Source organism: Eurosta solidaginis, chromosome 1 (genome assembly GCF_040869045.1).
Source record: "Eurosta solidaginis isolate ZX-2024a chromosome 1, ASM4086904v1, whole genome shotgun sequence".
Classification (NCBI taxonomy): domain Eukaryota; kingdom Metazoa; phylum Arthropoda; class Insecta; order Diptera; family Tephritidae; genus Eurosta; species Eurosta solidaginis.
Window position 1 is genome coordinate 24,615,143 of NC_090319.1, and position 72,089 is coordinate 24,687,231.

Here is a 72,089-nt window from a genome sequence, read left to right on the forward strand (position 1 = left end):
TTCAATATCGAAAAAGTGGGCGTGGTCATAGACGGATTTCGCCCATTTTTAATACCAAGATAGAGTGAGTTCAGATAAAAACGTGAACTAAGTTTAGTAAAGATATATCGATTTTTGTTCAAGCTATCGTGTTAATGGCCGAGCGGAAGGGCAGACGGTAGACTGTGTATAAAAACTGGGCGTGGCTTCAACCGATTTCGCCCATTTTCACAGAAAACAGTTATCATCATAGAAGCAATGCCCCTACCAAGTTCAACATGGCTTGGTAAATTTTTGTTCGACTTATGCCATTAAAAGTATTCTAGACAAATTAAATGAAAAAAGGCGGAGCCACGCCCATTTTGAAATATTCTTTTTTTTTGTATTTTGTTGCACCATATCATTACTGGAGTTGAATTTTGACATAATTTACTTATATACTGTAAAGATATACAATTTTTTGTTAAAATTTGACTTAAAAATTTTTTGTTTGAAAAGTGGGCGTGTTCGTCATCCGATTTTGCTAATTTTTATTTAGCACACATATAGTAACAGGAGTAACGTTCCTGTCAAATTTCATCATGATATCTTCAACGACTGCCAAATTACAGCTTGCAAAACTTTTAAATTACCTTCTTTTATAAGTGGGCGGTGCCACGCCCATTGTACACAATTTTACTAGTTTTCTATTCTGCGTCAAAGGGTCAACTCACCTACCAAGTTTCATCGCTTTATCCATCTTTGGTAATGAATTATCGCACTTTTTCCGTTTTTTTAAATTTTCGATATCGAAAAAGTGGGCGTGGTTATAGTCCGATTTCGCTCATTTTAAATAGCGATCTGAGAAGAGTGCCCAGGAACCTACACACCAAATTTCATCAAGATACCTCAAAATTTACTCAAGTTATCGTGTTCACTGACAGACAGACGGACGGACGGACATGGCTAAATGAATTTCTTTTTTCGTCCAGATCATTTTGATATATAGAAGTCTATATCTATCTCAATTAGTTTATACCGTTACCGGGTACCGTTATGAGAACAAAGTTAATATAGTCTGTGAGCTCTGCTCAGCTGAGTATAAGAAAAGTGAAACATTACACTTTTTTATGAAGCTGTTGAGCCGTGCTATAGCTAATCTGGGCTCTTATATATTTTTTACAAAAATTTAATTTTTTTCTTTTGTACACAGATTTACACCGAAACGTCTATTTTTTTAAATCACTTCTAATCGCTAAAAGACGCACTATCACCATTATGTGTGGCAAATTTTGTTAATCAGAAAATAAGCATGGAATATCTGGCGGTCCTCAGTTCTTACTCTTATAATATTTATGTGCAGCTTTTTTAAGTCATACAAGAATCAATTAGTAAAGTTTTAAAACAAGAGTTTCCGCTCTTTGCTAAAGTAATACCAAACATGTAACTTAGTTGCGAAATCTTTTTAATCAAACGCATGTAAGAATTTGTAAACTGTACTAATTTAATCAAAGCTGAGAAGAAAACATTAATATTTAAAGCATTATTATTTGTAATGTGAATGTAAAAACTTAGTGTATTAATTTTTGTAATGTATTGTCAATGAAAAGTTCCAATTTATAAAAAAAAAAAAATATGGGTGGATTTTTGTATTTTCATAGTCGAAACTAAGTAGGACTTCAATAAAATATTAACGTTTGACGAAACTTTCAGCGGTTCTATCACTTAAGAAACTGTATCTAAATTTTAATACCAACTTTATTGTGAGTTAACAAAATAATACGTGTCCTCAGGCTTGTGAAGATGGAGATAGGATTGGTAATGAATTGATTGAGAGGATAATTTAATTGGTAATGATTGTTTTAATTTTTTTATTTACATGCAACATTGATTAATTACGATGAAAAGAAATCTCAATATTTTATTTTTATCAAAAAATAGTAAACAAATAAAACAATCCAACAATTTTTTGTAATTGTGATTATTATTTATATTGCTGATTTTTGATAGCCTTGTAAGTACTTATTATTGTACAAAATTTAATGAGCTGATAGGCCTTAGTTAAATAAAACACAATATTTAAAGTTGTGTTTTAGTTTTACTTCGTCGATATTTCGATTTCAGTCTGAAATCATCTTCAGGACTGTCAAACACAAATAGAAAAAAGGACTATTAGAATAATATTATATTTTGCATATAGGTATATAATAAAGCAACTTACACATATGACTATGTTTGATCGACTGATCAGATGTTCAAAAATTAAGTATAATAAAGCATAACAACGAAAGTAAACAATAGAAAATACCGCAAGTGTAAACAAATTTTTGCAATAACAATAATACATAGGACAAAGAACAATAAGACAGAAAAAATGCATGAGCCATAACTATGGTGTTTAGTTGTTGTCATTGGATAGATTTTGAGCGGGATGTTGGCTGGACGCTGTTTGAATTTGCTGAGCACCGTGAAGCTTGCACTGCATTTTGTTGTTGTTTCAGCAATAGATGTCGATATGCATATGCACATTGGTCGGTGTCGCTTTTAAAATTCATTCTCTTATCATTAGGTGTGCTCATAATATGGAGCATTTCCAAAGTAAAACGCTTATTATAATGTTTCTCAATATCCAAGATAGAAACATTTTTGAAGTCAGGATAGTGACCAGTATCCTTACAATGCGCTGTCAAGGCCGTCTTATTGTCCGAAGCAATGTTTCTAAGCTTTATATTGGACTTATGACCGGAAATCCTTGTCTTTAGCTTTAATTTGGTTGTCCCCACATATACCTTATCGCATAAGTGGGACCCGTCACCGTTGCATGGAATTTTATAAATGATGTTGGATTTCTCATCTTTCGAGATTCTGTCCTTAGTATTGCTGTAAACCTGTCGTAACGTATTGTTATATGTGAACGCTAGTGTAATTTTCTCTTTATCATATAATTGCGATGTCTTTATTCTCTCCGATATTCCTGGAACATATACTATAGACTTGTATATTTTACTTTTCGTTTCACGTGTTGCCTCATCATTAGAGGTTCTAATTTTGAATTTCGTATGAGTTTGTTGTTAATCTCATCAACAACTCTTTCGATCAAAGAATCAATTTCACTTTTCATTGCTTCTACCCACTTCTCTTTATCCTTTCTTGACAAAGCATCTTCTAAACTTATTGGGTCTGAACTTTTAAATACTTCGGCGCTATATGCAGATCTTTTCATTTTGGCTATCCTCTCACTTCTACGCAATGTTGGCAACATTATTTCTTCATTATAATGTGTGGGTATTTGCAACTCCGTTGATATTCCATTCACAGGTTCCTCGCTATCTAATATTACCCTCTCTGAAATTCCTTCCTCAACGTAAACCACATCACTATCCCAGGCAAGCATGAGTGAGATAAAAGTTCTTCTGTCATGCAAAGCCTGAAGACCAAGCAATTTGCGCCTGCTGGTATATCATGGGAGGCCGTCTGGCCAGTGAAGCATACGTAAACCAATTTTTGTAAAAGATTTTTGAACTCTCTCAATTTTATAGGAGTTAGATTCATAGAAACGATTCCATATTATTAAGCAATATTCAAGACCACTTCTTACCAAGGATATATAAAGTGCCTTCAACGCCATCGGGTCCTTAAAGTCACAGGTATTACGTGTAGTGAACCCAGCCATTGCAACAAATTTTGAAAGAACGAAGTCAATGGTACTAGAAAAAGAGAGTTTGGAGTTAAAAATTACACCCAAGTCTTTACTCTCTTGACAACGATTAAGAGATTTAATATTTAGTTTGTAGATAAAGTATGTGGCAGTTGTCTTTTTGGAATAAGACACAACACAGGATTTGTCTGAATTTAAATATAAATTATTATCTGCGCACCATCCGGCAAAAGAGTCCAGATCAGAACCGTTAGAAATAGTTTGAGAAATAAATAGTATTTTTTGTGAAATATATAATTTTAGAGTTTTATTTCAATCACTAAAGGTGAGGAGTGATGGGAAAACATATTGAGTAATAAGTGCTAAGTCAGGAGAAAAAAATTAGTTTTGAGTGCGGAAAGTGTGCTAAGTCATAAAATAGCTGCTGGGTTGGCATACATGCTTTTTATATATCTTTTTCAAAGCTTCTACACTCAAAAGCATTGCAATTAAGGTATCCTCATTCACAGTTTTGAAAAAAGAAGGTTATTTCAAAAACTATTAATTTTTTTTCGTCTCCTGTAGAATTCGTAAAAGTTGACTTAGCACATTTTCACATTAAGCTAACGACATGTATTTTTTATTATTGCAGCTTGGTCTTTTCTTTGAAATCTATATTCAATTCCACATACCTCGATTAAAGCATAAAATAGAAACATGATACAAAAATTTTAAGGACTACCTTTATATAAATGGACCAAAAAATAGAAGGCAATTTTTCCTTTAATACATACATAATCTTGTTGAATTTTGACTAAAAAACTTTAACAATAGCTCTTGTAAAAGAATTTTGGGATTTAAACCTAGGCAAACCATGTACTTGGGATTAACTAATTGATTATTTTAAATTTAAGCACGCACTCTACCTTGATAATTTTAAATCCCAAAATTCTTTTACAAGAGCTATTGTTAAAGTTTTTTAGTCAAAATTCAACAAGATTATGTCTGTATTAAAGGAAAAATTGCCTTCCATTTTTTGGTCCATTTATATAAATGTAGTCCTTAAAATTTTTTTATCATGTTTTTATTTTCTCTTTTTTAGTGTTGCTTACAAAAAGGCATTTGGACATTTTTGGGTTCTGACTCACGGCCCAAGTTTCAAGTCTCTAGCTCACCGGGAAGTTACTTAAAATTCGATTTCAACATTCCCCTCGTTTTTCAAGGATTTGTAGTTATCTTGACTAACGCGCCACTTAGCGGAAATTTGTTTTCTATAGGTTGTATTGTCATTAGGCCTCTAACTAAGTGCCAAGTTTCAAGTGTCTAGGTAACCGGGAAGTTAGTTAAAAATAGATTGAAAGAATCCCAATTCAAAACTAATTCTCTTAATATCTCTATCCATGAGCCACCTACCGAAATTTTTTTGATCAAATATTGCATTGCCACCGGGTTCTGACTCACGGCCCAAGTTTCAGGCCTCTAGCTCACCGGGAAGTCACTTAAAAATCGATCGCAAGATTCCCTGCGTTTTTTCAGGGACTTTCAGGGATTTTTGTTTATCTCGATTCGCCTGCCACCTGGCGGCATTTTGTTTTCCACTAATTGTAGTGCCATCGACTCGTAAACTATGTGCTAAGTTGCAAGTTACTAGGTAACCGGGAAGTTAGTTAAAAATGGATGAAATATTCCCAAATCAAAACTAATTTTCCTAATATCTCGATCAGTGCGCCACCTAGCGAAATTTTTTTGATAAAATATTGCATTGTCACCGGGTTCTGACTCACGGCTCAAGTTTCATATCTCCAGCTCACCGGGAAGTTACTAAAAAATCGATTGCAAGATTCCCCTCGTTTTTCAAGGATTTGTAGTTATCTCACTTATCGCGCCACCTAGCGGAATTTTGTTTTCTATAAATTGTATTGTCACCAAGCCTTGAACTGTGCGCCAAGTTTCAAGTCTCTAGGTCACCGGGAAGTTAGTTATAAAGGGATTGAAAGATTCCCAAGTCAAAACTAATTTTCTTAATATCTCGATCCATACGCCACCTAGCGAAATTTTTTTGATCAAATATTGCATTTTCACCGGGTTCTGACTCACGGCCCAAGTTTCAGGCCTAGCTCAGCGGCAAGTTACTTAAAAATCGATCGCATAATTCCCTGCTTTTTTTTTTAGGGATTTTCAGGGATTTTCGTTTATTTCGATTCGTCTGCCACCTGGCAGCATTTTGTTTTCCACGAATTGTAGTGCCATCGACTCGCAAACTATGTGCTAAGTTTCAAGTCTCTGGATCACCGAGAAGTTAGTTAAAAGTCGATCGGAAAATTTCCATTTTAAAATAAATTTTCTGTATATCTCGATCCGTGCGCCGCCTAGCAGATTTTTTTCACTTGCATTGTAGTGTCTCCCAGATCTGAACTATGCTCTAAGTATCAAGTGTCTAGCTCAACGGGAAGTTACCGAAAAGGCTTTTCCGTGGGTCAAAAATTCGTATGGAAATGAGGGGAAAACATGAAAGCGACTTAATATAAAGGTATAAAAAAACGGAACATTTTGCAAAATTTCATATGAGCACAACTAAATAGACCACGACAAAATTTATTTAAAAATATGCCTATTTGATAAATAACTATACTAAGGTTTATCAGCGAAGATAAGTTAGTTATTTAAGCAATTGCCTCGGTCTGAATTCAAGCTCTGTTTGAAAAGTAAAAACACTCTGATTTCGAGTCGATTTTCTGGTGGTGTTCACAAATTCGATTAGAACGAATAGATTTTTGATCGCTTTGAAATCGTTTTCATTTCGATCCAAACATTGCTTTGAGACGCTTATGCTAGTTCGTGGTACCCTCTTTTTTAAATTTTTTTAAAATAATTAAAAATTGTTCAATTAAATAACTGCTACACATATCCTGGTGCCGACGAGTTTCGGACTACGAGAAGCTCTCTTCAATCCAATTGTATATGATCAAATACTTAAGTAAAAATCCGTTATCAGAACTACCCTAGCGAGTCCTGGTTAGGTCTTAACCTACAAAAACGCCCAATCACAGGGAGCCAGGAGTGATATAGATGTTGATAATCCTTTGCGGGATAAAGATCCGGTAACAAGCACCATAAAGGTACAAGCCTGCCCATCTCAGAAACCATCTAGGCCATCTCGTCCGCCCACCCCCTAGTTGCATGAGAAACATAGAAACAGAGCCTCTCCTTCGGTTTGTCCCCATTCACCATCAAACCCATCTTTTCGCTTCTTTTCCAGTACCTCCAGTATGGAGTAAGCAGAACTTACGGCACGGGTGTTTAGGCTGATCATACGCTCTTATAAAATATTGTTTCAGAGCGGTTAAGTTCCGCAGTAAGAATAATTTTCTGCAGCATCAAATCAAAGCAATCGCACGTCAGGGGGTCACCCTGTCTGAAACTTCGTTTAGTTTCGAACGGCTCGGAGAGGTACTTCTCAATTCTTACCGAGATGACAGTGTTGCTCAACGTCATTTTGCACAGCCGTATTAGATTTTCGGGGAAACCAAATTCAGACATAACGGCAGCTCGTTTTCGTGCTGTCGAAGACGGCTTTAAAACGGTCGTGTGTGTGATGTGTGTCAATTCGTTTTACGCGTGTTTTTTCCAAAATTCGGCGCATTGCGAAAATTTGCTCGATTGTAGATTTACTAGGTCTGAAGCCGCACTGTTCACAGTTTGCTTCAATCTTTCGCATAATATGCTTGACAGGACCTTATATGCGACATTAATAAGGAATAAGCCCACGATAGTTGGGGTAGTATGCAGGATCCCCTTTATTGTGGACTGGACAAAGAACACTTTTAGATTCCCATCATCGAGCATACACTCGCCCGACCATATTTTGCAAAAATGCTAATGGTTGCGCCTTGTTGTTGTTGTTGTTGTTGTTGTTGTAGCGATAAGGTTACTCCCCGAAGGCTTTGGGGAGTGTTATCGATGTGATGGTCCTCTGCCGGGTACAGATCCGGTACGCTCCGGTAACACAGCACCATTAAGGTGCTAGCCCGACCATCTCGGGAACCATTTATATGGCCACATTAAACCTTCAGGCCATCCCTCCCTCCACACCCTCAAGTTCCATGATGAGCATAGGGTCGCCAGAGCCTTGTCTGTTAGTGAAACAGGATTCGCTGCGGATAGGTGAGGTTGCCAATTGGGTTTGAAGAAGCTATCTATTGCGCTGGAAACCTGAAGGGTTGCGCTACACAGCCCCTTGAATCTGGTATTTTAGTCGCCTCTTATGACAGGCATACCTACCGCAGGTATATTCTGACCCCCTAACCCGCCGGGGTCCTTACTAACTCTACGCCGCTGTATTTGAATAGCTCCGCAGGCAATCCATCAGCACCTGCGGCCTAATTGTTTTTTAATTTGGTTAGTGATATACTGACTTCCTCATATACGAGGGGGTGGGGTCAGATTCATCATCCCTGTGCGGTACATCGCTGTCCCCACTTAGGAGCAGTGAAGTGTTCTCTCCATTATCTAAATACTCTCTGGACATCGAATACAAGGTCGCCGTTTCCGTTCTTGCAAGAGTTTTCTCCGGACTTAAAAATGTCCTTCTGTCGCAGAATTTTTTGGCAAAACTTGCGTACGTTATTCCTGTGGCTAGCAGCTCAGCCTCCTCGCACTCACGCCTTTCTACCTCTGTTTTTTTCTTTCTGTAAAGGCGTCTATCTTTTTTTTTCAATTCGCGGTAGCGGTCACACACTATTCTTGTTGCGCTCGCTTTTAAAGTAGCCCTGTAGACAGCGTCTTTTAGACATCATTAGTCTAAGTAATATATTACTGTAATGGAGAGCCCTAAAATAATTTTCATGCAACCAACAAACACATATTTTTACAGGAGGTGTTCAATTACCACGGCATGTGCAGTTCCGAAAGGCATAATTACCGGGAAAGGGTTGACATTAAGTTACTTGTCTATCTGATTAAAGCGGGATGTAAATAAATGTATGGCGCAATACCTTCCGAAGAGATCTAAGGCCGAGCTTCTCTTCCAATTTGCATAGTGCTTCTCTTGATTTTCCCTAAAAATTGGCCGGAAGGGACCTACATGTTTTATGCCGACTCCGAACAGCATCTGCAAGGCAGATGAGTCTTCACTGAGAGCTTTTCATGGCAGAAATACACCCGGAGCGCTTGCCAAACACTGCCGAGGGGCGACCCCGCTTAGAAAAATTTTCTTCTAATTGAAAAACCTTATTTCTAAAATTTTGATGTTGCTTTGCCCGGGGTGTGAACGCAGGGCATACAGTGTGGTAGGTGGAGCACGCCACGGTGGCCGCCAGCGGGATGTACTTTAATGTAATTAAGATCATGCATAATCGCCTATTTAGAAACATTATTGAAAACCCCGGCAATGTCTAAGAAGACTCCTAGAGCATATTCCTTATATTCCAGGGCTTTGTCTATGCTTATTACCATCCTATGCTATGCTGTGTCTACCGACTTGCCTTTGTTGTACGCATGCTGTGTTGTGGAGAGCGGCTTTTCATCTACGTTGGACTTTATGTACACATCTATCAGCCTCTCAAAGGTTTTGAGCAGAAATGATGTGAAACTAATCGGTCTACAGTCTTTGAGATACACCTGACCGACCTTCCCCGCCTGTGGAAAGCTACACGAGCAGTTCTCCAAGAGTACGGTACATGATTCAGTCTTATGCACCCATCGAATATTATTTTAAGCCATTCCACGACCGCTCTACTTGAAACTTGTAGCATGGCCGGGAATGTGCCATCTGGGCCCGGCGATTTAAACTTAGAAAACGTCTTCACTGCCCATTCGATCTTGGTATCGGTCACCAAGCCCGGCACTATGCGCTCAGTGATCGAATTGTGAGTACTGTCTGCTGGCTCTTCTGAACCATTTCCCGATGGAAAATGTGTATCGAGAAGCACCTCAAGGGATTCCTCAACCGTGCTGTTTCGCTGGAGCACTCTATGTCCGTACAGAAACTTTTCCATGAGTTTTTCTTCTCCCTGGAAATTTCACGCTTGTAGATCCTCAGTAGATCCCTGTACCCATCCCGACACGCATCGCTTTCCGCGGACTTTACTAACTTAAACATTTCTTTTACCTGTCTTCTTAGAAGAATCAGCTCATTGCTCCGACATGGCGGCTTTGCTTTTCCTCTGAATCTTCTTAGAGGGCAAGCTTTGTTATACGTAGTCATAAGCGTCTTGTTAGGAATTCATTAGACTCGTCCAGTTCCTCCACATTGGCAACCCCTTTGGGTTGTCCCAGTTTTGTTTCTACATGTTTCTGGAATTTACTCCAGTTCGTTGACCTAGGGTTTCTAAAGGTTCCCCCCTTCTCTACCCTCTTTAGGGGGATGCTGAAGCTGATATACGCATGGTCGGCGAAGGATGGTCTATCAAGAACCATCCAATCATACCTTGATATATCACGTTCGGAGCTCAGTGTAATATCCAAAACATTGCTGGATGTTGGACCAATGTATGTAGGGACATTTCCCCTGTTGGCTATCTGCAAATTGGTTTGCAGGATGTAACAAAATAGAGACTCGCCTCTCTCGTTCGTATCTGCTCCTCCCCACGCATTGTGGTGCGCATTTGCATCCGAGCCCTTTGCGCCCTTCGTCCTGTACTAGCCTCTTGCACTCCATCGGTGGAACCTCCGCAGCATCGGCCATGTAGCAGGATGCCAGGATAAAAGCCTGCTTATTCCTTTGCTCAACGGCCACCACTACGAGGCCCTCAGTAGTGTAATTAGGCAGCATATATGAATGCAGCTGTTTCCATACCATTACTACAGCTCGCACCCGTCCTTCCGTTTGCGCGTAGTAAGCGTCAAATCCGCGCGCGCTAAGTCCAGAAACTTTTCCTCTCGATGAGAGCCACGGTTCCTAGATAAGCGCCACGTCAAACGAACCCTCCTCAAGAGTTAGGAGGAGTTCGCTCGACGCCGCTTTACTGTGTTGGAGGTTTATCTGAAGGACTCGTAGCACCATTGGGCTGTTTGTCCCCTCCAGCACCTTCGTCGTGACGTCGTCGTACTCTCCTTGGCCTTTTGGTTTAGAGTATTCGAGGCACCCTTCAGCCTCTCGTAACTGTTGTCCCGGGTGTACTTCTGTCAGACTCGCAGCACCATTTGGCTGTTCGTCCTCTTCTAACACCTTCGTGGTGACATAGGCTACCTCCACCTGTCTTTTTTCCCTTAGGCTTTTGAGGCCCTTTTCGACTTCGCCCACTTCTAGCGTGTTAGGATTTTTATCCTCGGGACTTCTTTTCTTGAGTCGCATAAACATTTGCGTGTTAGGATTTTTATCCTCGGGACTTCTTTTCTTGAGTCGCATAAACATTTTGCCTGTACCAAAGGGCATTTTTCCAAGCTGCGTGTACAATATATCCTCCGCCTGCTTGTTTATTTGGAAGATGTAGAACTGACCTTCCTACGTAGGCCGAGATACAGTAAGTACCTTCCAAATTATGTGGAAAAAAGTATGTATTTCTAAATATCCTTTACCATTTCCGAAAAATAACAAGTAAGGAAGGCTAAGTTCGGGTGTAACCGAACATTACATACTCAGGTGAGAGCTATGGAGACAAAATAAGGGAAAATCACCATTTAGCAAAATGAACCTACGGTAACCCTGGAATGTGTTTGTATGACATGGGTTTCAAATGGAAGGTATTAAAGAGTATTTTAAAAGGAGTGGGCCATAGTTCTATAGGTGGACGCCTTATCGAGATATCGCCATAAAGGTGGACCAGAGGTTATTCTAGAATGTGTTTGTACGATATGGGTATCAAATGAAAGGTGTTAATGGGTATTTTAAAAGGGCGTGGGCCTCAGTTCTATAGGTGGACGCCGTTTCGAGAAATCGCCATAAAGGTGGACCAGGGGTTACTCTAGAATGTGATTGTACGATATGGGTATCAAATTAAAGGTATTAATGAGGATTTTCAAAGGGAGTGGTTGTTATGTAGTTGTATATGTGAAGGCGTTTTCGAGATATCGACCAAAATGTGGACCAGGGTGACACAGAACATCATCTGTCGGATACCGCTAATTTATTTGTATATGTAATACCACGAACAGTATTACTCCCAAGATTCCAAGGGCTTTTGATTTCGGCCTGCAGCTCTTTTTCATTTTCTTCTACTTAATATAGTAGGTGTTACATCCATTTTACAAAGTTTTTTTCTAAAGTTAAATTGTGCGTCAATAACCCAATCCAATTACCATGTTTCATCCCTTTTTTCGTATTTGGTATAGAATTATGGCATTTTTTTCATTTTTCGTAATTTTCGATATCGAAAAACTTGGCGTGGTCATAGTCGGATTTCGACCATTTTTTATACCAATACAAAGTGAGTTTAGATAAGTACGTGAACTGAGTTTAGTAAAGATATATCGATTTTTGGTCAAGTTATCGTGTTAACGGCCGAGCGGAAGGACAGACGGTCGACTGTGTATAAAAACTGGGCATGGCTTCAAGCGATTTCGCCCTTTTTCCTAGAAAACAGTTATCGTCCTAGAATCTAAACGCCTACCAAATTTCACAAGGATTGGTAATTTTTTGTTCGACTTATGGCATTAAAAGTATCCTAGACAAATTAAATGAAAAAGGGCGGAGCCACGCACATTTTGAAATATTCTTTTATTTTTGTATTTTGTTGCGCCATATCATTATTGGAGTTGAATTTTGACATAATCTAATATCTAATCTAATATATTATATTATAAATGGCAAAGTTTGGATGTGAAGATGTTTGGATGTTTGGATGTTTGTCCAGACGTTTGTCTTTGTGACTCAATCACGCAAGAACGGCTGGACGGATTTGGATGAAATTTGGCACACATATAGCCATTATTTTATAGCCAATAGTCCAGAAGGATCTACTAGCTATATATTTTTCAAAAGGGGGGAGGTCCCTGCCCCCCACGAACAGTTATAATTTAATTATTATAATTTTTAGTCTTTGTGACTGAATGACGCCAGAACGGCTACACGGATTTTGATGAAATTTGGGACACAGACAGTAGTCTACTAGCGAAATTTTTTTCGAACATGGAAAGAGGGGTGGGGGTCCAACGACCCCTCGAGCAATTACTTTTTAATAATTTTTACACATTATAACTTTACGTATACTGTCCTTCACCAATATCACAGACTCAAGGGGTCAAATAAGTCGAGGGCTTACAAAGTAAGCAGTGACACCCTCCGGCCCCCCTTTATCTACCCGCTCTGGTGCAAAATCTATAAATTGTTATAACTCATTATAAATTTTCTCCTAAACCAATAGTTTTTGGTATCTGGCACATACAGTTTATAATTAGCTTCACCTTATTTGTAATCCCGTAAGGGTCATATCGAGACCCTTCCGGGATCATTTCTGGATGGTTTTCGGGATCGGTTCGGGATCCCACCGGGGTAATTTCGGGACTATTTCGGGATCATTTTGGGATCCTTCCGGGATCATTTCTATATAGTTTTCGTGATCCGACGGAGATCCCGTCGGGGTTATTTTGGGACATTTTCGGGACTATTCCGGAATCATTTCGGGACTATTTCGCGATCATTTGGGGACCCTTCCGGCATCATTTCTGGATGATTTTCGGGATCCGTCCGGGATCCCGTCGGGGTACTTTCGGGATCATTTGCGTACCTTCGAGAGATAAATTCTTGATGATTTCCGGGATCATTACGGGACTTTTTCGGGGTTATTTTGGGACCCTTTAGGCAACATTTCTGGATGGTCTTCGGGATTCGTCCGGCATCCCGTCGGGGTCATTTCGGGACTTTTGCGCGACTAATGCGGGATCATTTGGGGACCCTTTCGGCATAATTTCTGGATGGTTTTCGTGATCCGTCCGGGATCTCGTCGGGGTAATTTGGGGACTTTTTCGGGATCATTTGGGGGCTCTTCCGGCATCATTACTGGATGGTTTTCGGGATCCGTCCGGGATCCCGTCGGTTGGGAATCATTTCGGCATCATCTCTGGATGGTTTTCGGGATCCGTCCGGGATCCCATCAGGGTAATTTCGGGACTATTAGGGGATCATTTGGGGACCTTTCCGGCATCATTTCTGGATAATATTCAGAATCCGTCCGGGATGCCGACGAGGTCATTTCGGGACTATTTCGGGATTATTTGGGATACCTACCGGCATCATTTCTGGATGGTTTTTGGGATTCGTCCGGGATCCCGTCAGGGTCATTTCGGGACTTTTTCTCGACTAATACGGGATCATTTGCGGACCCTTTCGGCATCATTTCTGGATAGTCGTCGGGATCCCGTCACGGTCATTTCGGGACTATTAGGGGATCATTTGAGGACCTTTCCGGCATCATTTCTGGATAGTTTTCGGAATCCTTTCGGGATACCGTGAGGGTCATTTCGGGATCATTTAAGGATGGCTTTCAGGATTCGTCCGGGAACCCGTCAGGGTAATTTCTGGACTTTTCCGAGACTATTTCAGAATCATTTTGGGACCTTCCCAAGATCATTTCTGGATGGACTTCGGGATCAGCCAGGGATGCCGTCAGGGTCATTTTGGGACTATTAGATGATCATTTGAGGACCTTTCCGGCATCACTTCTGCATGGTTTTCGGTATCCGTTCAGGATCCCGTCGGGACTTTTTCGGGATCATTTGGGGTCCCTTCCGGCATCATTTCTGGATGGTTTTTGGGATTCGTCCGGCATACCGTCGGGGTCATTTTGGGACTTTTTCTCGACTAATACGGGATCATTTGCGGGCCCTTTCGGCATCATTTCTACATAGTTGTCGGGATCCGTTCGGGATCCCGTCAGGGTCATTTCGGGACTTTTTCCGGATCATTTAAGGATGGCTTTCAGGATTCGTCCGGTAACCCGTCGGGTAATTTCTGGACTTTTCCGAGACTATTTCGGGATCATTTTGGGACCTTCCCAAGATCATTTCTGGATGGATTTCGGGATCAGTCAGGGATGCCGTCAGGGTAATTTTGGGACTATTAGGTGATCATTTGAGGACCTTTCCGGCATCACTTCTGGATGTTTTTCGGTTTCCGTTCAGGATCCCGTCGGAATCATTGCGGGACTTTTTCGGGATCAATTGGGGTCCCTCCCAAGATCATTTCTGGATGGATTTCGGGATCTATCCGGGATCCCGTCAGGGTCATTTAGGGATGCGTTCGAGATCCCGTCAGGGTCATTTCGTGACTTCTTCGGGACTATATCGGGATCTTTTCTGGATGGTTTACGGGATCCGTCCAGGATCCCTTAAGGGTCATTTTGTGATTATTAGGTGATCATTTGAGGACCTTTCAGGCATCACTTCTGAATGATTTTCGGTATCCGTTCGGGATTCCGTCGAATAATTGCGGGACTTTTTCGGAATCATTTGGGATCCCTTCCGGCATCATTTCTGGATGGTTTTCGGTATCCGTCCGGGATCTCGTCGGGGTCATTTGGGGACTATTTCGGGATCATTTGGGGTACCTACCGGCATCATTTCTGGATGATTTTCGGTATCCGTTCGGGATCCCGTCGGAATCAATGCGGGACTTTTTCGGAATCATTTGGGATCCCTTCCGGCATCATTTCTGGATGGTTTTCGGGATTTGTCCGGGATCCCGTCGGGGTTATTTCGGGATCATTTGGTGATCCTCTAGGGGTCGTTTCGTGACTTTTTCTGTATTATTTCGGGATCATTTGGGGACCCTTCCGGCATAATTTCTTGATGGTTTGCCGGATCCATCAGGGTCATTTCGGGACCATTTTGGGATCATTTGGGGAACCTGTCGAGATCATTTCTTCATCCGTCCGGGATGCCGTAGGAGCCATTTCGGGATTTTTTGTTACTTTTCCGGGATAGTTTTTGGACCCTTCCGGGATCATTTCTGGATCTGTGCGGGATCCCATCTGGGTCATTTGCGGACTATTTCGGGATCATTTTGGAATCCTTCCGGAATAATTTCTGTATGGTTTTTGCGATGCGTCGTGGATCCCCTCGGAGCCATTTCGGAACTTTTTCTGGAGTATGTGGGGATAATTTAGGGACCCTTCCTGGATATTTTCTGGATGGTTTTTGAGATCCGCCCGGGAGCCCGTCAGGGTCATTTCGGAACCTTTTCGGGATCATTTTGGAACACCTTCAGGGATCATTTCTGTGTGGTTCTCTGGATACGTCTAGAATCGTGTCGTTGTCATTTCGGGTTTTTTTTGGGACTATTCCGGGAACTTTTGGAGACCCTTTCGCGGCATTTCTGGATGGTTTTCGGGATCCGTCCGCGATAGCGTTGGGGTCATTTCGCAACTTTTTCTGGATTATTTCGGGATCATTTGGGATCCTATCAGGTTATCAGCTCATTTAGTTCTTTTTTTTTACGCAATTACAAAAATAAAATGCATTAGACAGAAAACAAAATTTTAAACAGATAACTTGATAAGCAGGCTAACGCGAATAACCCATATATTTTAATTTCTCCTTGCGGACGGGGCCGCGGGTAAAGGCTAGTTTACTTATATACTGTAAAGATATAAAATATTTTGTTAAAATTTGACTTAAAAAATGTTTGTTTGTAAAAGTGGACGTGGTCGTTCTCCGATTTTGCTAATTTTTATTAAGCATACATATAATAATAGGAGTAACGTTCTTGCCAAATTTAATCATGATATCTTCAATGACTGCCAAATTATAGTTTGCAAAATTTTTAAATTACCTTCTTTTAAAAGTGGGCGGTGCCACGCCCATTGTCCATAATTTTACTAATTTTCTATTCTGCGCCATAAGTTCAACTCACCTACCCAGTTTCACCGCTTTATCCGTCTTTGGTAATGAATTATCGCACTTTTTCAGTTTTTCGAAATTTTCGATATCGAAAAAGTGGGCGTGGTTATAGTCCGATATCGTTCATTTTAAATAGCGATCTGAGATGAGTGCCCAGGAACCTACATACCAAATTTCATCAAGATACCTCAAAATTTACTCAAGTTATCGGGTTAACGGACAGACGGACGGACATGGCTCGAATCAAATTTTTTTTCGATACTGATGATTTTGATATATGGAAGTATATATCTATCTCGATTCCTTTATATATGTACAACCAACCGTTACTCAATCAAAGTTAATATACTCTGTGAGCTCTGCTCAACTGAGTATAAGAAACAAATTGTAATACAATTTAAACTTTTAATTTTTTTCACCAATTGCCACGGGGGAACCGCTAAATTTAAAGGGCTCTGCTTAATGTGACTGTGATATTTTCCCAAAACTGAATGGAAAATTAAATGACAATGAAGACGAGCTGATGGACTAATTCAATTCTGTAGCATCTTCAAGTAACGAATTGCTACGCAAAGATCACACCATTATTAGGTCTACAAGAGTTTTTGTGAGAGAAAACTTAAGACTTTTATAATTAAATTTATATTACAATTTTTATGAATGATCTTGACCTAAATTTAATGCAAAAAAATAACATAAAAAATGCTTAATTCGTTTTGGTTAGTATATTGTTTGTACATATGAATAAATGCCCAAAAATATAAGAAATAAAAAATAGCTAAAAAAACAAAATTATGTTTCAGGTCAATTCACAGGCGGGAAATAGCGAAAAAAATAAGTATACGTATTAGACTGGGTAGATTTATTAACCGATATCGCGCCATCGATTTTTCGATAGGATTTGGGCTCAGAAAAAAAAAGTTCCACTACGCATACCCAAAAAAAAGTTTTGGAGTCTGCGAAATTTAATTTTTTTGACTTTTTTTCGACTTTGTCTTTTAAGGTTTTTTTCATGACCTACTAAAAAAATTTTAATTTTATTGTAAAATTTTTATGTATACCCTCTCCGACCCAAAAATGTCCGCTAAAAACGTTGGCGATAACAGTTTTTTAAAAAAAATATTTTTTTTGGGTCGGACAGGGTATACATATGAAAATTTTTTTTAGTAGGTCATGAAAAAAACCTTAAAAGACAAAGTCGAAAAAATGAAATTTCGCAGGCTCGAAAACTTTTTTTTGGGTATGCGTAGTGGATATTTTTTTTCCTGAGCCCAAATCATATCGAAAAATCGATGGCGCGATATCGGTTAACTTTCGTCCATAAAATCGACCCACGTTAATATTTATACGTATTTGTATGTATGTTTTTTGCCAACATTTTACATGCCAGAAAGTGCAAAAAAATACTAGTAACTTCCACAAGCGATACGATATTTAATATCTATCCAACATATACCGACATATAGTGAGGCAGGTTACGACTGTCACGCATGCGCGGATACGCAATTCATTGTGGCATACAATGCGTAGGTGCCCACATCTTATTTTAGTACCAGTAGGTATCCAAATGGGCGGCCGCCGTGGTGTGATGGTAGCGTGCTCCGCCTACCACACCGAATGCCCTGGGTTCACACCCCGGGCAAAGCAACATCAAAATTTTAGAAATAAGGTTTTTCAATTAGAAGAAAATTTTTCTAAGCGGGGTCGCCCCTCGGCAGTGTTTGGCAAGCACTCCGAGTGTATTTCTGCCATGAAAAGTTCTCAGTGAAAACTCATCTGCCTCGCAGATGCCGTTCGGAGTCGGAAAAATTAAAAAGGAGCACGACGCAAATTGGAAGAGAAGCTCGGCCTAAAATCTTTTCGGAGGTTATCGCGCCTTACATTTATTTATTTTAGGTATCCAAATATTAGGCTGAAATTTGCATACAAGAAAAAGAGAAACAGCACCAAAAATTAAATTTGCAAATTCCAGCTGATTATTTGTTTTTTTTTAGCTGTTATCTAACAGTCTGAATTGTAGCTGCAGAAAATGTTACTAAGGCTGCTTAAATAATTTTATCGCCTGGTCAGTAGAACATGCGTTTAGGTGGTTAGACTGTTTCATGAAAAAGCATAATCCCGATGTGGACTCTGGACCAAGTGGATTATTCATGGCTAAATTGCGGTATTCCCTGCTTTCCCATTTCTTTGAAAACTTTGGATGTACAACTGCGTACAAAAAATATCTGTGACAGGTTTTTGTCAATTTACGTTAAGAAAAAACTTCCACGAATTTGATAACTGGTCAGTCAGTGAGGTCTTTATTGACCGGCCAGTTCAACTTAACCTTGGTAACTGAAACTATGCAAACCAGTTAGGAATTGTTGCCGAATTCAGAAAGGGCGTCTCGCTGCTGTTACCGTTAAGTCGAAGTTTTTCAATAAAACATTTTTGCTCCTATGTATTAGATGATCCGGTGACATGAATAAGATGATATGATATCAAAATCATGTTTTGCGACTTGAACACCAATATGTGCAAGGAAGGGTTTCTCGGAAAACTAAACCCGCGTGATAGGGAGATGTTATCTCTCGACGGGTTGAGCCTAATTGACTTCAACGCGGCCCTAAAGCAGGTAATCTGCAGCACCATTCCTGACACTAAGCCCAATCGACCATGTCGTGATTGGCGTCAGGTATCATAGAGTGTGCACGCTAAAAGGCTCAAATATCGATTCGAACCAATATCTTGTGGCAGCCAACATACGCACTCGCTTCTATGCAGCAGAGAAAGTGAAAGTATTTCAAGTATCAAGGCAAGTTTGCTGTCGAGAAGGTGCTAACGAAACGAAAATTTGTGTTAACTTCACTTGACTCTCACATCCGTTCATTCACTGACAGCAATCTGTGATCTGACTTTGTAACCGGGCAAGGGAAGCACATTTCTACATATTGCCGCTGCAACACAACAGGTTTCCGGCGAGCCCGGAATAACAGCGAGAAATACGAGATATGCCACGCTGAAACGAGAAAGAAGGAAGTTGCTTAGAAGACCAAACTGCGTATGGATACCGCGACGCGCGGTACATGTGAGTTTTAACGTGACGCGAAGCGTAAACAAAGACGTGTACTTAGAAGAAACAAGATTAAGACAGAGCGAAGTGAGTGGTAGGAGCTTCAAATATACTGGCCAATATATGATGACCAACAATTTTAACAAAAAATCCGGCTCATGACGGAAGCTTTCAAGACCGCGGCAGTTTACTTATAACTTATGTACAGAGTTCACGTATGTAAGTTGTTTGCTGGAAAGAGAGAGAGAGAAGGCAAACCGGATATCCTAATGGATGATGACGCCGCTTCACTATGACGAAGTGGGAAGGACATACTCTACGAAGAACTGAAGCCCACCGTTGACGAACTGGCTCAAAATATCGATTTTACATTGAGCAACATTATAAGCCCATTTAGCATCTGGAACCGCCTCTCTGAACCGAACCATTCGAAGTCAAGTTAGGCTTCAGAAAAGACACGTGCTCTCTAAGTCATATCTCCATTGATGCTAAGCTCGGAATTTTGCCCTGGGTCGAAAAAAAATGTTCCTTTGAGTATTCGAAAGAAAAGTTTTCCGAAATATTATTGCTGCTTACCGTAGTTGCTATTGTTGGTGAGGCTAGAAGACCGCCTTGGTGTGGTGGTAGCATGCTCCGTCTACCATACCGAAGCGAGGTAGACCCTTGGCAGTGGTTTCAGTGAAAACCTATCTACCTACCAGCTGCCGCTCTGTCGGAGTTAAAAAGGAGCACGACGCAAATTGGAAGAGAAGCACGACAGTAAATTCCATCAAGCATTTTTTTTACTCAGTAGTTTATCCAGTCGAAAAACGCTTAAAGTGAGCCTCGTATTTTGTAATTTCCACACTACCAACTATGGCAAGAACAAGAAGATGACTAGCTTTGTGGTTTGTAAGTTTATTCACAAACAGAGAAAAAAAAAATGAAATAAAATTAGTTGAATATGTGGGATGTCTTGGTTAGAAAAAACCCTGTGCGTTTTTGCAAAAAATATTTAGATAAGTTAGAGCGCTGTGGCGCCCACCCGCTTAGTGCAATTTGAAAGCGTGAAACGAACAGTTGGTGTTAGAGAGAAAAGAGCGAACGAAGAGGTTAAAAATAAAAAGGATTTTTACAAGAAGAATACAAAATATAGAACACGAAAAAATTGTTTGCAGGGAGGACAATCAGAATTAAGAAAAAAGAACACACTGAAATAAAATAACTGTACAAGGTGTCGAATGGCTTGAATTTGAAAAAATCAAAAATGTCTTCGAATTTCAATAAGCTCGTTGCACTCTCCTCATTGGCAGTGCTCTCAATACTTGAGCAGTGCTCTTGTGCGCCCCAAAATTACTACGCTTCCTCATCGTCGCCTTATTTATCGGACCGAACGTCTGCGAGTCGTACGAATCCCTACCGTCGAGCCGACTTCTCTCCCTACCGCGACTATAGTCGCGAATATTATGATGCGTTAAAACAGCGACGCATGCGCGCACTTGCTGACAGCTATCGCGATATCTATAATCGTGTCAGTAGCAGTAGCAACAACAACGAAAATATCAAAACACAGAGTTACGATTCCTCCTCACGTTTTCCAGCTGTTTCAACTTCACTCAAAGTTGGCAGCAAGGATGATAACAGCGCCTCCAACAGCAACCAGATTTTTACGACCAGCAACGAAAACCAAAATTACAATAACTACAATAGATATGACGTATACGCGTCTAATAGGAATAGACTAAGGGATGAAAACGCAGCCAGCACATCAACGAACAGACGAAAGGATGCTACGGCCACTACCACGCAGAGACCGCGAACTAGCAAAGCTGATGAACAAAATGCTAAATTTGCTGGCATAAGAAATCAGGAAGCTAATGAAGAGGATACACCAAAAACATTGAGATTTTTAAAGCATAAGAAACGACGTCGTTGTTTGGCATTTGGGCGCGACGCTCAAGGTAATGAAGTAACGCCACCCCCAGAGGAACAAGGACGCATACTTTGGGATTTGAATGTCTATAATATTTATTCGACACCACCCATATATGGCGTTAGTGGTTGTAGTGGATTTGGTGGCGGGATTGGCGGTATTGGTGGTCTTGGTGGCGGCGGTCTGTTTTCTGATCCCATAGAGGAGGCTTACGCTCCACCTAATAGGTTAAATAATTTTCTACAGCTATTTGCGCCGGGTATATTGCAAAATGCTTTAGCGGCGACTGCTCGACCACAAACATTCCGCCCCCAAGCGGATACGGGTACAAGTGTCTCGAATGATTTTAATCCTGATGTGGATGCCAATTACAATCCTGTAGCAGCGAGACCGCCACCTCCAGTGAGACAACCTAATCGGGTATATTATGATTCGGCTGGTGCGGTAAGTAATACCTAAGGTTTGAGTTCTCTCTTGAGCCTCGAAAGCACTCCATAACAACTTAACGCCTTACTGATCACCATGTTAAGAAGGCCTACTCTGGAATGTACTCCCAGATAACTCACTCATAATGAGAAGCCCAGCTTGCCTTCGTGGTTTGTGTTAAGGTAAAGATGTATGAGATCGATCTCAGACGCCTACCTCTGCCAATTACATATAGACAGGTTATTCGAGTAGGGTAATGCTTTGCAGCCCAGTCACATTTAATTTGCACTGCTTGGGACATTGACCAATATGCTCTTATTCCCCTTGGAACAGTTTCTCTTATGTGGCTAAAACAGTTAGTCTACTTAGCCTGGACTAATAGCATTTGGTTTCCGGATCCAGGAGCTTTCGAAACGTTCCGAAAGGAAAGGAGGGTAAACTCTTGTACATGAAAACAATTTAAGTACGATTGAACTTCGAATTTTTACTGTATGGCTCGCCGGGTGACCAACTGAATTCAGACTTACTGCAGGTCATCCTTTTGTACCAAACCAGTAATGCTTGTTTTATAAGATAGATATGCTTCTCCGGGGACATAGACTGGTGAGTGTGCTGAATGTATTCCCATTGTAGAAATTAAAGCTTGAGAGACCCGTCCATGTTAGGGGCCACGTTTGGATTTCAATCTCAACGTCTCGATTGCAAAATATATACCACTTACTAGCATCAGCTTCTAAAAGAGTTGTTCGAATCGAAATAAAAACACTTTAAAAATGCTTCTAAAGTTTTTAAAACTTTATCAATTTATGATTCTTTTATCTTTTTCTAGGCACCTGTAACACCAGCTCAATTAGTAGGTGGAGTAGCGACTACTGTGAATGGTATCATCCAACAATTGACCGGAAACGTACAGCCAGTTTATCCCGGCTACAGATCTTTAAGCTATGGAAAATGATTAGTTTTTTAAGTTGCTGTTGTTTATTGTTTATTTTATAATCAAGATAAGTACTGCTCATAGTATTATCAAATTGTAGTTAAGTAAGTTCCTCGAATAAACGATTTTGATAAGACAAACTACCGAGGCTAGAATACGCTAGTACTAAAAGACTCCGGTCAAGAAAGATTTGGTTTTTTAATGATACCTCTCGAGGATATAAAAACTTTCGTACCAAAAGCTCCAATTAAAGGAAATATAAAAAAATCGCCGTGGAATGAAAACTAAGTATAGGGAGAGCGGATATTTATGTACCTATGATATAGTCATAGAGATCAAAAACCACAATAAATCGCAGCGATGAGTAATAGGTGTCGCTGAAAACCACGTTTATATTCAATCAATATGTGTGGCCACCTCGGCTTAAGGCCTCAATGATGTTTGTAGCGTGTGTTCGTCATGAGGTACGGCTTCAAGTTGGTGTCTGACTTTGGTCAAGCAGCACGCTTTTATTATATAAATGTGTAACTATTGACCGACACTGCAGCCGAGTTTCGCTCTGGGCTTGGGGCTTTGCCCCCAAAAACCACCAATCAAAACCTGCACCACAGTGTTCGTAACGCTTGACCTCGCGGTACGAAACTTCTAAAATTAACTAGAAGAATTAAGCATGGGACTCCATTTCGTTTTTGGCTTTTCCCTCTCTCTCTATTTTAATATTTTTATATATCATTACCCGTATGATAAGGGACCCGGAATCCTCCATAGATAATCCATGTTCCAAAATAAACAGTGAACTCCCCGACATACAAAAGATATGTCCTACTTGCAATGTGTCCCACATGACACTAGACATCTCTTCAATTGTAATGTGGAACCAACGCATCTAACACCCCTCTCACTATGGTCCACACCTTTTGAAACTGCAAGTTTCCTTGGACTCCCGTTAGAGGATATTGATGACAGTTTGTGATCGGTCACGCCTATTGAATAGGGCGAAGCACGGCTACAACAACAACAACAACCTCCCTAGTCACTCAAACTGTTTGATCTCTTTTGACTAAGACTACGGCGAGCTTACTCACGGCATTGGTAAATTGGATAACTTCAGCTTAAATTCACATTCATCCTCAACAACATAAAAGGGTATAATACAGGTTCTACAAGCTGTTTCTGGCCTTTATCTCTTTTACGACCATACTGTTCATTTGTTCGTTACCATCCACCCCTTTGTATCACAGAAACCAAGGTAAAACGGATATTTGTTATTAACTGCTCACTAGTCCAGCTTCTCCACATAAACAAAATTTAAGGCGCGACAACCTCCGAGGAGATTTAAGGCTGAGCTTCTCTTCCAATTTGGCGGGACGGGACCTACCGACTTCGAACGGCATCTGCAAGGCAGATGAGTTTTCACTGAGAGCTTTTCATGGCACAAATACACTCGGAGTGTTTGCCAAACACTGCAAGGAGCGACCCCGCCTAGAAAAATTTTCTTCGAAAAAAAACTTGTTTCTAAAATTTTGATGTTGCTTTGCATTGGGCGTGAAAACAGGATTTTCGGTGTTGTAGGCGGATTCATTTTAATAAGCTTTTTCCGTCTAACTCTGCCCTCGCCCCTCTACACTTTTTCCTAATCTTTGTATTCACTCCTCCCTCCGTATTTTTCGCTTCATTTATCTCCATCTTCGTCTCATTCTATCTCTCCTATTCTCTCAAGTTTTTCTCATTCTTCTTCATATCTTATTGCCAGTCCCAGAAGGTGGTATGTATTTTGTTCCAGTCCCATTCCGACTCTCAGTCCCAGTCCCACTCCGAGTCTCAGTCTCAGTCTCAGTCTCAGTCCCAGTCCTAATCCTAATCCCAGTCCCAGCCCGTCTCTGGTCTACTTCACGGAAAAGAGCATCGTAAATACTAATATAGGCAAATTTATATACCAAATTTAAGGCAAATCGAATAGGACGTATGTAAGTAGGTATGTGGGTATTATTAATTCATGTCCTTGTTTCGGGTTCGCATGCATATTTATCAGTTTTGCGAGGTTGATGCGACTAAATCGAATATCACAATGAAAATTAATTTAATGCTCTCAGCAACAGCTTTCATTTGATATCCATAATACGCACACATTCTAGGGTTATCCGGGTCCATGTTTTGGCCTATATCTCGAGACCCTAGTCACCCAGCGGTGTAAAACTTACTCTGTACTAAAGCATACATCACCAGCTTCAATTTGATACCCATAATGTAAAAACATATTCTAGGTGTATCCGGGTCCACGTTTTGGCCTATATCTCGAGACCCTGCCAACCAGCGGCATAAAACTTACTCTGTACTAAAGCACACATCAACAGCTTCAATTTGATATCCATAATGTAAAACCACATCCTAGTGTTACTTTGATCCACGTTTTGGCCTATATCTCGAGACCATAGTCACCAATAGGTATGAAAACTACCCTGTACTAAAGCACTCATCAACAGCTTCAATTTGATACCCATAATGTAAAAACACTATCTAGGCGTTCACTGGGCCATGTTTTGGCCTATATCTCGAGACCCTAGTCACCCAGAGGTATCAAAATTACCTTCTACTAAAGCACTCATCAACAGCTTTCATTTGTTATCCATATTCTATAAACACATTCCAGGGGTACCCGGGTCCACGTTTTGACCTATATATCGAGACTCTAGTCACCCAGGGTATGAAAATTACCCTCTACTAAAGCACTCATCAACAACTTTCATTTGATATCCATATTCTATAAACACATTATAGAGGTACCCGGGTCCACGTTTTGGCCTATATCTCGAGACCCTGTGCGTCGATCCTGAATTTTCTTTGCTATAAACCTCACGGAGCCCGATACCTTTCCAACGAATGCAAAATCGTGGAAATCGGTTCGTTGTTCTGGAGTTCTGGAGTTATAGCGTCAGGAAAGAAAACCCGACTTATTTTTATATTATAAATCACATAGGGTGCACTCAAATTTGCCTTTTGCAATAATAACAATGTCGTTCGCGCATCCCTAGAAGCGGAGTCCGTGCTATGAAAGTAACTAAGCTCCACTGGGCAGACTTTTTTGCTTGTCCATAGGCGTGCTAACACGGATGTAGAGGTACCTCCTTTCAAGTGTTTCATTTGATACCGTGGTTATGACTTTCTACATTGCAGAGAATAAAGTTTTATTTAAGCTGGTCTGGCCTGCAGGATTTTGTTGTTGTTGTTGCTCCCATCCAATAGGTGCGACCGATCACAAATTGTCATCAATATCCTCTAACGGGAGTCCAAGGAAACTTGCTGTTTCAACAGGGGTGGACCATAATGAGAGGGGTGTTAGAGGCGTTGGTTCCACATTACAATTAAAGAGATGGCTGGTGTCATGTCGGGACACATTGCAAGCGGGGCATACATTTTGTATGTCGGGGTTAATTCTGGATAGGTAAGAGTTTAACCTGTTACAGTACCCAGATCGAAGTAGAGCTAGAGTGACTCGCGTTTCCCAAGGGAGTATGCGTTCCTCTTCCGCAAGTTTTCGGTACTGTTCTTTGAGTACTGGATTCACCGGGAAATTCCCGGCATAATGGTCCGACGCCTGTTTGTGGAGTTCACTGAGGACCTGCTTGTGTTTTTTGGCTTCATACGGCTGAGTTATCAGGTGCCGTATTTCCTCATAATGCTTACGGTGATGATTCCTTAAGCCCCTGGGCGGTGTTGGCTCATCAATCAGATGCCTGTTGGGATGCCCAGGTTTCTGGGTATTTACATAGGTTTGCCGTTCATTTAAATTAAACAACTTATTTTACATTTAAACACGATTACCCTTTATTAGTTCACAAGTTGAATCATTTAATTTTACAATTATATTTATGACGATGCAACTGGGCCTTTGTTTTGCCATATTTTGTATAAAGAACAACTTTGCTCCTCTCTATACCATCAATATAAAAGTCACATTTATATAAGATACCATTTAACCGCATTCTCGCGACGGCGACCTACCTTCGTTTGATGTGTCATGGGCTTGTTGCCAAACTTTCTCTAACGACAAGAAGTCCGGATCAATAGAATATTGATACAATTTTTATATTCCAAAGGATGAAGAGCAGAAAAACGAGGAAGGAAGAAGATAACCCATTTAAATTAAGAGTAATACAAAGTTTTTCAACACCTATGCGGTCTTGAGTATTAACATACAAAAACGCCAGCGTATACTATTTCACACAAACTCTAACATACAATTTTTAATAAAAAAAACATCATTCACATCTTTCCTTAGAGCTACTTACATTAAATATATGAACACATTAATAGCTCAACCAAAGAAACCGTTGCCGAAACCGCCATTGAAAGAACCACTCTGGCTATGTGACTGACTTTGCGATTGACTAAAGGCACCACCATATCCACCACCCAAACCACCGAAGATGGGGCTGTAACTGGCACCAATAACGGGTCTGGTGTTGTAGCTGGGATAATATGCCGGATAACTGCCATAGTAGTTAGGATATCCAGCATAGCCATTGTAAGCAGTATTACTGCCATAGCCTGCGCCATAGCCACTATAACCGCTATAGCCACCATATCCGGTATAGCCACCATAACCACCGAGGCCGAAGCCCAATCCAGCACCCAAACCTAAGCCAAGACCACCGAGCGTACGCGCTTGTGCTGTAGCAGGAACAGGACGTGGATCAGGACGCGGTAGGGGTACAGCATATAGGCTAACCGTCAAACTACAGAGAAGCGCAAGTTTCAGGAGCTGTAATAAAAAGGCACTTAGTACTTGAAAATCAAATTTAAATAAATACTTTTACGAAATCTCTTTGCATTACTCACATAAGCAACCATTTTAAGGATATTTTCTTTTCTTTTCACAATTTCTGCACGAGTTCTAGCAATGAGTTGCTCTTCTCACTTAGTTGAGTACTAACTTGCAATTGAACTGCTTACATTGGTTTTTATACTCGTAAAACTATATTTAATACAGCTGCGCATGCGTAGTTCTGCTGTCGGTCAGCAGGCATTTTTCGTTTTGCTAATTTTTAACTTGTGAAACTAGAGATTCGTTAAACAAGTTGATGACGACAACATCATTTTCATGCGTTCGCCGATGTCCAACGTCAAGTTCAAGATCACATTAACTACGGTCGTATGATGCGGTAAGAAGAGCAAAACAAAATAATATTCTATGTACTTATTTAATGCTGTTATTAATGGCTGGAACTTCCCAATTTCGGAATTTTTGGAAAACTCCACCATATGTAGGTATTGTGAGAATGAATGATGCGCAGCAACAGCGCACGCAATGTTTGGTTGGCCAGTCAACCGAGAGTAAACAGACAAAAAATTCGTTACCTTACTATGTATTAGGCATATTCCGGAAGTAAGTTAACCGAAAGCGAAATCGAAACCGAATTCGGAGTGTTTTATTTGAATTTGTTGGAGTAAGAGTTTAAACCAGAGGCCATATCCGCACCTACGATCACGGACCGAAAACTACTTTCACTCAAGCGATAAAAATGAGGCCATCAAACTATTTGATAAAATAATAATATATGTGACCCAGTCTATGAAAAGGTGGCTTATGACTCAAAAAAGAAATTGCGAGAAACAGCTGTTGACAGCTGTTTTTTTTTTTTGGGTCATAAGCCACCTTTTCATAGACCGGGTCACATATTATGGATGTAGTGAGCACGAGTTGTCCCTAGTTCACATATATCATTGATTTGATTTACTATTTCGGAGCTATTGTGATTTAAAAAAATGGCATTCGATCACGGATCGTATGATACGATACGGCCCCAGAACTCAACGCACGATAATGTGAGACTTACATTTGGTGTGAGTAAAGAAAATAATGGTTGTGTTCGAGATGGCTACTCTAAGAAGCGTCTGCTCTAATCTCTCGTGTTCTTAGCAAATTTTTTCTCCTCCAAATTAGAAAGATCTACAGTTTTAAGACGACGCCGGACAGCGAAGGCTAGATTAATGTTTACTCAGGAACTTCACAAAGCACAAATATGTTCGGTGTGTTTGACGTTTATTTTAATGGGGCGCCAGAGTGTAAAAATCACTTTCCAGGAGTTTTTTCACTATTCATATTGTCTGCTCCAGTAACGGAACCTTAGGTTAGGTTGAACCGGCTTGTCCGTAAGGAACTCACATAAACTAAAGGTATCCGTAAAGTTAACTCCCGTCTGTTCGAACTCCAAACTGAAAATTTCTGAAACCAGGATTTACATTATAAAATAACCCCGTCCACGAGATGCCAGAGGGTAGTGCTTTGTAAACACGCCAATCATAAGTCCACAGTTCTTTCATTTTTTAAACGATAGGAGTAACTTTGTTGGTGTAATATCGGAAGGTAGCACGTGATCTTCGACCCTTTGCAGCCCCTCGCTTTTCCATGCCCTCTTATGCCAGCTCATCCACCTTCTCGTACCCATCTTATTCATTTATTAGCCTCTCAAGGATTTTGGGCAAATATCATTATAAGCTAATGGCTCTGTGGTCTTTAGGATATAAATAGCTTATTTCTCCCGTCTTTTGTGAGAAGACGACAAGAGTCCGGAAAAAGTTTTTACTGGAGTAAAAGTGCTTTCTATTGGCTCCTCCACATCATCTCTCGATGGAAAATATGCGTCGATAAGAACATTTCATACCATAGTTTTTTTTTTTTTTTGTTTTAACCCCTTGATAGGAATTTTCTTAATCTTGCTGGTTCGCTGGAGCATTCGGTGTCTGCACAGCTCTTTATATTTGGTATATACTCTGTTGAGGGCCATTGCACTTGGATCAGCGCTACGTAAACGAACCCTCCTGAAGGATTTCTACTAATGCTAACGTTTATCATTCGAATGTTCCTTCCTAAAGAATTTAAAATCGGAGCATCGTAATATCTCTCATAATAATTCAGCAAAAATACATAAATAAAGTTATCGTCAATAATTGCTAGTTCGGTCCATTTAGCTTCATTCTTTTTAAAATACCATTGTTTATTTAATAGTACATACTAGAGATGGGAGTAAACTGTGGTATACCTAGTGAGAGTCATGGTAATGTTTTTGAAGTTAAAGACGTAGGTTAAAATATTCTTATCTTGAGATCATACTTTAAAGCTACATTTTATCCAAGCAGAACTCTGAACTATTTCTCTACCAGAATAGGAGGGAATATACTCGTCTTAGCGCTTTGAGGAGAAGTTTGCATATGGTAAAGAAATCCAGGTTAATATAGACGAATATCGAAATGTTTTAGAAGAAGTCGCAAATCCTTCCACTTTATATAAAACGAGAACGCATATCTTAAAGAAAGGATTCGGGATGTCAGAGCTAGATCGTGAGTATTGAATATTTCCCTACTAAGGCACTGAATTCCGAAGATCTTTTGCAATCCCAGGACTTCGGGATAAGAAAATGGCGAGTCCAGGGTCCCGGGATTTTTCGGGACTTTCCAGAGACTGTTTTTATTGAATTTTCATTGAGCTTTGTAACGTCTAAAGAAGACTTTACTTTACCCGAAAAATTGGATTTCTTTTGATTTTAAATTAGATCTTGCAAAAAAAAAACAGGGATACCATACAGCAGTTGAAGTGTTTTAAATTTGCAATATAAGATCCCAAGAAAATCCCGAAATCCCGGGATTTTCGTATATATAATTGCGGGATTTCGGGATGGCAAAATGGGTCGGGAATCTCGGCATTCAAGGTCGGTATTTCCGGAACTCGTGTCTTATTCCCTACTCACCCATCTCTAAGTCGTATGTACATACACAACAACTTCCTCTAAGTAAGTGCACCTCATTAGCTGAAGCTAAGCTAAATAAATGCTGCGAGAATGAGTATCAACTTGATAAAACCTAACTAACTATAACCAAATGAATTAGCCAAATATGAGAAAACAAATACCAACCTAATATAGAGTGCAATAGCCTCTTAATGATCATCTAAGTTTTGATTATCAGCCTCCAACTAATGACGTGCATAATAATTCTGCTCGCATGTTTTTTGTTGTTTCGGTTTCACTTTTAAGAGCAAACTATAGGTCACTAATAAGTGTACATAATGATTTATGGTACATTTCATATAAATTTTATAACCAATTGTGTTAAAGTGTTCCATATACATTACGGACTGAGCCAGCCAAACCCCATCATAGGCAGGTGCTTAAGGCACTTGCCTTGTCAAAAGCTTTTGCCACAACAACGGCACACTACTCAAAGACACTGAAGTTTCACCTCTTTCCCCTTATATAAAAAGATGGGTCGTAAAATTATCTTAATAGTCGGCAGCGTCGATTAAATCTGGGAATGAAACCTCATAACCTAGGAGAATTAAATAGCGGTGCTGCAGCATGGTGTACTATCCCAACTTCTTTTTATTTGACTTATATCAAAGCTCACTTCCCCCACCAGAAGGAGGTGCCATCATTTCCATGGCTTCCAAATGGACGAATAAGTTTCCAAAATACCGCCCGTCAGTCAGCCAAAGATCTTAGATGTAGCGTACGACAGCAATCATACCTTCAAGAGACATGCCCCCCAAATTGTATCTAAATTTCAAAGATGCAACAAAATCCTCAAGACGATTGCCGGCAGCACCTGGGGATAGAATAAAGAAACGTTTCTGACAACGGCCAAGGCAATTGACCGGCCGCTCATGTGCTACGCGTTGCCCGTTTATTCGCCTGGCTTACAAAACACACACTGCAAAAGGCTACAGGTCTGCCAAGATACTGCACTCAGAACTGCAATGCTATGTCCCTTCATGACACCAACAAGCATTGTTAACCCAATAACAACAACCAAGCTTGCTTTTTCAGTGAGCAGATGTGAGAGGCGGGTGGAATAATCATTAACTATCTCCACGGCAAACTTTCCTTGTATCACTATATGTACTTTCTTGGCTACTGGGGGACACTGAACCTATACTGCGCGATCAATGTGATTTCCTGTTTTTAGATCAGGAGACAGCCAAGTAGCTCGGTGTATCTATCTGCGCTTAATTGAAACTGGGTATATATATTTAAAATAAAAGTCATCTATCAAATACACTAACGCTACACGCTACACTACAACTGTGAAATTTGAGATGAAGACAATCGGTTCATTGTTTTGTATACTGTTTCGGAATCTTTGCAAATAATTTAAAAATTTGTTTAATAAGTTCTATTTAAAAAAAATTGTATTTAGTAATTTTTCTAATTAACACTGGACACACGACCTTCCACCCACAAAAAAAAAAAAAAAATTAATTCAATGCCATTTGAGTGAATATTTTCGAATAAATAATATAATGAGGATAGATGCAGTTTTTTACGATTAATAGTTAAAACAAGCTAAGATCGCGATCATACATTGAGGCGGATAAACGCAATCAGTCAAAAACAAGTAAAGGTGTCTAAGTTCGGGTGTAACCGAACATTATATACTCAGCGTGAGCTTCAGTTGCACATTTCATTTCAGATAAATTACTTTTCTACATAACACGTGGCACCGCCCGTTTAAAAAACAATTTCTCCCCATTTCCTCTTACAGTAAGTGACAAGTGAAATATAATTGATTCAAAACTATTTCTTGCTCAGTTATAGCTAAGGTATTCGAGTCTACGACCATTTTAAACTTGTTTTATATCTGATTTGCCGTGGTCTTTAACCGATCCCGTCCTTTTTTTTTAGAATTATTTCCTGCTATAGGGAAAATCTGTGTACCCAATTTTATTACGATCCGTTAATTTTTCTTGGAGTTATGGCTCCCGAAACATAGAAAATTGCTTAGTCATAAAAGGGGCGATGCCACGCCCATTTTTTTAAATTTGAAATTTTTGCAATTTATTGTTATAAATCCACTTGGGAAATGAAATACCATTGATATAAAGCTCTTTTTTTTCAAAGATATAGCTTATTTTATTCGTCTACGACACTTTTAAAAATCGTTTATATAAAAGTGCCTGTGGTCCTTAACCGATTTCGTTAACTTTTCTTCAAAGCATTCCTTATAGTAAAGGCAACCTCTCTGAGAATTTTGTTACGATAGCTTTAACGATTTTTGATTTATGATTAATTATATTTGTAAAATTGATTTTAACACAAGTGGGTGGTGCCACGCCTATTTTAAAATTTGTTTTTAAATTTTTATCAAGAGTCTCAATATAAGTGCACTCGTCAAATTTCAACATTCTACGTGTATTATTTACTAAATAATCAGGTTTTTTTTGTTTTCCAAAATGTTATATATATAAAAAGGGGGCGTGGTTATCATCCGATTTCACTCATTTTCAATACCAATCAATTTTAGGTCCATATAAGCTCGTGTACCAAATTTGGTGAAGATATCTCAATATTTACTCAAGTTATCGTGCTAACGGACAGACGGACGGACGGATGGACGGACATGGCTCAATCAAACTTTTTTTCGACAGTGATGATTTTGATGTATGGAAGTGTATATCTATCTCGATTCCTTTATACCTGTACAACCAACCGTTATCCCATCAGTGTTAATATAGTCTGTGTGCAAAGCACGCTGAGTATAATGAATTAGAAATCATATAGTGAGTATTCAAATGCTAGCAATGTTGGAAAGGAATAATTTTGGTATGAAATCCAATACCGATAAAAACATTGAAACCTGTGTCGCTTATTTAGCGAAAATGATATGTAAACCATCTAACTTTTTTGTTTCTTCTAAGTGCTTTCTTCTTTCCAGCGCTTAGTTTATAGTGGTCCCTCATCGTAAGTTTGTTTTCTCACAGTTCGGACACATTTTGTAGCTTTGCTGACTTTATATCCATTAACACCTTTCTGTTAGTCTACTGATCCGCCCCGTATCTTGGGAGGTGATTACATTCTTGAAAGTTACATTTCAAAACTAATGCGCCTTTCCGTTAGAAGTTTGATATATATTTTTGGCTGCAACTGGATTATACTAGAGTTTAGCCAATCTTTTGTGCATATTATGACCTGTATTTCGGAATGTAATGACGGCGGCAATAACGTCTACATGTGTATTAGGGATAACGATATTCGGGATTTTTTGCTCCCCGGGATCTGATAGTTCAATGCCGAGATCCCGGGATTGTACTGAAATTCAGTCTGCATAGTTTGGTGGTTAACCAAATATTTAAATATTTATTTTTTAAAAATATTATTTTATTTATTTTTGAGTTTAAGGACCTTATTCTCTATTGCGAACGAAAGCTCAGACGAACGATTCGTCTCTTATCAATTTCGTCTAGCAACCATATTCTTGAACATTTTCGTTTGCCTGCTACCTTTCTTACGTTATCTCTTTATCATAATGTAATAAAAATAAAAGAAGAACGAAAATGATACAGAATATGACTACTAGACGAAATTGAAAAGAGACGAATCGTTGGTCTGAGCTTTCGTTCGCAATAGAGAATAAGGCCCTAAATATTTTCCAACTAATTAGAATTTTCTTTTTTTGAAGTTATTCAAAAATTTTAAGTTAACACGAAAACTGAATTAAAATTATTTTAAAAATTAAAGTAAAGAATACAAAGTAGTTAACACTATATTTACTCTCCCTCCAAGAAAATTTAAAACAAACAAATTATTAATTAATATTAAATGTAACCTTTTTTCTTTTTTGTTGTTTAATGTATTTGTATTTGTATTTAAATTAGTATTAATAAGTATGTTTGCTGGTTTAAGTAAATCAATTGAAATATTTTTAATAGTATTTTTGTATTGAATTGTAAATGTTTTATGTTTCTTAGAAATAACTTTAAAAGGTCCTTCATAAGGTGATTCTAAATTAGATTTACGAAGAACTTTAACAAAAACATACTCACACTTTTCTAAATTTTAAGGGATGCAAAAGTTTTCTTTGTTATGATGAAAAACTTTAGAACGAACAAGTGAAAAATATTCTCTTATTTTGTGAAGAGCGTCATTAGAAAAATCATGTTCTTTATTATTATTTGAAATAATTAATTCACCAGGTATTCTAAGTGTTTGGCCGTAAACATGTTCAGCAGATGAACATTTTAAATCTTCTTTAATAGAAGTTCGTAAACCAAGTAGAATGAATGGTAAAATGTCAGACCAATGAACCGAGTCGTTTGATGCTATAATTGCTGCTTTTAAAGTTCGATGAATTCTCTATATCATGCCAATTGCTTGCGGATTAAGCAGATGTATGAAATTTATGAGAACCTAAAAGTTTAGTTAATTCCGTAAAAAATTTTGAGGTGAATTGTGAACCTTGATCTACCGTAATATTCAATGGTATACCAAATCATGGTATATAATTTTGAATAAAAGTTTTTACTATAGTATTTGTTGAAATATCTTTAAGTGGATAGGCTTCAGGCCAACGTGAAAATCTATCAATAATTGTTAAAATATAACAATTTTCATTTGAAACTGGAAGAGGTCCAACAATATCCATACGAATATGTTCAAAACGACCAGATTGTATTTGAATTTTTTGAATAGGAGATTTAGTATGTCTTGAAATTTTGGATTTTTGACAATTGATATAAGATGAAGTCCAATCGTTAATTTCTTTACGCATGTTAGGCCAATAATATTTATTTTGAATTAATTTTCTAGTTGTTCTTATACTTGGATGAGACAATGAGTGAATTTTGTCAAATATAATTCTTCTCATAGAATGTGGAACATAAGGTCGAAAAGGTTGTAGAGAAACATCACACCATATGTTTAAATTAATAACTGGAATATGAATTTCTTTTAAATGATTTTTAGAATTTTGATCAGAAATGGTTTTTTGTAAAAATGTATCAGTTTGTTGTTCTTTATATAAAGTTTCTAAATTTATATCTTGAGTTGAAATTGCATTTATTTCTGGAATAAGGGAAAGTGTGTCGGCAACTATTTCGTCTTTTCCACGTATATATTGAATATCATTTGTAAATTGAGCAATATATTCAAGATGACGTAGTTGACGAGGAGATCTATCTACTTTAGAATTTAGAACATGAAATAAAGGTTTATGATCAGTATAATTTGTAAAAGTTCTACCTTCAAGAAAATGTTTAAAATGTTTAATTGAATTATAAATTGCCAAAAGTTCACGATCAAATGTTGAATATTTAGTTTCTGTTGTAGTTAATTTTCTTGAAAAATAAGCTAAGGGTTCTAGTATATTATTGCTAGTTTGTTGAAAAACTGCTCCAATAGCAACATTTGATGCATCTACTGCTAATGATAAAGTACCATTTTTGTCGAAATGTGTAAGTAAAGTATTTTTAACAAAACGTTTTTTAACATTTTCGAAAGCTGTTGTGGTTTCATTTGCCCAATTTAATTGTTTGAGTTTGTTTTTAATTGCATGTGTTAACATTTCATGCAGAGGACTAAGTTCTATTGCTAACATTTTAATATATATGTGATAGTAATTTATCATACCTAAAAATTTTTGTAATTTATATATAGAAATTGGTTTTTCAAAATTTGCTATGATTTCAATTCTATATAAAGATGGTTTAATGCCTTCGCCTGAAATTTCGTAACTTAAGAAATTTAATTTATTTACACCGAGAGTACATTTTGAAGCTTTAGTATTTAAATTATATTCTTCAAGTCTTTTGAAAACTGATTTTAAATGATTTATATGTTGATCTTCGTTATCACTGGCAATAAGAATGTCATCAATGTATGTAAATACAAAATCGAAATCAGAAAATACTTCATTAATAAAGTGTTGGAAAGTTTGAGCACTGTTTTGTAAACCGAAAGGCATTCTTACGAATTCAAACATTCCAAAAGGGGTAGTTATTGCAGTTTTATGAATGTCTTCTTCAACCAAATCGCCAATATATTTGGTGGTTAATCAAATATTTAAATATTTATTTTTTAAAAATATTATTTTATTTATTTTTGAGTTTAAATATTTTCCAACTAATTAGAATTTTCTTTTTTTGGAGTTATTCAAAAATTTTAAGTTAACACGAAAACTAAATTAAAAATTATTTTAGAAATTAAAGTATCTTTACTTTACTTACAAAGTAGTTAACACTATACATAGATTTCACATGTAGATATACTACAAAAACACCAGTTATAGTAATTCATGTGTGTGGTATCCAAACAGTGCTACTTACTTACTTAATTGGCGCTTAACAGTTTAAACGGTTATGGCCGCCCAACAAGGTGCGTCAGTCGCTTCTTCTCTCTGCCAACTGGCGCCAATTGGTCACACTAAGGGAGTTTTAATCGTTTTCCACCTGGTCCTTCCAGCGGAATGGAGGCCACCCTCTTCCTCTGCTTCCACAGGCGGGTTCCGATAGAAACACTTTCTTAGCCGGGCCGTCATCTCTTATTCGCATAACATGGCCTAGCTAGCGCAGCCGCTGCGTTTTAATTTGATGGACTATGTTGATGTCTGCGTAAAGCTCGTACAGCTATTCATTAAATATTCTTCGGTACTCGCCATCGCCAACGCGTAGAGGTCCATAAATCTTTCGAAGAAATTTTCTCTCGAACACTCCCAGAATCGCTGCACCATATAGCAGGACGGGTACAATAAGTGACATAGAAGACTTTACTCTTAAATTGCCTACCTGGTCCAAAGTAGCATTTATTGGCAAGAGTGATTCTTCGCTGAATTTCACAGCTGATGCTGTTGTTAGTGTTGTTGGTTCACAAATTAAACGAAATCGTTTACTACTTCGAAATTATGGCTGTCAAAAGTAGCGTGATTGCCGAGGCGCATCTGCGCTGACTCCATGTTGAAATCAATTTTACATAAAACTAGTGTATGCTTACTACGAAAACAACACCAGTTTTACCAAATTGGTTGTCGTTTTTGAGATATATGATTATATGATAATGTGACTTCTATAATTTCTTTCTGTTGTTTTTTTTTTTTTGTTTTAAGATCGTTATTGTACCATAGGACCACTTCTAGTCTTCAAAATCCATATTGAGTTTGGAAGATTTGTCAATATTCGGATTATTTTTTAATATCGCTAAGCCCAGTAAGCTTAACCCTAGAAAGGTAATACAGTTTTAACATACGTGTTTGGTAATATACGTAAATTTTACATACTACACCATTTTCGTGTATTATTTTAAATAAATGCCTTCAGCGTTGGTTTTATTGAATGAAAATACAAAGTTTTTGGTTTCTTAAACGAGGTTACAGAACAATTTATGAGAAATTATTCATACATTATTGACATTTCGTAATTTGATGCTCACCATTGAGGTCGAATATAGACAAGATTCATAGCCATAGTTTTTCCGCTAATACGGCGCACGAAATTGCTACTCCAAACATGACCATTCCTTCCAAAAAGTGTATGAGCGATTGGATACATCTTTATTCTCGTTTAAATTTACTTGTGCTTTTGATGCTGACCTATTTTTTTTTTTGCTGAGGAGGTTTACATATATTTTCAGAGGCGGAATTCTGGACGGACTCAGCGAATTTCATTAATTCCTCTTCAAAAGTATTTTCCTCGAACTCAGGAGATTAGTGTGGATCATCCAAACTATCGTCACTATCAAAATCTACTTCCTCCTCAATTATGTCATCTATAAAGTTTTCATCGCTGCCAAGATTGTTCAAAAGAGCCTCTATTTCTGTATCCGCAAGACAAAGACTTGAGTTTTCCATTTTTATACTCAGTTGAGCAGAGCTCATTGATTGGATAACGGTGGGTTGTACAGGTATAAAGGAATCGAGATAGATATAGACTTCCATATATCAAAATTATCAGAATCGAAAAAAAATTTGATTGAGCCATGTCCGTCCGTCTGTCCGTTAACCCGATAACTTGAGTAAATTTTGAGGTATCTTGATGAAATTTGGTATGTAGGTTCCTGGGCATCTCAGATCGCTATTTAAAATGAACGATATCGGACTATAACCACGCCCACTTTTTCGATATCGAAAATTTCGAAAAACTGAAAAAGTGCGATAATTCATTACCAAAGATGGATAAAGCGGTGAAACTTGGTAGGTGAGTTTGAACTTATGACGCAGAATAGAAAATTAGTAAAATTTTGGACAATGGGCGTGGCACCGCCCACTTTTAAAACAAGGTAATTTAAAAATTTTGCAAGCTATAATTTGGCAGTCGTTGAAGATATCATGATGAAATTTGGCAAGAACGTTACTCCTATTACTATATGTATGCTTAATAAAAATTAGCAAAATCGGAGAACGACCACGACCACTATTACAAAAAAAAATGTTTTAAGTAAAATTTTAACAAAAAATTTTATATCTTTACAGTATATAAGTAAATTATGTCAACATTCGACTCCAGTACAACAAAATATAAAAATAAAAGAATATTTCAAAATGGGCGTGGCTCCGCCCTTTTTCATTTAATTTGTCTAGGATACTTTTAATGCCATAAGTCGAACAAAAATTCACCAATCCTTGTGAAATTTTGTAGGGGCTTAGATTCTGGGACGATAACTTATTTCTGTGAAAAAGGGCGAAATCGGTTGAAGCCACGCCCAGTTTTTATACACAGTCCACCGTCTGTCCTTCCGCTCGGCCGTTAACACGATAACTTGAACAAAAATCAATATATCCTTACTAAACTAAGTTCATGTACTTATCTGAACTCACTTTGTATTGGTATAAAAAATGGCCGAAATCCGACTATGACCACGCCCACTTTTTAGATATCGAAAATTACCAAAAACGAAAAAAATGCCATAATTCTACACCAAATACGAAAAAAGGGATGATACATGGTATTTGGATTGGTTTATTGACGCAAAATATACCTTTAGAAAAAAACTTTGTAAAATGGGTGTGACACCTACCATATTAAGTAGAATGAAATGAAAAAGTTCTGCAGGGCGAAATAAAAAACCCTTGAAATCTTGGCAGGAATACTGTTTGTGGTATTATATATATAAATAAATTAGCCATATCCAACAGATGATGTTCTGGGTCACCCTGGTACACATTTTGGTTGATATCTGGAAAACGTCTTCACATATACAACTACCACCACTCCCTTTTAAAAGCCCCATTAATACCTTTAATTTGATACCCATATCGTACAAACACATTCCAGAGTCACCCCTGGTCCACCTTATTGGCGATATCTCGAAAAGGCGTCCACCTATAGAACTAAGCCCTACGCCCTTTCAAAATACTCATTAACACCTTTAATTTGATACCCATATCGTACAAACATATTCTAGAGTCACCTCTAGTCCACCTTTATGGCTATATCTTGAGAAAGCATCCACCTATAGAACTAAGGCCCACTCCCTTTTAAAATACTAATTAATACCTTTCGTTTGATACCCATTTTGTACAAACGCATTCTAGAGTCACCCTTGGTCCACCTTTATGCCGATATCTCGAAAAGGCGACCACCTATGCAACTACCACCACTCCCTTTTAAAACTCTCATTAATACCTTTAATTTGATACCGATATCGTACAAACACATTCTAGAGTCACCCCTGGTCCATCTTAATGGCGATATCTCGAAAAGGCGTCCACCTATAGAACTAAGCCCCACGCCCTTTTGAAATACTCATTAACACCTTTCGTTTGATACTCATATTGTACAAACGCATTCTAGAGTCACCCCTGGTCTACCTTTATGGCGATATCTTGAAACGGCGTCCACCTATGGAACTAAGGATCACTCCATTTAAAATATTCATTAACACCTTTCATTTGATACCCATATCGTACGAACAAATTCTAGAGTCAACCCTCATCCACCTTTATGGATATATCGCTAAATGGCGTCCACCTATAGAACTAAGCCCCACGCCTTTTTAAAATACTCATTAACACCTTCCATTTGATACACATGTCATACAAACACATTCCAGGGTTTCCCTCGGTTCATTTTCCTACATGGTTATTTTCCCTTATGTTGTCACCATAGCTCTCAACTGAGTATGTAATGTTCGGTTACACCCGAACTTAACCTTCCTTACTTGTTGTTGTATAGAGAGAATGTTTACAAGAGTGCTTCGCGAAATTTTGTATGTGAGTGGGCAAGGCGTAATAAACTTCAATTGCCAAGTCTGAAGTTCCTTCATATTTACAAACGCAACATCTTGGTTGATTGTGGCGTTGTTATTGGAATGCATAAGCTTGTGTTAAACGCATCTATATGAAAAATGACATTGTAGCGCGGCCTTAACTGACTAATTACAGAAACGATATAATATAGAAACATTGCATAGACGAAAAATCGTGTGAGGCAAGCTTCACAAAATTCTAGTAGGTCACATTCACCACTTACCACAGCAGAATTTGTTAAACTACCACTGTCTGTATTTGTTATTTAATAATTATTTGTACACTTTTTATTCAGCTAATGTGTTCAGAATTTTAACTTTTACTCACTAAAACTCCAAATTGTGTTAAAATTTTTGGTGTGGTGAAAGTGACCTACTAGAATTTTGTTACCACCGAAGTTCGCGCATGCAATATCTTTATATTCAAAAATTTTTGCTAATTATTCACTTGTTTATGTAACACTAAAACAAAGCAAGCACTGCCCAGCGCTCACAGCGATAGGGCATAACGGTAAAAAGTAAAAGGACTTTTTAGCGACATACACGAAAAATTTACGTTTATTACCTTTCTAGGGTTAATATACGATTTGTTATAAGCAAGATATTTTTTTCTATGAACTTTAAATTTATTTTGGAGAGTTGGAGTTTTAATTTGAGGTAGAATAATGATCTTAAAAAAAGTTTTAGAGGTGGCGTGACCTTACATATAGTGTAAAACGCGTTGGGCGCGTATTAGGAGTCAACCCCTCAACTAGACTTTTACCAAAAAAAAAAAAATGTTTAATAGAATTTTGTCAACGAATGTTTTTCATTTTGAGCTTGCTTCGTTCGTTTTAGAACGATTTTTTCTCTGAGTGTAGACCTATGGCACACGGCAACGGTACTTACTCTGCACAAAAATATTTTGTTTATGAATCTGTTTACCCGTAATTCCTTTATTTACTGAACTGAAAAGCAAATAAAACAATTGCTAACAAAATATTTATTATGGTTTCCATTGTGTCGAGTGAAGAAAAAATAAGCAAACGTTGTTCGTCAAGTTATTAGAAAGTCGTATGAAAAATAACATTAAAACTAAAGCTAAATCTGTTTAAAGCAAAAGCTAAGTTTTTATACTCAGCTGAGCAGAGCTCACAGAGTATATTAATTTTGTTCGCATAACGGTACCCCGTAACGGCATAAACTAATCTAGATAGATATAGACTTCTATATATCAAAATGATCTCGGCGAAAAAAGAAATTAATTTAGCCATGTCCGTCCGTCCGTCTGTCCATCACGACAACTTGAGTAAATTTTGAGGTATCTTAATGAAATTTGGTATGTAAGTTCCTGGGCACTCTTCTCAGATCACTATTTAAAATGAACGAAATCGCACTATAAACACACCCACTTTTTCTATATCGAAAGTTTCGAAAAACCGAAAAAGTGCGGTCATTCATTACCAAAGACGGATAAGGCGATGAAACTTGGTAGGTGGGTTGACCTCATGACGTAGAATAGAAAATTAGTAAAATTTTGGACAATGGGCGTGGCACCGCCGACTTTTAAAAGAAGGTAATTTAAAAGTTTTGCAAGCTGATATCCAGTATTGATATGGTGCAACAAAATACAAAAATAAAAGAAAATTTCAAAATGGGCGTGGCTCCGCTTTTATTCATTTACTTTGATACCTTTAATGCCATAATTCGAACAAAAATTTACCAATCCTTGTCAAATTTGGTAAGGACATAACTTCTATGACGTTAACTGTTAACTGAAAATGGGCGAAATCGGTTGAAGCCACGCCCAGTTTTTATACACAGTCGACCCTGTCTGTCATTCCGCTCGGCCGTTAACACGATAACTTGAGCAAAAATCGAGATATCTTTACTAAACTTAGTTCATGTACTAATCTGAACTCACTTTATCTTGGTATTAAAAATAGGCGAAATACGACTATGACCGCGCCCACTTTTCAATATCGAAAATTTCGAAAAAATGCCATAATTCTATACCAAATACCAAAAAAGTTACGGAACATGGTGATTGGATTGGTTTTTTGACACAAAATTAAACTTAAGAAAAAACTTTGTAAAACTGGTGTGACACCTGCAATATTAAGTAGAAGGAAATGAAAAATTCTGCAGGGTGAAATCAAAAGCCCTTGGAATCATGGCATTACATATATAAATAAATTAGCGGTACCCGACAGATGATGTTCTTGGTCACCCTGGTCCACATTTTGGTCGATAACTTGAAACCGCCTTCATGTATACAACTAAGGGCCACTCCATTTTAAAACCCTCACTAATACCTTTAATTTGATACCCATATCGTACAAACACATTCTAGAGTCACCCCTGGTTCACATTTTTGGCGATATATCGAAAAGGCGTCCACCTACAGAACTATGGCCCACTCCGTTTTAAAATACCCATTAACACTTTTCATTTGATACCCATATTGTACAAACACATTTTAGAGTCCCCCTGGTCCACCTTTATGGCGATATCTCGAAAAGGAGTCCCGTCCACTTATAGAACTATGGCCCACTCCCTTTCAAAATACTTTTTAATACCTTCAATTTGATATACATGTCATACAAACACATTCTAGTGTCACCCCTGGTCCACCTTTTTGGCGATATCTCGAAAAGGCGCCCACCTACAGTACTATGGCCCACTCCGTTTTAAAATACCCATTAACACTTTTCATTTGATACCCATATTGTACAAACACATTTTAGAGTCACCCCTGGTCCACCTTTATGGCGATATCTCGAAAAGGCGTCCCATCCACCTATAGAACTAGGGCCCACTCCCTCATAAAATACTCTTTATTGTCTTTCATTTGATACACATGTCATACAAACACATTCCACGGTTTCCCTCGGTTCATTTTCCTACATGGTTATTTTCCCTTATGTTGTCACCATAGCTCTCAACTGAGTATGTAATGTTCGGTTACACCCGAACTTAACCTTCCTTACTTGTTTTTGTTTAATTTGCTTACTGTCATGCAATCTTAAATAAAGAGTCTTAACAAATAGAAAAACATATTTCAATACGTTTATATGTATCATTTCCAAGTAAATTCTTTTGTGCGCATTTGGAGTAATAATTTTTCGTATAAAAGGACCGTTTATGTCAAGCCTTCTGCAGTTACATTTATATTCAACTTCGATTAACTTTGTCTCTAAATAGAAATGAGAACTCTTACGACTTTACTAGCTGTCTTAGTACCTTTGGTGTTGCTGGTGAACGAGGTTTCATCTAGCAGTGATCGCCAAACTGACCTTGCAAATGATCCTTCTCAACGTGGTAAAGACCATAATCAACTACGAGATAGTCCTGCTGCTGCTATTGTAGCTGACCGTAAATTTGCAAGTAATATTATAAAATGTTTTCGTGGTGATAATAAATGTGGTAAAGATGCAGTGCGTGATGACGGTAGAAGTGGAGTACCTACTCAACCAGCAAAAAAAAGAAAAACCAAAAACAAACCTACAATTGCTGAAAAGAATAGATACAAGCGGAAGATGAATTACTACTAGTCAATAATGTCGCTTAGAGCCAAACGATTTTGGGAAACTCAGCTTCTTCATATGTACTTCGTACAAAGGAAATTACGAAGTTATGAAATAATAAAATATGTAATCAGGTGTAGAATAATAATGTTCTTATAAAAAAATAATTGGTGCGTGTACTTTACTTCTTTGTCATCAATAAAAAATAAATTTAAATTGTATGCAACCCAGCCAGCATTTTTTGAAAATTTTTATCAAAAAATATTCAAATATTATACCCCAAGATGATTAAAAACGTTCAAATTTAAAAGCATTTTCTGTTCGAAAATTAACGTATCGTCGGGAGAAAAATGTACCATAAATTTGATTAGTCTTGAATAATCATTTATGATTCATATTTCGAAACGCTTTTTATTCATATTTTATATCATTGTAAAATTGAGCTTTAATTGTTTTAGAGTAATATTTGACTACTTTTCAGTCATTTTGTGATCATATTCGTGAACATATTTCAATCGTTTTGGTTGACATTTTTGAATCATTTTTGAATGCGATTACGATGCATTTATTCTTCATATCTCATTCTAAATAGATACTACATAATAATCTTATTTCATCAGGGGAAGAAAGCTTGCGGAAGTGAGCTATTTGAACCACAGGTCACTCGCAAACAAACTTGACCTATATACACCTGCGACTACAACATCCAACATCAGGTATGATCGTCAATATCTTAAAATACGATACGGCACGGGATGTTGAAGACATATCCAGGTACGTATGTCAAGAGAGTTTCACTTATCTGGTCAAATAGCTCACAACTTCTGTATTGTCCAGCTATTATGTATTTTCTGGGAAGCCGAAGGTGGAGAAATGGTTAGGGAAATCTTTGGGGGCGAGCAGCATTTGCATTACATTGTCTTGAAGAATGTCTTAATAATAAAAATTTTATATACATATTTTTTCTGAACTTCATGATTGAAAACATGTGTGTATGTGAAAAAAATAAGATTTTCAATGAAAAGTAAAATCTTAATAAGTACAAAACTCATTATTCAGTCAACAAATATTGTCAGAAAAGATTCAGAAAGCTGAATTAAAAATGGTTATAAATTTTCGAAAAACTATATTCAGTTTTTGATCATCAAAAGTATTCATATTTGATTATTTCTTTTGTTCAATTGTATTATAACTCATTATTCAGTCAGGAAGAGTAATCAAATTGTATTTATATGTAGGGAAATTGAAAAGTTAATCATCTATATGCTGAGTGGGAATCAATTAATACAATAAAATAACAAAAGTTGTTTTGGCACTTTGGGTTCGAATATCTCAAAGGAAGGACCGAGACTGTTTTGACTCCAGATTTGGTTCACCCCGCCGAAACGTATAGTCATGCTACTGGTGGCCGGTCCATGAGGATCTCACATAGACAGAACGAGTCCGTAGTGTTACCAGAATTTTGTTTTAACGACGACACTGAAAAACCCTATCAAGAACCAGGACCTATGTTATAAAATATTCCGTCCTTTTGGCTAATACTAGAAGCTTTCTAGGACTTAAGCCACTTGCTGCTTCTAGATCTGACAGCTGTGTCACTTCTAATAGCTGGAAAGCGCAGGGTACGAGCACAGACCGTCCACTGCCACAACAACAACAACAACAGCACAAAACATCCTAGATCGTTTCCTCCCCCAACCCGCACTTCCTACATCTGCTATCACTGACCAGGCAATTGACGCCAGAAGGCAGTGTACAGTCATGAGTCTATAGTCCTCTCTTTTTAATGACAGAAGCAACTTTGTTAGTTTAAGGTTGTAAGACCTACACATAATCTTCGAGACTTTACAGCCCCGCGCTTGAACCCACGCCTTTCCTGCTTGGTCGATCATGTGCACTTCTCGCCTTCGCATAATCTCGCCCATTCTAATTGGGACGTCTACGGAGCAACTTCAAGGGATGCGCCCATTTTAGCTAGTTCATCCGCTTTTTCATCATTTCTATTCTCCTATGCCCTGGGACCCAATATAGATGTATGCTTCTGCCTCTCCCGATCCCAGGGCCGGATTAATAAGTAGGCAGAATAGGTAGTTGCCTAGTAGGTAGTTTCCCCTAAAATCGGGGGCCCCCGAAAAATGAAAAAGACTTCTAAAATTTTCTTACAAACATAAAGTTCTAGAGAGCGAAAGAAAAATATAAACAGAACTGAAAATAAATTTTACTCAAATAAATAAAACTCAATTAACCGCATTCAATAGCCGACGACCGATGAACTAGACAAGGTTCCTAAAAAGGACATTTCCGACTCATTTGACAAATTGTATGAGCGTGCAAATAAGTGTATCGAAGTGAAAGAAGAATATATTGATTAACAAAAAAGAATTATCGCAAAATGTATGATAAATGAGTGAATGATGGCTGATTTCCTGATATTTTGCACCTTCTGCTAACGTTGGTATCGCTGAACTGTCGGATAAATAACTCCAATATTCAGTATTGTAATATGGTCTTTATTTAGTCTACTTGCGGACTAGTACAATTATGCTTCAATATCGCGTACTTCACAGAAGCGTGTTTAAATCAAACTGATTACTTATTGCTCAGCTTGCGCTGCTTTTATACTCTCTGTTTTCTCGTTCACACATCTCTCCTAAGGTCTAGTAATTTCGCGAACAGTTGTAAGTCATGCTTGGTTACCAGCTATATATGTACATGTATGTACATTTGTACATTTGTAGTTTATGCGTGTATGTACATTTGTACATTTGTAGTTTATACGTGTGTATGTGTGAGTAACTAGTTAGGCTGATGACTACATGTGTGTGCGTGAGATATCTCTTCACTTCGAGCTGCGGGTTATATTTGGGGAATGTTCTTCGTTGACTTGTACATACGTGTCGCTGCTTGCTGTGTTTTGTTGTTGCGATTATTACAAACTTGATGCTAATATTCGCCACAGTATCATTTAACAAATACCCTTTCGTGCATGTTCGAGAATAGAAGTTAATGAAAAGGTCGAGAATATTCGAGAACAATAAATGACTGGAATTTTCGATAATATTCTGGAACATTTGAATTTGTATATAAGACGGAGAATTTGCTGTACGGGGATAGTCAAGTCTGAGAATATTCACCGTAAATATTTACATAGTGTAAAGTGAATAAGCGAATAAAATATCTTTGTTATAATCACGTAAAAGTCTGCGTTTTTTTCTTTACTGTAGTGAGACCATAATTTTTCGGGAGTGATAGTTTAAGTGCAATACACTAGTAAATACTCAAACTATCGTTAGCGTCTTATGTTGTTATTATGTAAAAAAATGTTTCGTTCATATTTATAAATTTTTATGAAAGATATAAGCTTGTATTTCTTAATCGAAAAAAGAAGGGAACGGACGTGAAAAAAATGGCCCCGAATTGAGGTTTGTTTAGGGCCCCGTCGAGGGCTAATCGGGCCCTGCCCGATCCTCTCCAGGGACTGCTTACACTCTAATACGCATTTAGATGCTGTGCTATGCGATATTATTGCCTTAATTGCTGCTTGACTGTCAATATAAAAGTTAACACGGTTGCAGCTTAAGCTATTATACTGGTTACACAAATTATTTGCGTTTTTGTTGGCCTGTGATATATCATTTTTCGCATTTTTATACACGAATATCTTGGAAAGCCTGAATTAATTTGGAAAATGTGACTACAGATTAGAAACCGTTAGCAAAAATCTTCCTTGTTGCGCTCTCATAAGGGTTATATTTGGGGAAAAAGTTTTAAATTATTTGAATGGGTACAAAATTCGTATAGAGTTATTAGACTTTAATCCTGGGACTTAAAAATGCCGGGAATCGGCCCCAAGATTATCATACTTGTGTATGTATGTATATCAGAACATTTTTAGGTTCGAAAATTACAACGCAGCTGACTGCACATAAATCAGAGCCGAGGATTAATTTTAGGTTGCGATATCTACAATAACTTATGATAAAGCGCTGTAGGTAACACGAGATTTGAAATTGTGGCTCTACATATTGAGTCCAAATATTTCGTACAGCTTAAGTATTGTTCAAATAGCACAATTTTCGTTACTACTCCTTTAGTTAGATAACTTGAGCTCCAAAACTTTGTTTAGATCTGCGGATTAGATCCATTCACTGTAACAAGCATTAAGATGGAACTTTTGCTCCATGACTCAGGTGTAGCAAATCCAACAAGATTGTAGTTTTGACATAGCCATGAAAGGTATAAGGCCTTCGGCTCAGACATTCCGGTTCTTACTTGTTCCCTACTAATTAACTTAAATTTCCAAAATATGAGAGCACCTACAATTAATTTTTTTTCTTCGTAGTATTGGCCGAGTGACACGTACTTCACAATTTTTATTTTATGTTGATCATAAAATTATTCCATGACACTCACGTGTAAAAGTGATAATCAGTAAGCAATCTGACTGATAATGAACTTACAAATATATTTAGTTACCTACTTAAAAAATAAAAAAACAATAAAAGAAATTAAATAAAAGAAAACAAAAAATCGTGGGCAAGGTCATTAATCAATTGAGATGGCGGTGATTCATTTTCACTTATAAAAGTAGCGAAAACCGGTTGAGGCATACGGTGATGAAATGGTTGCCCAAATTAAAGTAATGAGCACAGACGGTTGGGTTATTTTTTACCTTAAACGAAATAAGGATTGCAAATGAATGTAAGTTATAGTTTTATTTTTAATTAGATTAAGTTAGGTTGAACTGGCCTGTCCATGAGGACCTCACATAGACTGAATAAGTCCGTAATGTTACCAGAAGTTTGTTTTAACGCCCAAACTGAAAAACCCTATCAAACCCAGGACATATGTTATAAAATAACTCCGTTGTCTTGGCAAATACTAGAAGCTTCCTAGGATTTAAGCCACTTGCTGCTTTTAGATCTGACAGCTGTATCACTCCTATTAGCTGGAGTATTAGCCTGGCAAGCGCAGGGCAAGAGCACAGAACGTGCTCGATCGTTTCCTCCTCCAGCCAGCGCTTCCTACATCTGCTATCACTGACCAAGCCTAATTTAAAGGCATGTGACGCCAGAAGGCAGTGTCCAGTCAGAATACCCGTCATGAGTCTATAGTCCTCTCTTTTTAATGATAGAAGCAACTTTGTTAGTCTAAGGTTGTAATACCTGCACATAATCTTCGAAAGTTTACAGCCCCGCGCTGGAACCCACGCCTTTCCTGCTTGGTCGATCACGTGCACTTCTCGCCTTCGCTTAATTTCGCCCAATCTAATTGGGACGTTTACGGCGCAAGCTTCAAGGGATGCGCCCTTTTTAGCCAGTTCATCCGCAACTATTCCCATATGCCCTTGGACCCAATATTGATGTATGCTTCTCCCTGTCCCAATTCTCTCCAGGGACTGCTTACACTCTAAAACGCATTTAAATGCTATGCTATGCGAGATTATTGCCTTAATTGCTGCTTGAATGTCAATATACAAGTTAATTGCAGCTTGGGCTATTTTCTTCCAGGGTTCCTACTGCTTGGGTTACGGCTACTATTTACGCTTGGAAAACGCTACAGTAATCCGGCAGCCTGTAAGATCTGTTTATTTCCGGATCAGCTCAGTATACCGCAGACCCGACTCCTTCCACTACTTTGGAACCATCTGTGTACACAAGTATCGCCTCGTCCGCCATTTGAGCACCTTTGCGCCAACCGTCCACCTCTATTGTGCCCTTAAGATCGCCCTCGAAGCGCAGATACGGAATCAGGTAGTCTGTTCGTCTTGTGATTGATGACGCTATACTACTATGGCCGTATGGTCGGCGCTCAAGCTGCCCGAGGCACGGAGCCTGGTTGCAGTTGTTACCGCTACGTTCTTTGCTACAACGCCTGCAGGTGGAATGTGCAGAATGGCATACAGTGCAGCTGTCGGGGTTGTTTTCAGAGTTCCCGTAATGCTAAGGATTGAAAATCTGCATACCCCCTCTAATTTTTTGAGGTAGGTTGCTTTTTGTGTGGCTTTCCACCAAACAAGAACTCCATAGTATAGGATAGGGCTTACAATCGCTGTAAAAACCCACCGAGAAAGAAGGGGTGATAAGCCCCACGTACACCCCAGCATTCTTTTACATGCATAAGGTGCCGTTGAAGCCTTCTTCATCCCCTCCTCTACGTTATATTTAATTAAGTTCTTACAATTGTGTCTCTGGGCTTTCTTGCTCTTTTTATCTTTACTCGAAGTAAAAATTACTTAATTTGTATGACGCGTTCGAACTGCATCTGCTAAGGGGAATGAGAATTTGTTAAGCAGCTTTTCCTATCAATAGGGACATAATATCGAATTCAAAGTATCGACACGATATTCATACCTAGCATCCCTCCACAAGTTTCGGGTACCTGATAATACCGAACCAAAAAAAAAATCAATACCCAAAGTATCGATATGAATTGTTAAGACAAATGTGCATATCAATAATGCACTTTGAAATAAGAACTCAATATATTTTTGTATGTGTAATATACTAACAAGGCCTGATTTACAAAGAAGGCTCTGCCAAAAGCTCCAACTTTGGTAGAGGAGCTCTCAACCACTGTATATAGAACAAGTGTGATATCTTATCCATCAAACTGACTGACAGAATATTCAAAATGTCTTTTTTCGAGCGTTTTGGCAAGTTTTTAAACACACTTTCAATTTAGCGGAGCATACGACTATCTTTCTTTAGAGGGTTATAGAAAGCGCCGCAGGATTAGACCACGATCGCAATTTTAATTATCTGGCGAATTTCTCTATTTGTTTTTTTAATGTCACATATTGTCACACTCAACGTATTCACAATCCTCTCAACTTTTCGCATAGTTAAACATTCAACAAACCTTGGCTAGCAAGACCGCGCCTAAGCTATCTAACTCATATTAACTTATTTGTCAAAACGAAAGCGTTCGATGTAAATTCGACTCAGAAATAATGAATCGCAACTTTGATTGTGAAGTTGTCTGCTTTTTTCGAATAAATAAAATTCAAGTTTTTCAGGGCAAAATTTGCTTTGATTCGCGAAGAAAAAATAATCGAAACCAAGAGATCTCGCCGATATCAAAAGTATTGATAAGTATCAAAATTCGTGTCTATAGCTGACAGAAAATTCTTAGGATCGTTTTCTCCACCGTTGTTTAAATTTGAATTCAAATACATATAATCCTTCAGATAGCTTCATTTAGTAATCCACTTTCATCAACACAGTTGGTCCAAACCATTGAGAATTCACGAAATCCTGGAAAACATACAACTTTTGTCTACCTTTTGACCAAATGTAAGCCAGAAAAGGTGGTGAGTTGTTATATATTTATAATACTGTAACGAATTTAGGGAAATCCCGGTTATTGTACACCTTCTGTAAACGTTCGAATCCCTAAATTGTCGAACAATTCACTCCACTATTTAGTATTGCAAACTGTTCTTCATTTAGATTACTTTGAGAGTAGTACTTCCCAATTATACTTCACAACCAATAGCGTGTTTAAATCAAAACTTATTAGTCCTCAGCTAGCGCTGCATTCTCTCTGTTGCCTTGTCCGCATATTTGTCCAAAGGTCTAGACGTTTACCCTTCAAGAATCTTCTGCTTGGTTACCAGCTATATGCGGTGTATGTGTGTGCGTGAGTTATTCTTCGCCGCCTTTTATGTACGTGTGGCTTTATTGTTGATGTGCCTTTATTTACTAACAGCTTAGTGATGCTAAAATTCGCCACAATACAAAGGCATTGAAAATTAGTAATGAAAACAGTTCGAAAATAGGCGAAAATTTATGATTTTTCATGCTTTCATTTTCAAGCCGTTGAAATTTCTTCTTTGAAATTGGAAAGCAACCATGGGGCAGATTCACAGTTATTTTCCTGGTTAAATATTACAAGGTAAACCCGGTGTGGGCCGAAATGACGTTTAAATTCTCATTATTTTTATTTGCCATATATTTTTATGATATTTTATCCAAACCCGAATTTTTGAAATCTCATTCCAGAATGAATTTTCAATTCAAGATTAGCATGCTTCTGAGGAATTGTTTAGAAATTTATCTACGTCTGCGCGACGAGAAGAAAAACCCGACTTACCGCCAAAGTGTACGGAAGAGATACATATATACTAAAACAACAATTTGGTGTGATATATATCTGAGGAGATTAAGGTCTAGCTTTGCATCTAATTCGAAGACTATTATCGTGTATTCGTTTTTCTACGAACTGTCTCCGCCGAGCCAAAACTTTATCTGCTAAGGCGGATAATCGACTAGCTCTACACCACGGCGGCAGACTTTGACAGTTCAGCCCCGTAAATGCAGCCTCCACGAACTATCATCTATCATACTCCATGTTCTAAGCTGCTAAGAGCTACGGCGTTTTTGCTGACGTGGGCAATGGGAAAATCCCACTTGGGTCCAGAGAAACAGGTGGGGGAAGACTTTGATCTCTCTTGGTGCCCCCTGTTGGCGCCAGTTATCGCGGAACAGGGTTAGCTGGAGTGCCTTGTTACCCAGCACAGCATCTCCTAAATGGTTAAGCGCCAAGCGCCAATTAAAAAATGTATCTCCTTTGTTTGCTTTGCATTTGTTTTCTTTCAGGAGCTTTGTTACTATTTCCTATTTCCGAAATTAAAGTAAAATTTAACCATGTTGGGGGGTGTGGTGGGTGGGTGTGTGTGGTTGTGAGGGTGATTCAAGGTGGAGAAAGGGAGGTGTGGTGTGTGATGTTGCCAAAGAAATTAAAATTATAAGAAGGTTGAACACGCCAGTATACGAGCTTTTTTGGCGAGTTGAGTCCAGAAGAACAAATTAGTGGAGTTCACCACATGCCGCACACTATTTTTCGTGTTTGCCAAGTTCACCAAATGCAAGCCGCGGCGAGCATATTTTCGCCGCGTAAATGTCAAAATACAATAGAATGAATAAAATTGATCTTGTCTAAGATCTTGTCTACTTTGTTACTCTTTCGGTAAAATGTACGCCGAAATTGGGGTGCTTTTTGGCAAAAAATTATATTCCTTGTTTACTTCTACCGATTGATTTTAACCGCGGCGGCCTTTAAATTCTTAGGTGTGTGGCAATTAACAAAATTTCATTCGTAATGTTTGATAATGTGAGAAATGTCAAAATACAAATAAATTGAATAAAAATCATCTTGTCTTGCCTACTTTGTTTCTCTTTCGGTACAATCTACGCCGAAATTGGGGTGCTTTTTGGCAAGGAATTATGGTACTTGTTCACTTCCACCAATTTTAACCGTGGTGGCCTTTAAATCCTTATGTGTGAGGCAATTAACAAACTTTCATTCATAATTCATAATGTCCTCGCCCCGCTGCGCGCGCAACTTTTGATGATTCTGGGTTCGAATACCAACATTTTATTTATTTTTATATTTTTTCTTCTTTAAATCATCCAAAATCAATCAATCAACAACCAAAATCATCAAAACACAAGGCACAACAGAGGAACCCGAAAATGTATAAAACAGCCCAATACACCAGGCCATCAGAAAAATATGTAGGGTTACTGGAGTTTGGAGTATGTTAGAAAAATATAAATTAAATACTCATCCCTAAATGAAAGCAGCAAAGGAAAAAGTAATATACAAACCAAAGGATAATAGAGCTATCTTCTTTGTACAACATATAAATATGCTTGAAGTCAGAAATTATCGTTAGTTAGTATGTATATCCTATGCATTCACTTAACACTCACTAGACTAAAACTTATGCATCATGCATATAACTGCCTGTTAGGCTACAAAAAATTATCAAATATTGTGGCACAGCTGTATAGGCTACTGAAATATTGTTAGTTTTCGTGGGTTCGTCGAAGTCCGCTCAAATTAATAATTCTTTTTTTTTTTAGCTGAAATTATAAAAATGCTCCAAAATAGCAAAATTTTGCCGATAAGGCGTTTTCTTACAATATCAAAGCAAAATTTTTTGCAAGAATATAAATAAATGTGCTAAAACCATTTGACAAAATCAAAAGCTAGCCAAATTCAAACAATTGTCGAATTACTATTATTGTTTAGAAATGTTCTCAAAGGAAAAAAGGGCACTTCAAGACCATCGAAAGCTGGCATGGCAATAGGCGACCATAAAAAATAGCAAATGTCGCTAAAAATATGTAAACATTTTTCCCAACTTCCATACCCGCCTTCTCATTCACAAGCACAAAAATGTCGATTCTTATTACCAACACATTCAAACCTTTCGTCCGGCCTCGTACATATAGGCCAAAACTACTACAACTTTAGATTTTGGTGAGGAAATCTGACATTCCCGCCTACGTCTGATCAACAGTTATAAAGGGAAGAACAAGAAATTGATGGTAGAGCAGTCAGACAAATTTTAAAATTTGATTTTATTTCGATTCTTGCTACTAATACATACACACTTTTCGTCTGACCACGTACGTATAGGCCAAAACTAACACAATCTTATAACTTAGGCGAGGAAACCTTCCGTTCCCTCCTACTTCTCATCATAAAGCAAATTTCTCTAATTTATTTTGCCAGAGATTTTTGTAGAAAAGAAATCCTTTCTTATCCATCTCCATCCATCCCATCCCATCATCCATCCATCCCATCCCATCATCCATCCATCATCCTCTTTTAAAGTTTTAAGGAAGAATAATTATTTGTAGAGACATTTTTACTTCACCAGGCGCTCATAAAAATTAGCTCGTGTCCGTCAAAAATATGAAACGAATTTTTTGGTGTTCGTACGTACACATGTATGCAACTCCTTTTACGCAAAGAATTTTACGCATGAGGGTGAGTATAGCCATCTCATATTTCGCACTTTAGAAATAGTAGAAAAAATATTTCGTTCCCGCTTTCATCTGATCTACAAACAAATTCAAAAACCCATTGATGCAACCAAAACATTTGCTTATTTATATGTTTTTGCACAGCTTTCATATGCAACTAATGCAAACAAAGTATAATTAAACACTTGTTTTGGCAATTGTTATTAGTTTTCAAACAAAAACTTGTCCTTGTTTTGGTATCTTTGTTTACTTTTTAATTTTCTCACACACTGCTTCACTATATATGTACATACATATTTACACAGTTCACTACCTTCACCTTTGTTTTGATTTGATGGAAACCAAAATATTTGCTTATTTATATATTGTCGCACAGCTTTCAAATACAACTTATGCAACATAAATATATAATATAAACACTTATTTTGGCAATTATTTCAAAATTAAAATTTATTTTATTTTTATTTATTTATTATTTAAAGTCGACGGCAAACTATGGTCGACTGCATAATATAAAAAATATATAAATATACAACTCAAAAGATAAAATTTAAGATATATCGAGATTTCAACAATGTTATATTACAAACAAAGAAATATTAATGAACATTACTATTTAATTTCAAAATATAATAATAATAAGAAATATGAGTAGAAATAAGATCTTATACCGAAATCTTATACTGGCGGAATGCATCAGATTCCGCTCAGCATGATTTCGGAATACAGTGGATTCCAATCTCCCTGTTGGAATGCAACAAGATTCCAATCAGCATGTCATGGAAATCCGGCAGTGCTAAGAGTAGTGTAATGATAATACGCCATCACAATGAATAAAAAAGTAACATGACCTGTGTTGTTGGAATACACCGGATTGTCACACTTTCACACTTCTTCCTCTTGCACATTTTTGTTTTGCTACATCTTTCAGCAATGGCCGACATTTAAATCAACACAACACAAATTTCACAAATATTTTTTCAGACCACTTTTTGATATTATTTACACTATTTCATATTTCTTTATTTCACTCAGAACGGTTTTTTACTTTGGTTACTTAAATTTTACTAAACGACCACCACTTATTAATTCAGTTTTGAAAGAATTACTTCGTATTTCTTTTCTTCTTATTATTTTCAGCAATGGCCGACACTGCTTCAATTTGCACTTCACTTCACAGTTCCTTTTGTTATTTCACTTTTTACTCACAATTTATTTTTCTAATCCTTTAAATCACTTCACTTTTTAAGAACACTTTCGAACTTTGAACTTATTTAAATAATTATTCACTGATAAATAATTATTTAAAACCAAAAACTACGCGACCGACCAAATCCAAAACAAAACTACACGAAAATTCAATTAGAATCCGTTTTCGCCGCGCGGTGCGAAAGACGAGCCAAAGAGTATGGTCAAAGAGGATAGATATATCTATCCTCTTTGGTATGGTGAACTCCACTAACCTGCTCTTTCAGAAAATTTTTGTTTTCTCGCTGCATTTTGAAGCAGCGAGTTCAACCTTCTTATAATTTTAATTTCATTGATTTTACTAAATATTTGTAACATTTTGTTGACCACCACTGTAGGTATCCATATTTTCGATTGTATATTGCTTTTACGGTTCGACAGCCACTGTATGATTTGACGACAGAGCTTTTCAAATATTTATTTTGTTTCAGTTTCACTGTAGTGTTCAGTTTATATAGAGCGTTTGATTAAAGCTTTTAACATGGGGATGTAGCTCAGATGGTAGAGCGCTCGCTTAGCATGTGAGAGGTACGGGGATCGATGCCCCGCATCTCCAAACCATATTTTTGTCTCTTTATATTTATTATTATTTTTTATTTTTTTTAAAACGATACCCTTGTTGGTATTCACCAGGCATGCTTAACCAACGAACCGATATCATTTCGTTACGATAATTAACGTTAATAAACGAAACAAAGTCATTTCGTTTCGTTTATTAACGTTAAAAACGTCAAATTAACGAAATGATTTCGTTTCGTTTTCTGCCATATCAAAACGAAATCAAATCGTTTATGTTCATTATTAATTTCAAACTATGCTGGCAAAGCTGATTGATGGCGGAGTCACTAAAGGTGAAAGCAATAGCCAAGCTGATTGCAACTTTTCTCATGAATTTTGACAGTACGAACATTTCTCAGAGTGTTTTTGACATTACCACCAACGAATTACACAAACAAATTATACGGAGTTTGTGTGTGTATGTGCGCTCGTTGTTATCACCTTACGGCTTCACCATGGCTATAGCATTGCCAGCACAATTCAAACATAAAGTATCACGTTTTTGTTAACGTTTTTAACGTTAACGAAAGCTTTTCGTTTCGGATAAAAACGAGATACAATTTATCTTGATAATTTCTTTATCGATAATATTTCGAAGTGTTTCAACGGAAACGGTGGAAATTTTTTGATAAACGATTAGCTTAACGTTAAGGTGCATCCCTGGTATTCACTCTGAGAATTTTATGTTCGCTTGACCAAATAAGAAATACAATCAAGAATTCAGGAAACGGATTCTTAATAAAAACGGTTTCTACATAAAAAACATAGAGCAAGACTCTCAGGCCCACTTAAACACATTTTTGACAAATTTTTTTGATTAACCCTGTTATGGTTTCGCATCTATGATGGAAGCAGTAAGGAAGGCGGTCGGCATGATGTGTTGGTGCACAGTGGCTAGTCATTGTCGGCTGGGGCGGGTCCTTGCCAACCTTACTGTTCCTGCGCCATAAACAGAAAAAAGTTCCTATCATGCCTATCAAAACGAGCAGCTGTCGAATTCAAAACAAACTGACAGAAGCGCAGAGACCGACTCAAAACGCTTATAATTCAAACTAAAACAACATCCGGCTGAACCGGATGTCCCGGACAGACCGTTAACATTCAAAAAATTCAAAAATCTAAAATTCAAAAAAAAACTGGCGCAAAAAAAAATTACCGAACCGGACATGGCCGGTTACCAACGTTGAAAATCAAACTAAAAAAAAAACGGCTGAAAAATAAAAATACAAATAAAAGTGCCGAATATATATAGGGGGCGCCGCGGGTGGTGTTGCGACGCCCGGTGCTTTACCCACCCTCAAAATCCATGGCCACCGACGCACCTAAAATTTCGGTGGCCCCTTACCTGTATACCCTACGTGCCTTCTAAAAGAATGAAGATGCCAACATTCCCATTTTTAATTACAATTTTTATTTATAATCCATCATTTAAAAAAAATTAATATGTAGATGTATATACTAATCAATCCTGAGTTTTATCTAAATTTGCTTTCTTCAAAATAAGTTGTACGCATTAAGTTACAGAGGAAACGGTGAATAAAATGCTTGTTTAAGAAGTAAAAGAAATAATTTCGAACAAAGAAATTGTACATAAGTATCTAATTGACATAATTCATTACGATCCCGGTATTAAGAAACATGAATAGTAAATATTACTTTGTAAAGCCAAAGTAATAATTCCTTTTAGGGGCTTTAAACGTTTTTAGATGGTTCTAAAATAAGTTTGGTTGCAAGTTTATTGCAGCTTATCAAATAAATGATCCTTCTTTTACTAATAAAAGGTGTTTAATATCTTCGACTGCTATTCTTTTGTTCGCAGCAGTATGTACATATAACATTTTTTTTGTGGTAAAAAAAAAATTATACAGGAAGTTGTATTCCTTCTTATTATAACTAAGTTTGATAACATTGTTGCGGTTGTTGCTCTGGTTTACAGGTCATTTGCTGAAAATAATGTGGAATTCATCTAAATGCTCTTTCGAATCTATTTCCATACTGCTGAATAGATTTTAATTTCATAGGTATGCTTGTACATAGCAAATAACGTGGAAACCAAGCGAAGCACACTGGAGTAAAAAAAAATACCTTAAGAAAAATGTAGTTATTTGGCTCAAAATTCCTATAGTAAATCGTAGACCGCCTTACAGAGTTTGCAGACTTCTTAACATTTACATTTTCTTATTTCTAACTTAGAATGTTCCTTTTGTTAGGATTTAATTAGATTTTCTTATTTCACATCTATTTTAAATTATAGTTTTCCAAACTTCAAATTTACTTTTAGATTGTATTTAGTAAAAATTTTTATTTTTTTTTCTAAGTTCCAATTTATGATAATTGCATTCCATTGTATCCAATTACGTTAATTATACTTTTCTCATATCAGCAAGTTCAATTGTATTAAATTCATTTCATTTGTCTTATCTCGAGTCTATGGAAATTTGATTGCCACACCAATGGATATGGTCGGCAAAACCCTCGTAACAATTTAATAAGCTTTTATAGCTTTAGTCTTCGTTGACACATACTAACTTGTGCCGTGTGATCATATAGAGAAAAATTATTTATGAACTTTCAGGTGACGTTTCAGTCGCAACAGCATAGTGGAGCAGTAAAAAAAAATATTTCAAAAAAAATTATAGAAAGAGTTTATTTGTTCCTGATCACCAAGACGTAGATCCTCTATTTCTTGTTGCGACTAGATTCTAATTTCTCGCGGAAAGGCATATGTCGCTAATGTGTAATGCATTACCCATCCGCATGGCTTTCGCATGTATGTATATAAAAAAAAAATATGGTTCCGAGTGACACATTCAAAAATGTAAGGTACTATATGTACTAGTGACACTATTCTGTAACTTGACTGGAATAAAATTATTTGCAGAACTCAAACTTTTATAATTTAGGTTTTCTATTTCTTGGCTGTGTTGACCTTTCACAAGCTTTACAGAACAATGTTTCTTACTCGCAAGATTACAGAACGGGTTTTACATTGCACTTATCCGACGGGTCAACAGAGTTAAGAGCACCAAAGTGTCCGAATTCATATACCGTGTGTTCGAATCGAGTTACAGAAAGGGGTCTTTAGGTTCATTAAGCGTGCTTGGAATGAATTACAAAAATTTGAAACGGTAATCTGTAAGTGACGAATTTTATCACTTCATATAAATACATAATATAATTTCACCGAGTTGGAACGGACTCACCCAGTTTCAAACGTTGTTGTTGTAGTTGGTGTTGGTACTGTTGGTGGTTGTTGCGCTCTGGCCCGAGGTGATCGAGTGAACCTGGTGGCAATAGACTTCGTGATGACCTTCACGAACTTGATGACTTGGTGCTAATTTTGACGTTCGTTGGGTTACGCTGCCGCGTGCTGCCGCCGTCTCTCAATTGTCCTTATGTTATTTGCTTCATATATGGGTGTTTTATGCTTGGTGGCGATAATATGATATTGTTACCGGAGACTGATCTTTTCCACTGCTTTCAACAATTCACCCGAGCGTGTGGGAATCGATGTATTACCCCAGTCAAAGAAAAGTGCTGTAACCTTTTTAAATTTTCTCCACACAATTGAGTGTTGTTAGATTCGGTCACACATAAATTAGCAGCATTTTTTTTGTTTGTGCTTTTCGTTAAAATTTCATTTTCGGCCATCAGCGTATGAACTTAATTGATAAGCGACTTTCTTGTCGCTGTTCTACAAAATTTTTTTATAATAATCGTAGTGTATTATGTGCAATACAAATAGCGGGAAAACAATCGCTTATTGTTGTCCAATTTTGGGAGATTTTTCTTTTTTCTTTTCGCTCCAATCTAGCTGAACTTTCATGGCCGGAACCTCGTGCTAAAAGACCAAATTTTTCTTCCTTTTTCTTTTTCCTCGTGCCTATCTGCTGGCAAAAAAAACTCTCTCCATTTTCTTGTGCTCGTGATGGCAGGTCTGTGTGTTCCCTTCCTTTTTGATATCTTTTTATCGCAACATTCGCCACATCGCTAGGTGTGTTCGCGTGAACACGCTCCCAAGTGGGTCGTAGCCGTAGACCGTAGCAGCGGACCGTAACAAACCTGCTTCGCTTTGAAGACCTGACGATGAAGCGAACAGGAAACCGGAACATCTGTGTGAAGCTACTGCCAGGAATCTTCGACGACAAGCAACGTGGGGCACGACTCACCCCTGAGATAAGAGTCTCAAAGTCCTACTACGAAGCTAGCCGGGCAACATAGGTCTGTCAAAAAAAAATTAAGTCAAGTTGGGAATAATTTCTGTTTCCTAGTTATAAGGGCTTTGCGGCAATTAGACATTTGTTATGGAGAACTCGTCAAAACTCCGAAAGGCTAGTCCGACCTAAGCGTGGACTGCCAGGGTGTTCACGGTCCTCGGTGAGTACGCGTGTGAACAACCTATGAGGTCATTGCTCGGGGAGAATACTGGGCGAGATGTCCCCGACCTCCAAAACGCCCAGACAAAAAAAGTCCAACAGGTGGATATATAAAAAAAAATCAAATTGTAAATTGGCAAAAGAAACGCCCTTGTTGGTTCATTGCGGACGAATATCCGAAGCATGGAAGCGACCTATCAATTTCCCGTTTAGGTCCTCGAGATCATACAATGCATTGCCTATCTTACGAAGCACGCGACATTTCAGGTATTTGGGTAGGAATTTGGCGTTAATGCCCTGTTTGAAGTTACTTAAGGCAAAGTTTTTTCGGAAAACTTCCTGACCTTCCTTGTAGTTGACCTGTCTAGAGCGCTTGTTATAGGTGGTTACTCCCCTATCCTTGGCCTGATCTAAATTTCTACGGATCTGCTCGCGAATATTAGTCAACTTGTCAGCTCGGCTTACTACCGTAACTTGGTCTTCCCGAAGGCTGCCGAGTTTCCCTAAAATGTTGTACGTTGAGGCATGCTGGACCATGTTTTGGCCATATAATGCAAAGTATGGAGAACACTGAATCGCCGTATGAAAATCACTTCTCAAAACTGATAAAATCTCGGGTATATGCTTATCCCAATCAGTATGGTCAGGTTTATCTTTTAGGAAAATCCTAATCTTAGAAACAATTTCTCTGTTGACGCGTTCGGATGCGTTCGCTTGGGGAGAATATAGCCCCGTCCTCACGTGCGTCACCCCGTAGTTTGCAAAAAATTGGTTCATTTCCTTCGAGATAAACTGTTTACCATTGTCACTGTGAATAAACTCAGGGACCCCTACAGCCGGAAAAATTTCTGAAGCGAAGTAATTTAAAACGTTAACAGTGGTAGCTCTCTGCATGGGCTTTAGCCAAACGTATTTTGAAAAATGGTCTAGTACTATGAAAAGAAATTGATTTCGCCGCTTAGATCTCGGATACGGCCCTAGAAAGTCGCAATACAACCGCTGAAATGGCCTTTCGGATTCAAAGGTACTCCCTATAGGTGGTCTCGACTGCTGATTGGTGGGTTTTACCGTTTTGCAGGTGTCACAACGCTGGACGTAGTCCCTGACGTCCTTAGCCTGCTGCGGCCAGAAGTACTTTTGCCTAACACGTTCTAAGGTTTTCAGCCATCCGCCATGGTAACTCCGGTTAGCGTCATGTGCTAATCTCACTGCTTCCTCAGTCAACCCTTTTGGCAACCATAAACGCCACAGCGAGTCTTTTTCCCCTTCCAACCCCTTACGAAACTTAACTCTTTTGAAGATTACACCGTCTACCACTCGTAAATCCGGAAGTGATTCCTCGTTTTCGGTGACGGTCCGAATTAAGTCTAAATATTCGTTGCTGCAAAATTCGGGAGAGACTAAATCTATTTCTCCGGGCGTGGTAGTGAAAGTTAACTCGTCAACATCAAAACGCGACAGCGCGTCCGGTACTACATTCAGGGTGCCCTTACGATGTTCCATTTTAAAATCGTATCTTTGCAGTAAGAGTGACCATCTCGCCAACCTCCCGCTCAAGTCTTTTTGTGTCATCAACCACTTGAGACTGGAGTGGTCCGTAACAATCCGAAAAGGTAATCCTTCGACATAGGGTCGGAAACGCTTCACGCTGATTATGGCTGCAAGACATTCCAGCTCGGTTACTATATAATTGCGTTGAGCATTATTCAGCTTTTTCGACACGAATGCGATTGGATGCTCAGCGCCGTCATCATCGATCTGGAACAACACTCCGCCAACACCTATTTTGGAAGCGTCGCATTGTATTACGAATTCTTTGGAAAAGTCTGGTTGGGCCAAGACAGGCGCCGAACTCAAGGCTACTTTTAGTTTTTCGAACGCCTCTATAGCTTCAGGAGTGAGTTTAAACGGGCCTGCTGACTTGCGGAGACAGTCGGTCAAGGGACCTGCCAAGTCAGCAAAATTGGTAATAAATGCTCGGTACCAATTCGCCATGCCCACAAACCTACGCACTTGCCGAGGGGATTTAGGGATCGGGAAGTTTTGTATTGCTTCTACTTTTCCCGGATCCACTTTCAGACACCCGCTGCCTATCAAATACCCTAAGTAGCGTATTTCCTTCTGACAAAATTTACTTTTTTCCACATTTATTGTCAGACCTGCATCTCTCAAACAGTTCGCCACTTCCGCTAGCAATTTTAGATGATCCTCAAAATTAGTGCTACATACCATCAGATCGTCCAGGTAGACAAAGACGTTCTCTCGCAGACGCGAAGGGATCGCCTTGTCCATCAGCCTACTCATAGTCTGCGGTCCATTGCACAGACCAAACGGCATCACCTTGAAGTGGTACAGAGGCCTCCCCGGAACTGCGAATGCTGTTTTTTCCTTCGAGGACTCTGTCAATTTGATCTGGAAGAACGCGTCTTTCAGATCAATGCCACTAATAAAATGCGTATCTTTCAGTCTGCTCAATAAGCCGTTGATATGAGGCAGGGGGTACGAATCCTTCTTAGTCACCGCGTTGACCTTTCTCGAATCTATACACAGCCTGACTTTGCCTGGTTTCCGGACCAGTACTACAGGACTACACCACGGGGAGTTGGATTCTTCTATAACTCCTAACTGTAGTAACCTGTCTAGTTCTCTAAAAGCTTCGGCTTGCCTCGGCGGCGAAAGAGGAAAATGCTTGCTTTTTATAGGCACAGCATCACCGGTGTCGATGTGATGCTCCACTAATTTAGTTTGCCCTAGGCCTAACTTCTCGTACGAAGGAAACGTCTCGATGACTTTTCGCAATTCTGATTTCTGTTCTGGTGACAATTCATGGAGGTTAAGTTCCTCTTCCTTTTCAAGCCTAGTCTCTAAACACTCTACGCTCGGGAATATTTCGGGAGCTAACGCAAATGCTCTCCAACAATCTACCCCGAAGTATGCTTCTTGGAGCAATGAGGGAACAAGGTAAAAACGAATAATCTTTGTGGTATTTTTAAAAGTGACCGGTAGAGATACTGAGCCTAAAATTTTTTGCTTGTTGCCGCCTGCGGTATATACGAACGCATGTAAGGGCTGATATTCGAAGCCGTTATCCTTTAGGAATTCTAATCCATTCTTCCCTAAGATGGAGACGTTGGCTCCCGAGTCCAACAACCCTACAAGAAAACTATTTTTAATTTTAGCCTTTACTAAAGGCCTTTCGTCCTCTGTAAGCGTTAACGTGGTGGCTTGCAGCAGTCTACGCTCCTGTACTCTCCTGTGGTATCTCTTCCTACATTTCAAAATATTTTCCGATACCGGGTAGTGTTCAAAGATGGTATGTCTTAGGTGTTCGTACCTATGTTCCCTTTCTTCTAGGTCTGGTGAAAGTTGCGTCTGGCAAGCGACATCCCTATGCTGGCGTCGCAGAATTCTAATCGGCTCGCTCATCGCGGATGAAGACGTTTGACTCTCGGCTTCAGAACTGTCTGTACTGTCAGGGTAAGTTATTATTACTTTTGAGGGCTCTTCTGCCAGGGTACTACTGCACCTCGGAAGCTCACCATCTCCATGCAGAGATTCGCCCTCTGGGTCAGCGCACGGGACGACGCCTCGAGCACTGGCTGATGTGGGAGCTATGAAGCCGAACGAGGTTCCCCCGCCTTCTCGCTCGGGTACTGGTTTCCCTGCCTGCGATGGTCCCTAGGGCATTTAGGAGTGAATACACCCTTATACCCACATTTAAAACAAAAAGGACTTTTTATGGGTTCCTCGCAATATATATAGGAGTGCCCCATTCCCTGGCAATTCCAACACTGGATTCCCGAGTAGTCCGGTCTTCTGCTGCGTCTATATTCCAGCGCCTCTATCTGGGGATCTATCTCGCCGTCCTCGCCGTCCATCTTCGCGTCCGGGGTTGTCACGCGTGCTTCGCTTACATGCCGTCCTGGGTAAATGGCTCCCAGCAGCTTGCTCTCTTTCAGCACTTGTTCACCTCGGCGTGCTACATCGCGCAGATCATGGAGGTTCCTTACGTCCGCATTAAAAAGCATTAGCTTAAGGCTACTGTTGACGTTCCTTTTTATTATGTCAATCAGTAGAAGCTCTGACATCGGCTCCCTTAAGCGCGCGTTCAAGGAGATTATGTCCGCGTGAAACACGTCATAACACTCACTTGCCTTTTGCTTGCGCATGGAGATCTCCATCATGATCTCGTGGTCCGTCTTCAAGGTGCCAAACTCTCTTTTTAAGGAGTAGCACAAAAAGGCATATGTCGCATTTGGGTTTTGTTTTGTGAACAGCCAGTACCATTCTTCGGCTCGTCCCGAAAGGAATAAGTGGAAACTGGCCATTATTTGTTCGTCAGGGCATTGTGTGCGCTCACACAAGGTGTTTAATTTGAAGAGGAAATCGGCTACACTCCCAGTGCCGTCGAATGCGATTTTCCGCTCCTGCGGTTTTACTGCTATGCTGCTTGGAGTCGGGTACATTGGCGGTACTACCGATGGCAATGGGTTACGGTCCATCCTGCTTGCGTTCCTGTGTTGCTGGTGTGCTTGCTGCGTGGATTCGAGAGCGGCGTTGAGCTGGGCCATGTTGGCTCTAATTGAGCCCATCTCTCTCCGCATTTCCTCCTGCGAAGCCTGGAACAGTTGGTGTAGCACATCCACCCACGAACCTCCACGAGTGGCTTCGTCCTGCATTCCTAGGGGGTTCGCCTGATCACTGGTAGCGTCCCCAAAATTTCCAACCTCTTGATTTGGTGGTAAGGCCCCCGCTCCATCTGGTGCATAGTTCGACACATTGGTCATTATCCCCGAGATGTTGTGTGTGTTTAGCAGCGATGCATTCAAATTGCTGGTGCTTACAGGTATGTCCAATTTGTCGCGGTCGTCGTTCCGGTTTGGGCCTATATGAGTCCCCGCGGGATTTCCGTAGGACCCTCCTACTGGGGTATGCACCACCAAAGGACGCCTAGCTTTCGAAAAAGCCCCCCTATTAGCACCGCCCCGGTGCTGGTTCCCTCGTAAACTGCCCGCACTCTCGAACGGAGTGTTCCGGCCCGTTTGCCCGTAGGACTGGTTACGCGACATAATCCGTTAGAAAAAAAATTCTTTGTCAACTCCTAGTATTCGAAAAAAAAAACTTCTGTTCCCAGAAGATGGTTTGTTGAAAGGGGAAAAAAAATTTATATATCTATATAAAAAAATTGTACGAGAATTAGTGCAATCATTTATCAATAATCGCACCAAAATGGAAAAAAAATTCAAAAGCTGAAAAGAAAACGGTTAGTTATATACAAATTTTATGTGAACAATGTAGGTGGTGATGGGAACGCTGACATCCCATCATTAGAAGGCAGTAGGCTAGGCAAAAAAAAATTTGATACAAACACATTCATACTTGGCCCTAGTGCTCCCAACCGCAATCGAGGGGGGTCTTAAGGCCCCCCTCCGAGATTGGTTGGGGCCACCAGGGTCCGCTCCAGGCACACACGAGTAGGTCTCAACACGCCCAGCCGCAACGCAGGGGCAGTCTCCAGGGGCTTGCCCCTGGGACTGGTTGGGGGTGTTGAGGCCTCCCGTCCATTCTCGCTGGACACCCCTCCTGCCTCCGCCGCAATGGGTGGAGCGGTTCGAAACCGCTCCCCCCGTCTGGTGGGACAGGAAGGGGTGCCACTCTGAATCCCAGCTCAACCCGTCACAATCCAGGTGGCACTATGTGTTGCCACCTGAGACGTGGGATGAGCTGGGGTCCTACAACACATACACTCACACACTCATACCAAGACGATACAAAATTCGGCAAGGAAACAAAAAAAACTACTTTACAAAAAAAAAATTTAAACCCAATTAGCGGACAAAATTATTCCATAGCCGACTAACGGACAACATTTCGGGAAAATAAAAACCCCAACTACAAAAAAAAAAAGTGCGTGCAGCACTGCCTCATCGGGTGAATACAAAACCCCGATAACTGACGTTAAGTCACGTGGATCCCTCAGCTACCGGAGACGATGATCACTCCGGACACCCTGATCCGTCGAACCATCCCACCGCAACGCAGGTGGCTGCTCCTGCGGCTGCTCACCCCGGACTGGTGGGATGGTCAACTTCACAAGTTGACCAGGAGTGACCCTCGCACCCGGCGCCTCAGGAACCACGTTGGGCGCCATCTGTTATGGCGCCCTCAGCAACTGTCATCGCGACAGTGCCTCGGACGCCAAAACGTTGGGCGCCATCTGTTATGGTTTCGCATCTATGATGGAAGCAGTAAGGAAGGCGGTCGGCATGATGTGTTGGTGCACAGTGGCTAGTCATTGTCGGCTGGGGCGGGTCCTTGCCAACCTTACTGTTCCTGCGCCATAAACAGAAAAAAGTTCCTATCATGCCTATCAAAACGAGCAGCTGTCGAATTCAAAACAAACTGACAGAAGCGCAGAGACCGACTCAAAACGCTTATAATTCAAACTAAAACAACATCCGGCTGAACCGGATGTCCCGGACAGACCGTTAACATTCAAAAAATTCAAAAATCTAAAATTCAAAAAAAAACTGGCGCAAAAAAAAATTACCGAACCGGACATGGCCGGTTACCAACGTTGAAAATCAAACTAAAAAAAAAACGGCTGAAAAATAAAAATACAAATAAAAGTGCCGAATATATATAGGGGGCGCCGCGGGTGGTGTTGCGACGCCCGGTGCTTTACCCACCCTCAAAATCCATGGCCACCGACGCACCTAAAATTTCGGTGGCCCCTTACCTGTATACCCTACGTGCCTTCTAAAAGAATGAAGATGCCAACATTCCCATTTTTAATTACAATTTTTATTTATAATCCATCATTTAAAAAAAATTAATATGTAGATGTATATACTAATCAATCCTGAGTTTTATCTAAATTTGCTTTCTTCAAAATAAGTTGTACGCATTAAGTTACAGAGGAAACGGTGAATAAAATGCTTGTTTAAGAAGTAAAAGAAATAATTTCGAACAAAGAAATTGTACATAAGTATCTAATTGACATAATTCATTACGATCCCGGTATTAAGAAACATGAATAGTAAATATTACTTTGTAAAGCCAAAGTAATAATTCCTTTTAGGGGCTTTAAACGTTTTTAGATGGTTCTAAAATAAGTTTGGTTGCAAGTTTATTGCAGCTTATCAAATAAATGATCCTTCTTTTACTAATAAAAGGTGTTTAATATCTTCGACTGCTATTCTTTTGTTCGCAGCTGTATGTACATATAACATTATTTTTGTGGTAAAAAAAAAATTATACAGGAAGTTGTATTCCTTCTTATTATAACTAAGTTTGATAACATTGTTGCGGTTGTTGCTCTGGTTTACAGGTCATTTGCTGAAAATAATGTGGAATTCATCTAAATGCTCTTTCGAATCTATTTCCATACTGCTGAATAGATTTTAATTTCATAGGTATGCTTGTACATAGCAAATAACGTGGAAACCAAGCGAAGCACACTGGAGTAAAAAAAAATACCTTAAGAAAAATGTAGTTATTTGGCTCAAAATTCCTATAGTAAATCGTAGACCGCCTTACAGAGTTTGCAGACTTCTTAACATTTACATTTTCTTATTTCTAACTTAGAATGTTCCTTTTGTTAGGATTTAATTAGATTTTCTTATTTCACATCTATTTTAAATTATAGTTTTCCAAACTTCAAATTTACTTTTAGATTGTATTTAGTAAAAATTTTTATTTTTTTTTCTAAGTTCCAATTTATGATAATTGCATTCGATTGTATCCAATTACGTTAATTATACTTTTCTCATATCAGCAAGTTCAATTGTATTAAATTCATTTCATTTGTCTTATCTCGAGTCTATGGAAATTTGATTGCCATACCAATGGATATGGTCGGCAAAACCCTCGTAACAATTTAATAAGCTTTTATAGCTTTAGTCTTCGTTGACACATACTAACTTGTGCCGTGTGATCATATAGAGAAAAATTATTTATGAACTTTCAGGTGACGTTTCAGTCGCAACAGCATAGTGGAGCAGTAAAAAAAAATATTTCAAAAAAAATTATAGAAAGAGTTTATTTGTTCCTGATCACCAAGACGTAGATCCTCTATTTCTTGTTGCGACTAGATTCTAATTTCTCGCGGAAAGGCATATGTCGCTAATGTGTAATGCATTACCCATCCGCATGGCTTTCGCATGTATGTATATAAAAAAAAAATATGGTTCCGAGTGACACATTCAAAAATGTAAGGTACTATATGTACTAGTGACACTATTCTGTAACTTGACTGGAATAAAATTATTTGCAGAACTCAAACTTTTATAATTTAGGTTTTCTATTTCTTGGCTGTGTTGACCTTTCACAAGCTTTACAGAACAATGTTTCTTACTCGCAAGATTACAGAACGGGTTTTACATTGCACTTATCCGACGGGTCAACAGAGTTAAGAGCACCAAAGTGTCCGAATTCATATACCGTGTGTTCGAATCGAGTTACAGAAAGGGGTCTTTAGGTTCATTAAGCGTGCTTGGAATGAATTACAAAAATTTGAAACGGTAATCTGTAAGTGACGAATTTTATCACTTCATATAAATACATAATATAATTTCACCGAGTTGGAACGGACTCACCCAGTTTCAAACGTTGTTGTTGTAGTTGGTGTTGGTACTGTTGGTGGTTGTTGCGCTCTGGCCCGAGGTGATCGAGTGAACCTGGTGGCAATAGACTTCGTGATGACCTTCACGAACTTGATGACTTGGTGCTAATTTTGACGTTCGTTGGGTTACGCTGCCGCGTGCTGCCGCCGTCTCTCAATTGTCCTTATGTTATTTGCTTCATATATGGGTGTTTTATGCTTGGTGGCGATAATATGATATTGTTACCGGAGACTGATCTTTTCCACTGCTTTCAACAATTCACCCGAGCGTGTGGGAATCGATGTATTACCCCAGTCAAAGAAAAGTGCTGTAACCTTTTTAAATTTTCTCCACACAATTGAGTGTTGTTAGATTCGGTCACACATAAATTAGCAGCATTTTTTTTGTTTGTGCTTTTCGTTAAAATTTCATTTTCGGCCATCAGCGTATGAACTTAATTGATAAGCGACTTTCTTGTCGCTGTTCTACAAAATTTTTTTATAATAATCGTAGTGTATTATGTGCAATACAAATAGCGGGAAAACAATCGCTTATTGTTGTCCAATTTTGGGAGATTTTTCTTTTTTCTTTTCGCTCCAATCTAGCTGAACTTTCATGGCCGGAACCTCGTGCTAAAAGACCAAATTTTTCTTCCTTTTTCTTTTTCCTCGTGCCTATCTGCTGGCAAAAAAAACTCTCTCCATTTTCTTGTGCTCGTGATGGCAGGTCTGTGTGTTCCCTTCCTTTTTGATATCTTTTTATCGCAACATTCGCCACATCGCTAGGTGTGTTCGCGTGAACACGCTCCCAAGTGGGTCGTAGCCGTAGACCGTAGCAGCGGACCGTAACAACCCTAAAAAAAAAAACTTGCCGTTGTGCAAGTGGGTAACACTATTGAAATATCCAGAATATGTAAGGTCCTTAGCTCTACATATATTATTGGACAACAGATTATTAAAATGACAATATCTAAAAGGTTCGACAACTTTAAATCGATTGCTCGGAGAGTGGTCAATCTAGTACTAGGAGGCGCAAGCACTCAAGCTTATCGGAAAGCGGTTTTGCTGCCAAAAGCACCTCTCAAAAACGTCTGGAGTGTTTTCCCTCTGCAGCTACAAATAGACGGAGGTAAGATAAGACATATTGGGTGAGTTTCTGAAAAAGAGCAAGATGCCATCAGATGATTCTCCGTATAAAAAAAATGTATAAAGAGCATTCAGATTCAGTGAGGGAAAACCTTCTAGTGATTTGGGAAGTTTCGAGGCATAGCAATTGTTCAGTATTTTGTCTGGCAGGCATATAAAAGCGCACCGAAAGGAGCAGAATGATGAGATGCAGCAAAAAATACAACAGTAGTGGAATTCACTAACTTTTTTTAACCACATTTGCCATCGCTTTATTTGCGAATCGATAACTATAACGATTTCGCTATTCAGTAACTATTTTATATCAATATTTGTTTTTCGACGATCAGCTGTGTTGTTAAATAAACGGCTAGTAAATTGGCTGTGTTAAAAATTACGAAATTAATATTTCTGGCAATTTCAGTTAAAACAGAAAATCGGAACTTTAATTAAATACTTTCAAACACGAAATCTGCTTTATCTATAAATCAAATGGCACTTGAGTACTTGGCGTACTTTTTATCACAATGGGGTATCAATGGGGTATGTCCCCTATGATAGTGCATTGGATATCACGGCCATAGTTAGGCCAATATTGCTATACGCGGTGACGGTATGGGGGCCCGCCCTGAATAAATGCTAGGCGGTTATTGCTCTTCAAAAGGTGCAAAGATCAGCACTATTATGCATAAGCGGAGCCATCCGCACAACGCCAACGGAGGCTATGAATGTAATACTGAACCTACTACCCATAGATATAGTAGGCATAAAATATGCAGCATGTGCAGCTATTAGGCTGAGGAAACTGACTACATGGCCTCACTGCAACCATACTGAAATTCTTGACAGATTCTGCATACCAGAATGGACAGATTTCTGCAAACCACATCCCAACTTTAACAAGGGATACGAGATATTAATCCCTGAGAGGGAACAGTGGGTGAATGACCCAGATTGGCCCACTGACAGCATTCAGATCTACACAGATGGATCTTAACTGGATAACAGCGTCGGAGGGGGTGTCTATTCGGAACGATTGGACATACAAAGATCAATTCGCCTTTCGGATCACTGTAGCGTATTCCAGGCCGAGTTTACGGCCATACAAGACGCTGTGGACTGCATTAGGTAGAAGAGAGTATCTTAGAAGCACACTTATAATTTCTCAGACAGTTAAGCTACACGGAAAGCCCTTGAC

At 38.7% G+C, this 72,089-nt stretch overlaps 2 protein-coding genes and 1 non-coding gene across 3 annotated transcripts; 2 read left to right on the plus strand and 1 right to left on the minus strand.

The window, feature by feature from the left end:
• Positions 1-20,554: 20,554 nt before the first annotated feature.
• LOC137250413 (uncharacterized) lies at positions 20,555-22,857 on the plus strand. The gene is made up of 2 exons (XM_067783167.1): positions 20,555-21,777; positions 22,589-22,857. Exons 1-2 carry the CDS (start codon positions 20,668-20,670, stop codon positions 22,712-22,714), a joined length of 1,236 nt encoding a protein of 411 aa, XP_067639268.1. The 5' UTR covers positions 20,555-20,667; the 3' UTR covers positions 22,715-22,857.
• A 3,633-nt stretch (positions 22,858-26,490) lies between these two features.
• Edg91 (Ecdysone-dependent gene 91) lies at positions 26,491-27,966 on the minus strand. The gene is made up of 2 exons (XM_067763943.1): positions 27,533-27,966; positions 26,491-27,455 (listed from the first exon to the last, which is right to left on the minus strand). The coding sequence occupies exons 1-2, from the start codon at positions 27,542-27,544 to the stop codon at positions 27,009-27,011; spliced, it is 459 nt and encodes a 152-aa protein (XP_067620044.1). The 5' UTR covers positions 27,545-27,966; the 3' UTR covers positions 26,491-27,008.
• Positions 27,967-56,713: 28,747 nt separating this feature from the next.
• TRNAA-AGC (transfer RNA alanine (anticodon AGC)) lies at positions 56,714-56,786 on the plus strand. The gene has a single exon. It is a non-coding gene; the product is annotated as a tRNA-Ala (tRNA).
• The last annotated feature ends 15,303 nt before the right edge of the window (positions 56,787-72,089 follow it).

Excerpts from the sequence above, each read along its gene's own strand:
- LOC137250413 (XM_067783167.1), top strand. The coding sequence starts at position 20,668 with ATGTCTTCGAATTTCAATAAGCTCGTTGCACTCTCCTCATTGGCAGTG. Across the intron at positions 21,778-22,588 it reads ATTATGATTCGGCTGGTGCG|GCACCTGTAACACCAGCTCA; the intron begins GTAAGTAATACC and ends ATCTTTTTCTAG.